At 40.4% G+C, this 72,089-nt stretch overlaps 1 pseudogene across 1 annotated transcript; it reads left to right on the top strand.

Annotated features, from left to right (window-relative positions):
• The first annotated feature begins 27,952 nt into the window (after positions 1 to 27,952).
• LOC309686490 (glutamate decarboxylase 1-like) lies at positions 27,953 to 57,635 on the top strand (annotated as a pseudogene). Its single transcript has 13 exons — positions 27,953 to 28,043; positions 29,164 to 29,406; positions 30,400 to 30,490; positions 35,420 to 35,523; positions 36,362 to 36,477; positions 40,958 to 41,037; positions 46,440 to 46,544; positions 48,119 to 48,183; positions 49,760 to 49,838; positions 51,539 to 51,688; positions 54,121 to 54,228; positions 55,853 to 55,929; positions 57,482 to 57,635. The product of its transcript is annotated as a glutamate decarboxylase 1-like (transcript).
• The last annotated feature ends 14,454 nt before the right edge of the window (positions 57,636 to 72,089 follow it).

The raw sequence follows: 72,089 nt of genomic DNA, 5'->3' as shown, positions 1-72,089 counted from the left end.
GCAAGTAAATCTCAGGCTTCATGAAGTTCTTTTATCAATGTGTTTCCACATTTTTAGGAATTACAATTAGTCTTGCTTCTTAATATGTGTGCTCAGATTGTCCTGGTTTGAGGTAAAACAGAACCAATTCTTTTTTCAGTAATTTTCCTTTTCAGTTAAGCCTCTTCTAAGTCTCTGAAATTAATGACGTATTTTTCAGAGAGTATCCACTTCTATCAGATAAGGTCTGATATTTACAGTGATGCCAAGGCATGGTATGCAGAGAGGCTCCTGCTTATACTTATTGGTATAACAACCAAGGTCAGATGACCTTGTTATGCACCAACTTGGAGGGCCAGAAGTGGAAAAGCGCAGAGGGGTCCCACCTGCAGGGAGGAGCGGACAGGACAGGTGACCTAAAACTGACCAACGGGGTATTCCATCCCATCTGCCTCGTGCTCAGTACAAAAGCTGAGGGATCAAAGGGTCAGCTTTCTTTCTTCAATGGCCGGCAGCTGAAGACTCTGTTCTTCTGCCTTTGATCCTGATCTGTGCATTCCTGAATCCAGATCCAGAATCCAGTTCCCATCTATCACTGAGTCCAGTCTGGGACTTCCCAGTGCCTGCGGGTGATGTGATCATCATCCTGGGAGCACAACACTGGGTTTGCATATATTTTATTATTAATATTACTATATTTTATTTATATTATTTTGTTATTAATATTTCATTAAAGCAGTTTAGTTTCTTTTCATCCCATAAGTTCTCTGCTCCTCTCATTTTCTCTCCTCTCCTCTGAAAGGAGATGCTCTTCCTTCTCTGAAGGGGAGAAAGGTAAAAGAGAGCATGTCATTCATTTTAGTGACCAGTCCAGGCCAAACCACGACATAGATGTAAATGGCAAGAATGTACTATTGTGTCCCATTTCCTTATGTGAGTCAAAACTAGCTGTTCAAATACTTCGGGAAAAAATGGTTTGCTAATGCCCTGGTTTTAATGATGCAGAATTGAAAGAAAATGTTTTAAAGGTCAGTACTAATCTACCCATAATATAAAAGTAACAAGGCTTTTGTAACATTCCTACAAAAAAATAAATTGGCATCCTGTTCCATTCATATGAAGACTGTAGTGTCTGCTTCATGTCAGGTACAAAAATAAGATTTATCATTTGTCAGACAAATGCTCGCTCTAATGAAATATACTGGGCAGCACAGCTTTATAGAGTCAGAGACCAACAGCCAAAAAGAGATGCTGACAGCATTGTATGCTCTTTCTCCACTCAGTTCCAGTTAAAAGAAGCCAAGGTTGTGGGAAGGGAGAACAGGGGTGGGGGTAAACACCCTCTTCGGATGAAAAAACACCCTTTCAGAGAGAAGCTGGCGGCACAGCTGGCTACCCACTGGTCTGTATCTCCTGCGACAAGCTGAAGAACAAGGGAGCCGCATCCTGAGCTGCAGTGCACCTAAGCAAAGCAGGCTGCACCCTGGCAGTGACCTGGAGGGGCAACCCAGTAGTGAAAAAAAGGTCTGAAAAATCCTGATGGTCTGTGACTGAGTAAAAAGCATGCTCTCTACCTCTCTTACATTACCAGTGTCTTTGAAGTTGCAGAGAATACTTACCAATTCTTAGTGGCAGATTTCACTTCATAGACAATGGGAGTTAATTCTGCTGTAAATAATTCTTCATCACATTGGAAAGATGTGAGCACTCGATATCATATGTGAAAGGCATATCTGTCCCCTGCTCTGCTTGATCCTTAAAATGCAGTGCTGCACTTCACACCCTGCTGGGCCCTGACATCGTTACAATCAGATGCCCTTTCTGCTTGAGGATGAGGATGGTAGTTTGAGAGCCAACTAGCCTGTGCCACTGAAAATCTAATTATACTTATGCTTTATCTTGCCAGAGCTGACAGCAGGTTGAAGCCTTTTGCAGAGTGTTTCATTTCCATAACTATCTGCGTGCTGCAGCATGTTTCCTACTGAGCACACACAGTACCTGCTGGTCTGATGACCATAATGAGGGTGGCCAGCTGAGGTGCCTTCACTGCCTTCTGTGATCACTACTGGTGAACTGAACAGCCTCACATGTCAAGACTCACCTTCTGCTTGTTTGTGCATATAAGTATAGTAAACCTCTACTATATTTACACTTCTTGCAGCCAGGCAGTAAAATTCATAGGGTGAGAAGATAATTTCTCTAGTGTACCAGCTGATATAGCAGAAAGAAATCGAAGTGCTTTTGTGTGCAGCAGCACACTTAAAAATGTAACTGGATTGAATTAGATGGGATTTATCAGCATTATTTATAAGAAAGGGGCAGACCCAGAGAGGGGATGATGTAAAGGGCACTTTTGTGAGAAGATTTCTCATTGCTCATTCCAGCACACACTACAGTAGTGTAAATGGGAAAGTAAAGTCTGTTTACAGCAGAAAATCTCTGGGTTTCCTTAGGTACTGCTCTTGGGGGCACGGGGGGCTGAATTTTCTCAAAATGAGCTGTTTGTGCTAAAAAGCCAGATAGCCCCAAAGAAAGTGTGGTTTAGTAAATGTTGCCTCTTCTCTCATCAACAATCTTCGCAGAGTTTAGTTGTTTGTTTGCTCTGAATCTCACCAGGAGAAGCAGGTGAAACCGGAGAATGGGATGGCGGCAGGCAGCCTGCAGATCTCCCAGCAGCTCAGATAATTACAGCTTGCTCTGCAGGTGTGGCAATGACAGCCTATTTACACATCTACCAGGTTCAGCCTGTTTATAAACTGTCAGGCAATGACAAGTAAGGGGTACTTAGTGCTGTTTGGTAGCTGAGACCATTCTATGCATCCCTATTTCAGAAAAAAATTGAAAACCAGCAGTAGCTGCTGCCCTGATGCAAATGTGGGGAGAGAGACTCTTTGATTGTCCCATGAGGCTTGTTGTGCTTCTTGTGCCTTCCTCTTTCTCCTTGGTACGTCTGCTCTTGCAAGCTAAAGAAGGCTGAGTCTGATGGGCCATCAAAAATGGGTGATGTAGCGCTGGCTAAGACTGGCTGACAAGAACTTATAAGGAGAGAGCTTCAGTGTGTCAAAACAGCTTTGATCTCTGTAGAAGAAAGAAGGAGATGATGTCCTGTAATTTCAAGGAAAATCAGCAAGAGGTAAGTAAACTGATATGGGATTTTAGGAAAGATCAGAAACCTCCACTTTTTCTCAGAAAACTGTGTTCTGGTTGTCTTGTAGAACTCCATATGTAGTGTGGACCCCTTCTCCAGACCTTCACAGCCAGTTACTGTTGTTGCTGCCACCCAGAAAAGATGTGAAGATCATGGCTGTTGCTCTAAGCAGCAAACATAGGCAAGTAGGGATGTACCTGCTAGGAGTGGGAGCTGACATCTGCTTTGCTCATCCTCCTCTCTTCCTGTGCACATCAAATCACCTACTATTGCTGTCCACATATGAATTGGTTCTCCCTGAGCTGCCATCTTGACCAATGGGATTGTAAACCACAAGACCCAGAGAAACCTGGGGAGAGAGGTTTTGAGAGAAGCATACAGAGAGAAGGTGGCTGCAGCTCACCAGAGGTCCCTGTGTTTCTGCTGCCAGAGGAACCTGGGCTGGAACAAACAGGTGGTCCCAGTGATGTGGCGACCATGGCTGCAGCAGCTCCCACCAACTTGCCTTTTCCCCCAGGTAAGGATCTGGGCTATCAATGAGCACTTGGCCTGGGTTACTGTTGTTGGTTGTATGGTAACCTGGGCTCACGAGGAGCATACTGTGCAAGAAGACTGTATCAGAACACCACCAGCATGCTACCCTCCCCCTCTCTAGCAAACCACCTCCCTCTTCAGAGAATTGCTGGGAAGAAAGATGATGAGTTTTGAGTGACAGAGCCATCCTCACATGAACTGGTGCCTGTAGGTGGTGATGTCAAACTGTTGACATCAGTTTTGATGTCTGGACTGTCTTTTTTTATCTGCGTGGGTGCTCCTCTCTCCTCTTATCCATGCCTTCCTGTTCTATTTTTTTCCGCTGATTCCTCTCCTTTCTTTCATTTATCCAAACCAGCTTCTGCACCCAGAATAAAAATCAGTAGAGGGCTTAATCTGGGGAATTATGTTTACTTTCCTGGCCTGTTCAGATAAGGCATGCACACTTAAAGAATGCTTACAGCTACTGGAAGGTGCTTAACACAGAGGATTATTTCCAGGTGCTTTTCCTGAGCTGCCCTTAAGTGAGGGGAAACAAAAGTATCTCACTTTACAGCTGTAAATAGTCACATGCCATCCTTAGGCTAGGAACCCTCCTGGGGTTACTGGTGTATGAAATGTGTATGCTCTGGCAAGTGAACTGCTGGTGCTGGGAGATGCAGCAGCAGATGTAGCCCTCTGTATTGGGAAGCGATCTATTTGGGTGAGGTCTCATGTGCTCTTCTAGCACAAGCTCACAGTGATGCTATTTCAGATAACAGTAGCCCCTCTCTGTGCTTTTTCCCCTTCTGCAAGAAAGGGGGTTGGGTTTTTTTGGTTTGTAGGGTTATTTTAAGAGTAAAATGTGCTCTCTTCAATTTAGGTAGGACACTGATCTCAAACTCTTCCTTCTGTTCTTGAGGTAGGTAAGGGCTGAGAAAACAGTCTACTATTTCTAAGCAGGTGTAGCCAGTCCTTTTCAGTTATAGCTGATAAAATAGGAAATGTTGCAGAAAATTGTACAGCTAATAATAAAATATAAAAATCACCTACCTCAATAGAGCCAGTATAAAATTTCACTCAGTTTTGGGCCGATTACCTTGTCACTGTGTTACAGCCTATGTATTATAAAGGTATTCTGTTTGAATAAAAAATTTTCAGGTAATGGTAAAGCTCTTGCCGTAATCTGTTCTATGTTTATCTGCCTTCATTGTTGAACATCTTTGTCTTTTACAGTAGCAAATGTTCTAGTTTCCGCATTGTGGCAATTCTTTTTTGTGCTATATGGGTGTTCTCTGGAGTGCGGTGTGTCTCCTCCTTCTGTGCTTAAGTCATGAATTCATTTTGTACCTCTGCCTTGAAGCGTAGTGATTAAATATGACCTGCTTCAGTTTCATACACTACTATTGAAAGGTTTCTTTAAGTTATTGGAAATGTGTTTGGTCAGAAGCGCTAGATAATAAATTTCAGGAAGCTGAGAAGACAAGCAGAAGACGGGAAAATTTTCTCAGAACAAAATGTGCTTCAAATTAGGTCTATAACTGTTTTTGTTACCATAGCAACATAATACCACAACAAAACTCTCTACTGGCATTGTTCCAGGTATCCTACCTTTGTGGTTTCTTATGGATGTTGAAAGACCCATCCAAATCCCTGAGTGGGGGGTGGGGGGTGTCAGGGAGAAGAAAAATTCCACATCAGTGGTGTCTTTTGGTGTTTCTTCTTTGTAGGTGTCTCTATTAGTAGCTTAAAACGTTTTATCACAGGTCATAGCTATATACATGCTTTGATTTCATTCTACAAGTACAGCTGGCATAAATATATAAAAACGTACTGAAATAAAGTAGAAGGGGATAAAACCATGAGAGGAAACCACTTATCCCGGTTCCCCAGAACTCATATCTGTGATATATGATTGTAAACTACGTGAAACGCAGTTAGATCAATCAAAAGATGCAAAAGAAATTGAATGGAAAGTTGAAGTGCTGGCAAGGCCCACCACTTCAAGCAAAATAGGATGTCAGACACATTAGTGCAAACTTTGTTATTCGCCAAAGCCAGGGTCAAAAGACAATGATCAGCTAAAACGTGAGGGAGAGATTGACAGTCTGGGAGGGCTTCTTCAAAAGGGGAGAGAATGGCAAACAGGGCTGGCTCCCAGCTCAGATGGATAAAGATGACCTATCTCTATCAAGGACAAGCTTGTGACCTCGTTCAGCTTGCCGGCTCTCCAGCTCAGGTCAGGCTGAGCTCCAGAAGGGTATACCAGTTGGATTGACCTGCTCTCAGAGAATTGTCTGTGGTAAAGCTATGCATTAGTGAAAAGAGGTGGTTATAAATGGAGCCGTTTAGGAGCCTAGAGTTCTGTCAAAGGAAGAACTGCAGGATGACACAGGTCTGCCATGATTCAAAGCCTTTGGCTGAACTTCAGAGCACCTTATATTAGCCTGACCTTTTTTTTTTTCTGATTTATTTTATATGAGAATGCATAGGTGCCAGTGAGTCAGCTTATTGCCATTAAAGTATCTGTAAGCTTGTAAATGCTAATCTCGGTGTTTTGAACTGCTGTTCCTCAGTAACAAACTATTAATGAGTTGTCATCTGTACAGCCATTTGTGTTCTTCCGTTATGCTGAAAATTGGTTCTTTGCCTTGATGGACAAACCTCAATTTTCCAATCTTACAGCTCATCACTTCAGCTGTCCCCATATAAATTAATAATCAACTATTTCTCTAGAGTTATCTTTCACCTTCCCTTATTCCTAGCAACCAGACATCAAAATGTATACTTCAAAAAGTCATAATGGAAACTGCTGTCTTTCTGCCTTGAGCAATAAACTTTGAGTTGCCAGACATTTCCTTTGCTTTTCCTTTAACCATGCTGAGCAAACTGTTGGAGCCAATTAAATAATCGATTTTTTTAACACTTTTAAATATTTGCTTTTTGGCTTAGACACTGCATTTTTACTAATTTAGGCACCGTATTTGTACTATGACTCTGCTGGTCCTGAATCCATTGACTCAGTTTTTGCAGCTTGGTTTGTCGAAGGATTTCTGTCATCGTTGAGATATGTGTGACGCAAAGGACTGGACGCTCAAAGAGTTGCAGCTCATATCCCACAGAGCTTGTGATCCAGATAACCACACTCAACAGGGGGTACAAACAAATGAGTGTAAAATGCTCTGTGACTGAAGTATAAGCCTATTGAAAAGGGTGCAAAAGAGAATAACCTTCTCTATTCTTCTCAGGTCAAGTAAAGCAGCTAGCAGACAAGCTCTCTTTCTGTTTCCTTCCAGAGAAGTGTGAAGACAACAGTCCCTCAGTAACTACTGTAGCTGTTTCATTTACTTCATCTCTCTTATCATCAGTCAGTCAGGGCTCTTTGTTCTACACCAGTACAGAAGAAAATATGAAACTACCACTTAAAAAATGTTTTTGTTCCATTTTTCATCTAGCATTCATCTACCATTTCTTAAAAAAAGAAAAAAAAAAAAGAAAAAGAACAAACATCAACCCACAAATGCTAGTATGACTTCTTGGCAAAAACCTCTACCAAAGGAGCAGCTCAACATAGCACACTTGTGTGATCATTTATTCAGCCAGAATGTTCTCAGCTCTCTCGTGGCTGCACTAGAGGCTCCTAAGAGCTGTGAGCGCTATAGCACAGAGTTTTTACCTTTCTCTTTTGAACTCATGTATGCGCAACAAGTCTTCAATATCAAAATAGAATAAGATAAAACTTGCAAAACGTCACGTAAAGGCAGCATAAGCTTTCATTTCTCAGGGGATGTGAATGCCTTTTTTTCTTTTAAAAAAATACTTATATATAAGACACAATCTTTTGTTCTTAAACAAAAAAAAAAGTAAATCCATTAAGAGTGTGAGGGTTGGATTTTCAGTCTTGTCAGTCTAATGTTCAGGTAGCAGCTGTTCCTACCTGACTGTCATAAAGCCAACCCAAGAATAATTAGGAGGGGGAGGAGAGAAGGGTATAGTTTCAAATGATTTTTTGACTCACTACCTAGTTTTTAGCCTTTAAGATATACCAGCTATATATTTCAACTGCTTCTTCACAATTGTGTTATTAGGGTAGGGAGGGGGAGAAGAAAGGGCCACCTATTCCTCCCCTTTCTCCTCCCTGCCCAGAAAAATGCTTCCAAGAGCTGGGGCTTCTAAAAATTGCACAGGTGCTTGGACTTACAGAGTATTTATTTCTTCTGCTTTTTAAGCCATATTTCACTTACAATAGGTAGAAGCAGAGGAAAGCCTTTTGCCAGCAGGAGCTGGTTGGCTGCCGTTGTACCTCTTCACTGGGATACTGATGCACCAGAAATATATAGTAAATCTGAACAAGACAACACGTAAGTGGTAACTTACTTATTACAAGGCTCACGCTGAAATTAGACTTGCTTGAAAAATAGGGCAAAATATGTATTAGTGAATATTTTAAGTGCTTCTTCCCTTTGCCATCCATCTATGAACCTAGTTACTTTCTCCTGCCACCTTTCCCTGCTTTGAGGGCAGTATTTATAATATTGACTCCTGCAAGAGAAATGGAAAATGCCGAACTTTGTTCTTTATGCTTCATGGTTAAAAAATTGAGACCAACAAAAAGTCATGCTAGAATGTTACAACAGGAGTTGATCTCATAATTCCCATGATGCTTAATACTTACAGCTGGTATCAGGCAGTGAAATGAATGTTTCAATTGTGGGCTTATAAAATAGAAATTGGATTGCTATTAGGACCATGAAGCTGCCATCGGCTCATCTTCCCTTTTACAAGACTGAAAGTGAGTTATGATTTTTTTAATAGGTTTTTTTTTTTTTTAGCAAATGACAGTAAATATCCTGGGTTTTGTCTGTAAGACCCAGCAAAAATATATGGACAATGCCTGATATTCAGAACCGTACGAATACCAGTTAGATGCTCGGTGCAACAGCACCCTCTACGTCCTATGACTTTAAGTGCATCTAAAGACATCCTTGACTGATGTCAGGTGACAATATAATTCATATACTTTCTGGGCATCTACCAGCATTTTAGTGTGACCTCAGTAGTGCACAAAGAATAAGAACAAATTTTAAACATAAGAGTAATTAAAGTCGTGGAGAACAGAATAAAAAAGGAGCAGCAGTTAACCACCGGGAGGTTGTTATTTTTGTTTTGGAAAAACAATAATCCAGGCAAAGGAATTGAGGCAATATAATTCATACTGACTTCAGTAAAGGATTTGGTATGATGTTTTGTGAAAAGTTACTAATTTTCAGAAGATGGGAAGTAGTACGGACACTTGGACAAAAGGTCAAAGGAGACACAACAGTGTGTTTTGCTGAAATGAAAATCGGATGCTGGAGGACAGTTTCTTGAGAAGTTAACTAAGCATAGGAGTTGTTTGCAAGATAGGGACAGAGGAGGCATGGGGTGGGGGCGAGGCAAATGTAGTTCTAGGCTATGTGAGACACATTAGTTCTATTGAAGTGATTTGCCCTTGTACAAAACACTGATAAAACCTTCACTACATACGGTGTATAACTTTTTTTTTTTTTTTTAAGTAACAATGCAAAATCAAACTGGAAAAATGAAAGAAAATTTATAGTGGGAAAAGAGGAAAAATAGCAAACTTCTGAGAGGGGAGCAAAGACACGCTTGCTGTGTCAGTTTTTTATTAGATTATAAAATTTAAATCTTTATATTTAAATTATCATACTTACCACAAATGTTCTGGGATTTTTACTTTTTAAACCACAGGACCCTTTCTTTTGACTATCCTCTGAACTGCTCTGAATAAGAATCTTCAAAACTTACCATTAAGTGAATTTGGGGAAATAAATTTCATTGTTACTCCCTCTTAGTAAAGTCAGTGTTTAATTTACTCCATAGTTTTGGTCAGGAGAGTAAAGAGCAAAACCTCATGGCCATAAAAAGGGGCAAAGAAGGTATGGAAGTTGTCAAGTCTTTTTTTTTTTTTTTTTTTTTTGACCCACTGATTTTGCTTATAGGTAGTAGAAGAGCAGCTGCAGCTGTTGACAGTATTTTCTTCTCTGGTGATACCTTTACCACAAGGAGAGTTTTTTATTGAAGGGTACATAGCACGGCTTCCTTTTCTGTAAAGCAATATTCTGTGACCAGCAGTTTTATGAAGTGACCCAGCTCTATAAAAACTAGTTGCCTGTATTTTCATCTTTGTGGACATAACTAAATAAGGTACTAAGCTTCAAGTTCTACTGCTCTAGACTTGATATTTCACTGCTATATGGGCTTGTGGTGGCATGACTTTATTGAAAGAGAAGGATGTAAGCTACATAATTCTAAGGAACTTTTATGCGTATGTATTTGCAGTCACATCAGGGCTTCTCCCAATTTAATTACTTCGATGTACAAAATGTCTCTATTTAAACTCTGTTTTGGCGATGGTGCTTTGTGTATGTATATGAAGGATACAATGGCTTTACATTTTGTTTGTTTGTTGGTCTCCAAAACAGATATATTTGTTCTTGGACTGACTTAGCAGAAGCTGTCAGAAAGGTTTTGTCACTTCATTCAGAGCTGGACTTTGATGTCAGTGTTGCCACCGCTGCAGGGTTGGTCCATTCCCAGTGAAGTCAGAAACACGACAGTTTTGAAGATTTGGCTGTTATTTAAAAGAGCTCTTGGCAGACCCTATGGTGGAGGACGTTGGTAACACTCACAGTATTTTTTACTTATTCAATATACATTAAGGTCATTTTTCTGGTCTTCGATAATTCCTGCATTATTTTTAAATGACATCTGATTTATTTTTTTAAGCTTATTTTATACACCCTATGCGTTTTGAATCCAAGCTTCAGAGCCTTTGCTCATTTTACTAGTCACGCTCTAAGTCTGCTCAGTGTGCACCCAACTGTATCTTTAGTCTTTTCAAGAGTATTTTTAGGGGAAGCTCACAAGGTGGTGCTGTATCGTTTTCCATGTCAGAGTTGGGATAACTCCTCCATGACACTTTAAATTTCACTAGACCAGATTCTGCCCCCAGGGCTGTTTTCTGTGTATCTGTGTTTTCTGATGTTGTTATTAGGGTTTGTTTTGATTTATTTTTTTTCTTGTTCTTGGAGCAGAAACCTCTGGGAAGTGTTTGTTGGTACAGATCTATAAGGGAAGATTATCTCTTTGATAATTTCTAAAGTAGTGTATAAGAAAAACTAAGAAAACTAAATTGGATTGTGTTTGGGATACACCCAGAAAACTATATTTAGTTCTTCCCTCTAAGCATGCTCCTAAATACATACTTCGTATTTGCTTATTTGTGTTACTTTGAAGAAGGGAAGCATTATATTGAATGACTGCACAACAGGAAGTTACAGTCCAACCAACCAAAAATGTTCTGCACATTTGGATGGCTTTGGGGTTGAAATTTTAGGGGGGGGGGCGGGGGGGGGGGGAATGTTGGCAGATTTTAGGTTAAAGTCCTAGAAAACACTGGGATAAGCCTAATACCCTTAAGTGAGGAAGCAAACAATTTGAAAGCTCTGACAGCCTGGGTCATAGGGAAAGCAAGAGCAGAAGATTTCGTTCCCTGCACCACATCCGTATTTTGAGAAATCTTTCCCTTTCATCTCCCCTTAGTTAATTTTTAACTGTTTCACTCCCTGGGTTAATTTTCACTTTAACTTCTTTTATCATTTTCTCACCACTGCCACCATGCCCTTCAGCTCACCTGGTTTCTTGTGTGCTAACAACCACAACATAATTGAGAAACCATGGTTTGTAAACTCTTCAGAAAAGGAAGAAAGTGACCACAGAAAGGTCTCTGGGTTCATTGCTTTCTAAATATGTAAATAAGAAGAAGCAAACAAAGGTGTTGAGTGCTCTGTGCTTACTAAAATGACTCACAAACGTCCTTCCAGCCTGGTGATGCTATGTGGCATGCTCCTCAAGAGGTGTGGACAGAACTTGTGCATTGATAGCTTTGCTTTCTAACAGCACACAAAAAAAAATGCTTTCCTTTAAATTGTATCTTCTTTTGGAATATCACCTCTGTACAAGATGTGGCTGTTCCCCACCCCCACAAATACCGAAGGGAAGAACAACTCCTGGTTATATCTGTATTTTTCATAAGAACAACAAAACCTCTTCCATCAATGTATGCGTTTCTGTGTTGATACCAACACAGTATCAGACCAGATCAGACCGTTGTTTGGGACGGACTGGTTAGAACAAGTTGTGGATGTTTTTGAGGTTAATCATGTAAGCGCTCCCATGGATATAGAAGTTCCCAAGATCAGGGCTATGTTGCTTTCTGAAGGATGATGTTTACAACTGTGTAGTACGTAGGCTTCAGTGATGTCTTTTACATTCCTAAACACTCTGGTTCATGGAGATATGTGTGGGAGAGAGGATTATCCCACTTCATGCCCAGTCATTCAGCAGTTTGCGCTTTTCGTTCTGCATACAGCATCCATGTCCTCCAACAGGCATGCCTATTCTTTAGAAAAACAACCCATCCAGCAGCGCGGGGCACAAATGTGCCTGCAGAACACCTGCATTTCTAACAGGTTCCCCAGAACGGTTACGGTCATAATGAATGCCTTCACCTGTTGGCTGCTGTGCTTCTGTCTCTTTTCCTTAAGAAAAATGCAAGTTTAGCTCCGAGAAACCTTCCCAGAAAGTTTCAGTTCCAAGAACACTTTGTCCAAGAATTGGCATCCTCCAAAAATGGCGGGTAAAAAAACTTCAGGCTTGAAAAGATTATTTTTTTTTAAGCCCTAATTGATTCTAATCATGGTTTTAAATGCATCTCAAAGGCTTTGATGGAGATCAAAGAGGAGCCACGAAATAACAGACAGAACAAGAGGGCATGGCTTCAAGCTCCACCAGGGTAGATTTAGACTGAACATTAGGAAACAGTTTTTCACACAAAGAGTGGTCAGGCATTGGAATAGACTGCCCAGGGAGGTGGTTGAGTCACCATCCCTGGATGTGTTTAAGAGACATTTAGATGTGGTGTTGGGGGATATGGTGTAGGGGAGAACTCTGTAGAGTAGGGTAGATGGTTGGACTCGATGATCCCAAGGGTCTCTTCCAACCTAGACAATTCTATGATTCTATGAAATAGCAATTCATTATGGTCTTGATTTCCAGTTTTCTTTCTCCATTGCATTTTTTTTTTTACCTGCTGTATTTCTTGCATAATGTTCTCTGAGGGATTGTCTGAGACACTTGTTCCTTCAGTCTAGCCTAAAGGTACAATTCAAGGCAAACAGAGAGGGGAATAAAGCAGGGGCAAGACCATGGTAAATCAGCTTGCGGTCTCTTCTGAAGGTATTGCGGTTCTGTGCTGATCCCTATTCGGACCACTAGCCAAATAATTCAGTTTGTCTTGAATAATTAATCAGAGTAATTAAGAAAAGTAAAGAAGTCATCTTTGCTTTGGACTACAATAAATAACTGTTGATTTAATTTTGTCCCCCAATAAAGATAAAAGGCCCTGAAGGAATGTTCTGGGCTCAGTAAAAGTTCAGAGGCAATATCCTTTTAAAAATGAATATTCTCCAAGCAAACTACAGGTTACACTTGCAAAATGATATCTGGAGTTCTTTTTTGGAGTCAGTATTACTTATATAAACCATTTTTTAAACAGTGCATGAACTTGTTGTGTGAAGATAGAGTCAGGAAGGCCAAGGGGTGGCTGGAGCTGAACTTTGCAAGGGGCGCAAAGAATAAGAAGAGTTTCTACAGGTACGTCAGCCAGAAAAGGAAGGTCAAAGAAAGCATACCTCTCCCAGATGAGCAAGACAACTTTTTTGCCTCAGTCTTCACTGACAGTGTCTCTCCCTACACCTCTCAAGTGGATGGCCTGCAAGGCAAGGACTGGGGGAGCAAAGTCCCTCCCACTGTAAGAGAAGATCAGGTTTGTTATCACTAGAGGAACCCGAACATACAGGATTCTATGGGTCCTGACGAGGTGCAGCCCAGAGTCCCGAGGGAAATGGCTGATGTAGTTGCCAAGCCACTCTCTGTGATGTTTGAAAAGTCATGGCAGTCAGGGGAAGTCCCCAGTGACCAGAAAAAGGGAAACATTGCCCTCACGTGTACCTTCGTGCGCTTTGTCCACTTCAATGAAGACTCAATGAAAACTTTAGAGCTGTTGAACAAAGATAAAATACATGAGAAATTATTACTATTACTTTTTTTTTATGTAGGAAGAAAAAAAAAAAGCTTTTAAAAAAGAAATAATAAAAGATAAATTTATTTTAAAATTACTTTGTCTTTAGAAATTGAGTATGATTGTAACAAAATATATTTTAATCATAGCATGAATTAAATTGGTCAAAATATCTAAACAACTTTAGTTAATTGTTCTAAATAAGTGTATTTTTATTAAAGTGATATTTTAATTTTTCATTCTGATTTGTTACACTTCTTTCTGCTATATTTGTTCCAAAATCATTTCCGGAATAGGAAAAACTACTTTCACTTGAAGTGCAATCTTTTAAATTTCAATCATGATTTTTTAAATAAGAAATTTCAGTTTTATTAAAAAAAAAAAAAAAAAAAAGCTGAAGAAAATTCCTTCATTGTATTTTCTCAGTTTTCTATGAAAAATTAAAAGCAACAAAACAATAAAGCACTCAATTAAAAAATCACTTTTAAAACATTTATATGTATACTAAATTTTTTAATTCAAAACATGTTTATCTAAATGCCAGAATACTATTGTTTTTATTTTACAACGTAATTTTTTCATTATTCAAACTATTTGCTGTCTTGCACATGAGAAACTCATTCTGTGATGCATGTAGATTGCCTGATTCTTGTTTAGCTTTTGTGTCTTCCAAAGCATATTTCAAGCAAAAGTGTTATGGCTACTGCTGTATTATACAAAGTTGTTAAACTGTGTGACTCAGTGGGATTGAGTGGGACATATTTCTGGGTGCAACACACTGTTGCATTTTTACTCTAAGCATGAAAAATGTTTCACAGTGTTATTTGGGTTTTACTTTTTTAAAAAAAATACAATTTGAAGTATAGCTGTATCATCCCAATGATTAGGGATAAAAAGCTTTAAATTAAATTACTGTAGTTATAATACGTTGGAGGCATAAGGGACTTATTTAAAATGTTGTATGAATTTTCCTAAATGTCTGAGTTCTATAAGCAGCACAGAAAAATGTGCAGTTTTCTCTTGCAGAAATGTTTTATTTATTAGTTGTTTCATGTCTCTCTTGCTGATGTTGCTGCTAAGTTTGTGTTATTATACAGCACACTTTTTTATTTAGCTTCTGTTAATGTGTGATTAGTGGCTTTGATTTGTTGTTTTCAGCTGCTTGGAGGCATGTGCTGATTGAATTGGCTTAATTCATGCACCAAGGAGAAAAATGCTGTGCACTGACATCCAGTGTGCATACTGTTTGTAAGCAGCACTAGTTTTCCAAATTATTGTGTTAGCAGCATCACTCTCCAACAGACTTTCTGAAAGATGTGCTGCCTCTGTCACACCTAACTCAATTATAGGCCAGTTATTGATCTGCATCATTTAAAACTCCAAAAATGTGTGATTCAATAGTTCAGTGCATCAATGAGAGCGCGGTTCTGCAGTATTTTCACCTCTCTGCATAATGTATAGCATCTGCTAGAAAGCTGAGTTGGGGGGAGTCAGGCCGTGCCCCAGGAATACCCTGGGATAAAGAAGGTGTGTCCCTGGCACAGGAGAGTCCCCAGTGCCCCATCTCTGCCATCATCAGCAAAGCGTCAGAACAGCTGCTTTTCCTTTGGAGAAGAGGACACAATGAATAGAATCATAGAATGGTTTAGGTTGGAAGGGACCTTAAAGATCATTTCATTCCTACCCCCCTGCCATGGGCAGGGACACCTTCCACTAGACCAGGTTGCTCATCCAGCCCCATCCAGTCTGGCCTTGAACACCTCCAGGGGTTGGGCCTCCACAACTTCCCTGGGCAACTTGTTCCCATGTCTCACCACCCTCATAGTGAAAAATTTCTTCCTAATATCTAGTCTAAATCTACCCTTTTCCAGTTTGAAGCCATTACACCTTGACTGACCACTACATGCCCTTGTAAAAAGTCCCTCTCTAGCTTTCTTGTAGGCCCCTTCAGATACTTGAAAGCTGTTGTATGGTCTCCTCAGTCTCTTCTCTTCTCCAGGCTGAATAACCCCGACTCTCTCAGCCTGTCTTCACCGGGGGCAGAAAAGTCCCGGGGATGTAAGACTGGTCTGTTTAAACCAGGACTGTTTTTGGTTCCTAGTCTACAAACCATAGTTTTTTGACTTAATTCTTTTGTAGGCCAATCTTATTGTTACTAACTGACTGGTGCTTTAAAATGTCTGGCGTGCATTTAGGTCTAGACACGATCCTCCTACATTTATAAAGGCTGGGGTTTTCTTTATTTCTTCTGTACACGCTGCTCTTTTATTGTTTCAATCTGCACACTGTTTTGTGTCTTGCCACAAAAAGCGTTCACCTGGCCAACCAAATTTCTGCTTAACTCTTTGATTATTTCCGTGTGGATCTGTGTTTTAATTTCTCCCAGATCTTTCTCGTCCTCCTTTCTACCTCCCTTCCTCCTACCCCACCCCATTTGAAAACCTTTACTTTGTGTCTGGAACGTTTCCCAGTGATTATAACAGAAGCTATTTAATGTCTGGATGAGGGAAATACTTATTAGCCTACACAGGACTGATCTATCACACAGGTGGGATAAATGCTTGACCTCAGCAGAAGGATGCTAAGAACTGTTCAGAATTCTCTGGAGGTTTTTTTTTGGGTGGCTTTGAGGTACTGACTGTGAGTTGTATGCTATAGGCATCAATAATTATAGCTGGCTTCCTTTTGTGTTCCATATTTCAGCTTTTCACTGGATGCTTATTGCTGTTTGGTTTGGGCTGGGTTTGAAGTAGCTTGTTGTCATGCAGAAATAAGAGCTCACCTTTTGTGATTTATTGAAATGGTATTTTCAGTGTCAGTTCAAAAATGACTCGTGTTTTTATCAAGGACATAATTGTGTGAAGAGGTTTGATTATGTCATCAAAGATTGGGGGTCATATTTAAGTAATGAAAGGAACCTTTATATCATCTGTTTTTTCGCGATCTGCTGTTAATGACACAGTTTTCTGGATACTGGCATAAAAACAATAGAGCAAGATATCTAATAGGCTTGATCTGCAGGTATGAATCATAACTGAACCTGTGTATGTACATCACTCGACTTTCTAAAGATTTCAACTTTTTCTGCATTGCAGATTGCAAATTTCAAGTCAGACTGTTTTCTGCAAATAGGCTTTGAATATTTAATTATTCTTATCTAGTAGCAGTCTTGGCCTCAGATTAGATAAAAAAAAGTAAGGTTTCTAAGGGGCTTTCTGTCAAGAGAAGAAAGTAGTATGGTATAGTAAGTGTGATTGTATCTGTTTTATTTGTGTGGGCATTGCTTACACAAAATGGTAAATGCAACAAGTGATGACTTTGCAAGCGTCACGACGCTTTCCAAAGGTAGTTTAAGAGATGAAGCCAACCAACCAGATGGAAAAGGGAGCCCTGTCCTGCAGCTAATTCCAGGTTTAAGGATAAGAACTGAATAGTGCAACATGGAGAGAAAGTAGGAGAGTTTGCCAAGGTTGGCTGTTAAAGTGCTTCCACGGTGCCCTGGTGATGGAGGAGCTCTATGCACGTGAGCCTCACCCCACACTGAAGACAGCATGCTCTGGAGGGGGAAGGATTTTGGTTTTAAGCCTTTATCCAGAACAGGGCTGAGTTTCTCATTGTCCCTAATAACATGTGGATCAGGCTATCGTAAATCGTGGGGGCATCACCACACAGGGAAACCTGCTGTGGATCATGTCACTTATAATCACGTGCTCTCTAGACATTTCTGTGTATGTGCATGTATGGGACAGTCATCTTGTAGACAAGTCTTAAATAATCTCAGGCCATAGTTGCATGGTCATTTTAAAGCACTACAAATTGCTGCTGGAGCTGAGGAAGCAGCCTTGCCCATCTCATGTCTCTGTCCCAAAAAGGAATCTGTTCATGGTGTTATAACCTCCATGTCAGCAATAGGAAGAGAGGGAGAAATGGGCAGGATTTGGATAGTAATTTAGATCAAGCACCTGGCACAGCCTTCTGCAGAGAGTGCTGGGACAGTGGTGTAATGAGAGAAGCAGAGAGATGCTGTGGGTGTTGCAGTGTAGGTGAGACCACACTTCCCAGCTGGAGCAGCTTGTGGATGGACGTTGGGCTAGGAGGCAAAGAAGCCAGTTTGCAGTAGGAGTGCGTTTGACCTTGTCCAAGGGAGAATTGAAGACCTGGTGAGGCAGAAGCCTGAACCACTGCAGGCATGAAGGAGTCGGCTCCTTGGTGCCTAGAGAAAAGAAAATGTAGATGCAATTAGAATAACTTTTGCAGAACCGGAGAAGGTATCTAAGCAAGGATGATCCTCCTGTGGCCAAGTAGGTCAATTTCAGGTCCTTACAGAGCATTGCAGGTAGCTAATTTAAAAAGAAGGATCAAGGGGGAAAAAAATAACTTTTGTAAAATAAATGTTTGACAAAGGTGAAGAGCTAATGTCTTCAAAAGCCCTCTTTGGTCCACTTGATTGGGCAAATAAGGAAGGAGGTAAGGACAAAAAAAGGGCATATCTGCTCATTTTTTAAGCTTTTGGTGGGCTGTATATTTCCAAGGAGTCATTAATTACACTCTTACTGTCCTTGATCTTTGTAAAGAGGGAACAGGGACAAGCTGTAAAAGCTTTGTCTTTCAATTACCCTTGTTGAGAACATGGAGTGCTCAAAGGAGTTGTTTAAAAGGCAAAAGTAGCTTTTGCAGCTTCCAAAAATTGTTGTGACAGGCTTTATTGTGGTCCTTGTCTTCTCTTTTTTTCTGAGGAAATTGAAAGTGAGCAGCTACTTTAAAAACTTTTTTTTCATCCTTCTCTCAGCTTCCCTCCAACATGTTAAATGAGATGCTACTTTGTGACTCAAGAATGATGTCTAATCTGATGAGTGTTTTGAGCTGAGTGCTTTCCTCTTAACTCTCCAAGCTCCTTTTGTGCAAATGAATTCAGAGTAAAGAAAGCTTCTTGATGTTGTTTTGCATTTATCTTTCACACACGCAGGTACACCCCTGACGCATTATTCTAGTTGTAAAGACATCAGGATCTCCTAAGCCATGAAGAAAGGGCCTTATGTTGGAGGTGAATGAAAGAGAGGCTTCATCCCACTTTAAAAAAATGTTGTGAGAACAGTATATGCTTCTTTTTATGCCTATTTTCCTTGTTCTTTATCTGTGTTAGAGAGACCAGCTGCGCAGCTTGGCAGAGATCTTGTGCTCAGGGGAATTCAAGGCATCTGTTTGCTTGGGCTTTTGCTCGGATGTGTCAAGAAAGTGCTGTGTAGCACCCAACACACCAGTGTAGGACCAGGCGGACTCCTGACTGCGCCGTCACATCTCTAGGCTGGTAAATATACTGGCTGACAGAAAGGATGTGAAAGCAGTGAAAAGTAACTTTATAGAAGAAAGCAGACTGAATGTTTTAGAAGGTTCTGGTCTGGTCTTTTGAAGTTTTGTCGAATTCTAACAACAATAATGAGATCCAAAGTTATGTTGCAAATTCAGAGGGAATTAGTTGCATTCCCAATGGCGTGACACGCAATTTCAACTGCTGATAATCCATACAATCATTTAGCCTATAAATTTATAATTGCTAATCTAGAAGTCAAACATTTTATAATCTAGGCATCAAAAATCTGACACTTAACGATACCTCCAGGTCCTTTTCCACAGTTGCTTTAAATTCATGTTAGCTGTGTTTAAAATTAAAATTGGTATTCAAAATCTTAATGCGGTATTCCTTGTTGAAGACTAGTTGGCTTTTCTTATGCCTTTTTCAAGGAAACCATAATTAAAAAATAAATGTGAAGTTCAGAAAGACTTGGGTTTATTGTAATACAAAAATTTATATTAGAAGAAATAACTGAGACCAAAGTTAATGAAAGCAAAGGCCAGTTGTTGGAGTTCAGTAAATTTTAATGGTTTTAATTTTAGACAGTCATTAAAGACAAACATTCCATCTTACAATTTGTACACCTATTTCCTTCTAAAATTAATGGTGATTACGTAGAGCTAGCTGAGGGGTGAAATGTAAAAAAAGAAGAATCTACAAAACCCGCATGTGCAGAATACATGGGCTTGAAAATACATGCACATGCAACAGGGTGCATTTAAGTTTCTTTTTTTTTTTTTTTTCTTACAGTCATATTCTTGAACCTTCTTAAAACAGTTCCCTTCCAAGCAAACTCTGGGAGGAAAATGGAAAATTGCTAAATCATGCAAAAAAAAAAAAAAAAAAGCATCTGTAGGCACATTTGTATGTAAGTGGCAATTGATGCTAACAGCAAACATGAAGTTGAAACAAATAATTGAATACATATCTGAAGATGTTCACCTCACATATTTTTTGCATGGATAGAGGACCTCTTTCTCACTGCAGTAAAACAATCAGAAAAAGCGTGTTGCCAACTTGCTGACTGATTAATGCAAAATAGGAGGTTTCAGTTCCAGTTCATCAGCTTATGTTTGGAAAGTAAGTCCGATCGTACAACGGGACATATCAGCAATGCCTAACCCAGCAAAGGTTGTTTTAAAGCAGCCTTTCCTGGCGTCCTTGTCACTCAAGAAGCATCTGGATCCTAACTACTTTTTGTCAACACATGATTTGCTTGATAGCATAAGGGAAACTTCTGTAATTGAAAGGTAACTAGGACTATGGTGGAACAAGCCTTGTGGTTTAATTCAGGAATTTTCTGAAGGCTCTTAAATGTTGCTACAATGCTGGCCAGCCCAAGGCATCCCTGAGCCTTCATCCACGTGGTCTGTTTCATCCACAATAAGGTGATATGGCTTTTCCTGTAGAAAGCTGATTTTCATGGAAAACCTTGATTTTTATTTTTTTTCAATCTTGAACTTGAATTTTTTCTGCTGAAAATCCAAACCTCTTAAGTCCAAAATATTGTTGTGCCTCTCTGAAACTATACTCTGCTTTTCTCATCTCCCTGAAGTCTTCTGTAGGACAGTTACTGCTCATAAATACACTTCTCGTACTGCAGACAAGGAAAGATGAGGCAGGAGAATGGTATCACGGGAGCTGGAGTTTAGACATCCTGCACATGGAGGGAAGTGGGAGCTTAAGCAAACTATGTAAGATACTTTAGGAAAAGAATATATATTTTGGGGTTTAGAGAAAAGTTTGATTTTAAGTAACATATGTGCTTCCTTTGAAACTTAGTGATAAAAACCCTTTTCATCTGTAATCCTCAATTATAATGGAGAAGAGAGCAAGAAAATTGAAACAGCATGTAAAGGTCAATTTGTTGCTACCTTCCATTCAAAAATGCAATCATACCTCAAGCATTATGACACTGGCATGAAGATACAGTTAGGACCTAAAAGGTTTCTTTTGTAAATATTTTCTATTATTTTTTCCGTGCATACATTATAAGTTGCACAGCGAGGGTAGAAGTCTGCAGACGTTTCTCTCCTCTCTGCAGTGAGTTTAAAAAAAAAAAAAAAGTAGTTAATAACATTTGTCAAATCAATGGGAAAGTAAATGCAACATCTATAAAGTATCTAGAAACCAGTGAGATGTAAATGATGACAGCCATTTTCCATTTTACAGTGAGAGATATGGCTCACTGAAACAGACTGGGGAAAAAAATGGAAAGCTTCCTCTGTTTTCCTTTCTGTTAATAAGGAATGAAATAGAATTAAGTGAGTCAATATAGTCCTTATTTTGAATTTGTGAAGTACTAATCATACCCCTCAAAATTAAGTGGCATATGTTTCTTTTGATAGCTTACTATTTGATTCTTTGCCTCATTAATGTCTAAGATGCAAGTCCTTTTTTCAAAACAAAAAGTAATTGCTGCAAAAGGTGCTTTTACTAAATTGTTATGCCTTGTACCTAACACTGTTTCTGTGGTTTAGTGGTAAATATGGATCTCTTAATACCTACCCGATAATGGCTCTACTGATATCATGGCTATATTAAAAATCTAGCAGGTTGTGAAAGGTATTGCTCTTACATATGAAACTAGCCAAAAGGAACTTAAAAAAGTAGATGATTCATCAGAGCACGGAGGACTGGAGGAATTTTAAGGCTTTCAGGAGGGGTCATCTCTGGTGCTTATATAACCTTTTTACTTAGTTTTTAGTGGTTTTGTTGTTGTATCATCACAAAAGGCCAGTCTCTTACCTAGATAGACCTGTACATGAAGGGAGATATATCAAGTACCTCACTCAATTTCGAGGTACTTTATTTGTTTCTCCATGTCTTATTTTGGCTTTTCAGTATTCCACCTGGAATACGCAGCTTCTCTCCTTCATTAGAGAAGGAGTTGGCAACTAAGTCAGATCTGAGGATTGCTTTTTGGGGAATCAGACAAGTAAAAGTGAGGTGATGCCATGTGAAGAGTCTTTGTCCAAGCGGCCATGCTTGAGGTCAGGGGAGCTGTGCTGGTAGAACAGGAAATTGAGCAGAAACATTCATAAACATGGAAATATTCTTTGCAGGGCTGCACATTCCTGAACACCTTCAGCTCCTGTTGAACATGTTGAGAGCAGAAAGCACTCAACATTTTTAAGTTTCAGCCATAGATGACAATGCATTTCAAGTATTTGTTTAATATCACATATGACAAGCACCATCTTTCTTTTACTTAAACATAATAAGGTGGGGGCAGCTGGGGAATAGAGTGGTGGGGGAGCTTTCTACAGGTGAGAACTCTGTGAAAACTGGCTGGCTCTGGCCACAGTAAAAGCAAAACAAAAGCAGATTGCAGACATCCAGTTAGCTACCACCCACGACCCAGAGTTGTTCCAATTAGAGCAGAAGAATATAAAATCTATATGTTGGGTACCTGCTTAGACACAGATAAACTTCTCCCTTTCTTCAAAACTATGTGCACACAGCTCCTAGAGGGTGCTCTGCACTGTTGTCCTGAAAAGCACAGGTGTGGATCACAAGGCAGTTGCTCATAAGACAAGTAAGTTTAAAGATGTCATTAAATAACACTTTTGTGGCATCTACATAATATTAAAGACTCTCTAAAAAATGATCATCATCATTTGTATCACTTGGAGTCAAGTAGGAAAAGTACTGAGGCTTATTGTTACTTTTGAACAGAACTTAAGCCGTGTGCAGGTAACACGGATTGTTTGTGCATCATCTGTATCACTAGAGTAAAAATGGATCTCTGTTCGATCCCATTAAGTTAATAGAAAGAATCCAAACAACTCTTTTGGACTGAGTTCGTTCTCTCTGATACAGTGAAATGATATAGAGATGAAAGTAGCAAAAGCAGGTAGATGATCAAGTTCAGGTGACTGATGTTTCTAATATATTTCTTATTCTTGTCCAAAAGAACCCTAGCCCAAACCACCCAACTGATAGCAAATCTACCACCCACCCTGTGGAAAAAAAGTCATCAATTTCTTAGGCAAAATATATTTCTGAAAGTCACTCATATCTACAAGGTTGCTGTTTGAAACAAAACTCTGAAAAGCCAAATACTGCCCTTGTGTTCACTGATTGTACTTTTATTTGGATTATAAACTTCAATGCTTATTGTGGAGAATTTCAGTTATGCAATGAATCTCTGCCTAAAATTCTGCATCTTTATTGTTTTCAAGATTTTTGTCTTCAGTGCTCAAGACCATTAAACCTCTTTTTTTAACTGTGAATTTCTCTGAAGAAATGCCACAACTTCATTAAACACCATTATGAAATCTGATGGACATTAATGTAAGAAACAGGCCCTAACAGAATTGCTTAATCATTTAAGGGAAAAGTTCCGCAGTGGCACATCGGTGGCTCCTCAGCAAGTTCCGTAATAACTCCCACAAGGTCATTGTATTTACACTGAAGTAATTTGAAACAGAAAAGTGGGCATTCATAAAATTGTTGTGCTCATGACTCCACCTTCCTTTGAAGTGTATGGACGATGCCTCATTTTAAGAATCTTGAGTGGTTTGAGTTGACTTCTGAGAGATCCAATGCTTTTAGGCTCTTTCCTTATTCAGTCATTTAAGTAAGATGAATTAGATTGTGTAAACTGGTACCCTCTTCTCTCCTCCAGACTTTTTTCAGGAGTACAGACTATAGGTAAATATTTTTAACATCAAAGCATTAGTGTTTTGTACAAAGGCCAAGAGTTACTAGAGCTAAACACTGGTGTGACATCCATTGCTATGCACGCAGCCTAGGAAACCTGTGTGTGGAAACTTTATGCTTGCTGTATAACAGGAGCAAACAAACCAAACCTTCTGTGCTTTGCCACCAGGACAAGCTGCAGAGAGAAAAATTGCTGAAAGCTGACACATGCAGTGAACTGTCTATTGAGTGGGTTGGTTGGTTTGATTTATTTTTTTTTTATTGAGTAATTTATAGCAAAAGGAACTCTAATCTTTTCTAATTCACAACAAGAAAATAGTTTAATCCTGTTGAAGGTGTGTTGATAACCTCCTATTGTTCCTCATTAGTCTGGACTGAGATATTATTTTACTTAAATTGCTTAAGTAGTTGATCGAAACAAACCTACCTGTTGAGGAAAAAAAATAAAAGGGAATTGAGGCAAAATGCATTAATATCTTTAATCTTTAAAACCATATCTGTGTTTCTCCCCGAGGCAGTGGAAGCGTAATTTTGCATTTGGCTAAAATTGATCAAAGTCTGTGCTGCTGCTGGAAGGGATGGCCCTGCCTTCCTCCTCCTCTCCTCGGTCCTGCGATTCATCAGCCTCATAGTTCAGGGAGCTGAGTCACCTGCTGAAACCTGGTTGTTCTGGGGTGGTTTTTTTGTTTGGGTCCCTCCCCCAGTCCCAAAGAGTGTCTTTTTTAGCTGTATCGATGATCTGATTTGTTGTGCAGCCACATGCTAGTGTTGACACAGAAGCCGTCACAGGAAACATTCAGCCAAGGTTTGGGAAAGGCGTGGGGAGGGCAGGGCTAGAACCATCCTCTTTGGTGGCAGCCTCCTGTTAGGGCCATGCCCACTTCAATCCTGCCAGAATTGTTTTCATGATGGGCTGCAAGAATTTGCAGTTTACTAACCTGAGTTTGCTACTCAGCTGTTTATTAATAATGTCTAACAGAGTAGTCCAACCTTTTCAGCTGTAGAAAATCCTCTGCAAGCCATAGTCTTGGTTCTTGGCCGTCCATGCCTGGCCATGCACATGCCAAAAACATGTGTACATGACCTATTGAAGTCTCCCAGAAGCAGACTGTTTGCCAGTCTGGTGGGTAAACAGGTGTGAGTCAGCACCGCTCCATGTTCCTGTTACAGTGTGAGGAGAGGAAAAAGAGCTGGACAGAATTTCCTCCAGACCAGCTTTTTCCCATGGCTGTCAGTGCACATATGCCTGACTATGCCTCTTCATCCATACATGCACTGTCCCATGGAGAAGGAAAAGGTGACAACACATATTGCAGTGCTGGATGTGAGACACACTACAGATGGAGAACGATGCTGTGCAGTGATGCACCCTTTTTTCCTAGCACATGATCCCAGAAAACAGGTCTGTCAGCAAAGGGGAACCTATAGTTCTTTTAGCCCAGACTGAATAATCTGTCTGTCATTAATATGACAAGGACGATTGGTATATTTCCATCCTAAATTAAATTAGCAAGCTTAAGACCTCAACTATAAGGCTTATCATCTTTGGGACAGGCTTGCTGCCAACCATGCGAGTAAGAAAACATATATTACAGATATTTTTATTGACTTTTTAGATAATAGAGATGTTCTTAATAAAAGATATTTTCAGATATGGAAAATGAACTTGGTAAAGCAGATAGCTAAGCTCAGTCTTAACAATAAACACACAAATAGTTATTCGTGGAAGAGCAGTGTCCTGGCTCCCTACCCTTTGAAAACCAGTCCTTGGTGTTACAGTTTGGAAAGCGTGATTCTTCCTTCTTTTCCCATTTCCCTTCCCAAATGATTCATCCCTTACTTGGTGACAAAGCAGAGATAAGCTTTAAAAACAGGTCTTCCACCATCTGCTCACTGAGATACCAAATAAATGAAAAGTACCACCATGTTCTCTGCTCTCTGAGCTTGACACAGATGTTTTTTGAGGGCGGAGCGCAGGAGATATAGGCACCTTCCTCTAGAAAGGAGTTCAGGGTTGAGTATTTTTTCCTAGAGGAAAAATGTTGCTAAATCCAAGCAGCTGAGGTGGGGAGACATCTCAGTGGGACCATTTTTTTCTGGTTAGCCTGAACAGCTCTTTGACTAGCCTGGGACTGTTTAGACGTTTGAAGCTTACAGTGTACGTCAAACCCGGAGTGGTGGACTCTGCAACCCTCCTGGGAGTGACCCTTCTGATACTGCTCTGCTGAAATTTCTTTTCCGGGCTTCACCATCTCTCCAAATGTTGAGTTTCCCAAGTAACACGACTAAGTTGTCATGGTTAGCGGACATGTGATCAATTGGAAAGCAGAAGCTAAAAGCACAGGACAGGTGCACTGGGCTGGGAGTCAGAGTGAGTAGGAGACATGACAAAACAAATATATATATATATATGGATTATTTTAAGGAAACAAAAGTGAAGTCCTCTTTAAAACTTAGGCAATCAGAAAAACTGGATAAGTATTTAATTTTTTAAAGACTGTTTTCATTACTTACAAGGAAAGAAACTGAAACATAAATTTATACCAAGACTTTTCCTGTATCCACAGAAATCTGGTAATAAACCTGGCCAAAGTTAGAACTAGAGACAAATCAGAACAAAATTATTAAAAAAAGCTTAAAGGATGTGACAAAATGCCATATATATGTGAGGCAAACAGTGTTTGCACAGTTGTAACTTCAGCCATATAAAGATTATTCTCTTCCCATGTACATGAAATAAGTGTGAAGGAGTTTATCCTTCATTCTTTCATCTCCATTAATGCAGTTAAATGACTGATTTATGGGCATAGTTTTGTTAGACTTATGGCTGTTGTCTTGTGTGCTTGAAAACAGTACTACAAAGTCTGGTCATAGTTCCAAATCAGGATGTATATGATGTCTATTTGCAGTGAGAGTAAACATAAACTACTATAAAACACAGGTTTTTAAAGACATTTGAATAGTCTCTTTTATAAATTCAAAGAAATTGAAATTAGAAATGTGACTTTAAATATCTAGAAGATAGGACAGTTCCCAAGTGTTACTTCTTACTGCCTCTGGGGAGATGAGGAAATTCTGGCAGCTGCTGCAGAAGCCACTTGGGGCACTGCATGTCTGCAGTGCATTTTCAAGTTGCTTTTTTTGCTTACGTTTTGTTGTTCTGGTGAAGGAAGTGCTTGGTTGCTAAGAGCAAAGGAAATATAACTGTCCAGTAAGGGTTATGGTACCATTGTGACAGAGGAGAAAAAGTAACACTTGATTGTTACTTTAATTATCTTAAAAGCCAAGTGACATTAACCATATTCCTTACCTATCTCATGAAAAAAGAACCTAAAGTTCCATAAAATGCAATTATTTGATAAAAGCCCAGGTAAATCTATCCTGTCTGCATAAACCCCAGGACATCAAAGCTTTTTCCAAAACTATTGTTCTTTTATTAATTTTCAGAATAGCTGGTCAATTATTCCTCTGTAAATTTTAAGCATTAGTTTAGCCTGGAGGTTAAGCAGAGCCCACGACAGCCCCTGTTCTTATTTAAATAACAGTTTTAGTAATAATAAGAATAGAAGAATGTCCCACAGGCCAATGTCTGTCTGTGTCAATATCCTGTGACTGCCCCTTGTCTGTAGTGTATCCTTAGTAATGACCATAATGCAGGAAAACCCTGCAGCGATACTTACCCCAACATAATCCTCCAGCTTCCAGCAACCTGCAACTTCTCAAACCACAGGTTGTATCAGTGTGTTTAATCTCTCCCCTTCCCTCCTCTCCTTCTCAGGCAGAAATCAGATTCAGGACAACATACAGGTAAACCAGTTGCTCTACCATGAAACAACAATCCTTGGGGTTCGGGCTGTTCTGTATTCCCAGCTGCAGCAACCTCCCCTGAGATTTTTGGGGTTGGTTGCAGTATTTTCAGAGTGCTACTTTGAATCCATCTTTTTTTCAGCATCAGTTCTATGCGAGACTGAAACAAATAACAGATCCCATCTTCAGCTGGATCTGAAGGAGAGCTAATCTCACAGGTATGGAACTTCTTATGTTCCTAACAATATATTTTTTTCTTATTCTTCTCCCTCCACCTTTTCCCCTATCCTGATAGTATTTCTGCAGATGAAGACACTCATTCTAAACCTAGAGTGCAAGTAAAATGTACATCTGCAATCTCCAGCAAGCGGGTGATGAGAGAGAGACTTGCACTGAGAGCTTTGGGAACTATTTTTCAAATATCTATGCACCAGGTAAGACTAAATTAAAATAAAAATATCTTATACTTTGCTATTACTGTATCTTAAATGTTACTAAGAACACACTCATCTTCTTGGCCTGTTCTCTCAGGAAGACCTCACAGGCCTCCGTAGTATGCTGTGGAGCTTCTGTGGCAGGGTCCTTAGGGACCACCACATGTGAGAGAGGAGAAAGGGAAGGACACTTAGCGTGAAGATCCCATTTCTCCAAACTCTGCCTCTGTGTATCATCGCTCTCGGCAGTTCTCTCAGTCTCCTTTCATCCTTGCTATATCTTCTTCCTCTTCAAAACTTACTTAGAAATAAATTTTCCTTTCTTCTTATCATGAAAAATCTGAGAGAAGAGTATTTGTTGAGGTTGCTGTCTCAGAGGTTGAAAACTGCTGGTGGTGTGGATTACTAAAACAGTTGTGCAGAAAATTGAGAGAAACTGGCCAGTCCATGGAAGTCTTTTCCCATCCTCCGGCTGTGTCTGTCTTCCAAATTCCCCTGCAAATATGAACAATAGCATTTTCAGGACCATGGGGAAGAAGAAAGTATCGCGCTGAGGAAGAAAGGATGATCACCTTCTGTGTTCTTCACTCCCATGAAAGTACAGCGGTCACTGTGTCAGCCACCTCTCTGGAACAGTGTGAAGATTTATGGGTAAAGTCTCCTTTTCTTTCTGTGAGGTGTGTTCTGCCATTGCTGCTGGAAGGTGGAGTAGGAGAAGTAGTACACTGCTGTGTCCTGGGAATGGCTGCGAAGCAAACTAACGCTTCCCTTCTCACCCTTCCTCATCTTACCCACTAGCAGATGGCCACTAACCAAATGACCAGTCTTCCACAAGCCACGTTTGCACTCTTGGCACTCCTTATGCCAGAAGCAAGAAGTACAGCATAATTACAAATGTTGTAAAAACATTCACGTGCTAAGGCCCCACCATGTTCTTAACCATTTTTTCCCCTTTTCTCACAGTTTTCTTATATCTCTATTCCTGCTTGATGGCCTGTGAAATGGATATACAGGGAGAAACTCAGCAGAATATTCATAGTCACTAAGACAGTTTCTGACCAGCCTGGCTGAGCTGATAAAGCTTAACACTGATTTGCATGTTCTTTTCATTTCTGCCTAGACTTGTTACCTGCTAAAAATGCTGAAGGCTTTGCAGAACAGTTATTGCTTGAGGTGGCAGATATTCTCCTGAGTCACTCTAAAATAATCTGTGATGGAGAAAATGAAGTCCCGAACTTTCACTGCCTCCATCAGCTTCTGAAGGGCTTCAAAGGTTTCAACCTGGAGCTGTCTGACCTGCCAGAGCCCTTGGAACAAATACTTGCTGATTATAGGGATAACATAAAATGTGGAGTTAAAACAGGTCAGGTAAAGTAGCAAAAACATACATGCCTCATTGTCACATCACTTCATGGATGAGTGAAGTATTGATTCATGGTTTGGACTAGATTTCTATGAAAATCTGGGTTTTATCAAATGTGTGGTATATATTTTGTGGTAATTCTATATTTCCAGTAATGTTCATAACTCTCCGAAAAGGTTTTGTTACCATAGAAGACATTTGGTGGGAAGAGATGTACTACTCTGGGACCAGCTAACATACCAGAAGAGTTATTTAAGCTGTCTCATTTAGGGGACTCTGCATGGTCAGTGGGGAAAAAGAAAAGCTCCTAAAGACACTACTTTAAGTATTACTTCCTTACTTGTATGCTAAAGTTAGATATGTACCTATAAATGCAAGAGGAAAGTTCTACCCACCCACCCCTTAATGATAGTGTTATTTGAAATGGTAATGCTTTTGCAGGACTGGATTGGTTTTTGCATTGTTTCATTTTCCCCTCTTCATTAAGGCATTGTTTATGACTTGCTTGTCTGACTTCCCATGTCCATTTTTTCCTTTATATCTTCAGCTAGCTCGTTTGCTGTATTAGAGGCATTAAGTAGAGCACAGTCCTTACCTCAGCACAGTCCAAGAAGGAGCAGAAAGATGCAAAACCGTTTGGGTTTGTTTGGATATTCAAGGACATATGGAGTTCTAGCCCTAAAGGAAATAGGATGCTTCTGAACATCTGCCAAAATTAATAACTTCAGCAAACACTTATGTGTGATCCTAATGTAGATATTAAATTTAGTTGATTAATTTAGTTTTTTTTAATGCTGCCTAATGCTTTACAGCCTCCATTATAGCTTTTTCTCAGGAATGCCTGGCTTGCCCAACATTACCATGAAACATACTCTTTCTTGTGTCCCATATTGATTTCCACGTCCTTTTAAGTCATCACTTCACGAAAAATAGAGACTGTGCTGAGAAAACTATCTGTTACGCAGAATCTGGTTTACTTGCCTGTCATTTCAGGACATCCTCATTACTTCAGCCAACTTTCTAGCGGCCTTGACATCATTGGTCTAGCTGGGGAATGGCTCACAGCCACGGCGAATACTAACATGTATGTACTGTAAATAGCAGTCTCCTGTAGCAAGTGAAATTGTAGCAATTACTTCTATATCGTGACCTTCTGGTGCAGATAAACCCAAGGTGTGGTCATACACTTATTTCTCAACAGTGGTGGACAGCATCTGTTTAAAGTGTTCCTTTCCTGAGGATCTTCACTTCTCCCCTGCCCAGCAAGGGGCACGACACAATGGTACAGGCGAGACCTCGGCTCCGCCAGCGCAGGGCAGCCAGCTTTAGCCGAGACCCTTCTTTGAGGGCAGTGACTTCTGAAAGCCCTCACCATTTACTTCCTGCAGGACGTCTGCTCAGGGCATCCATGACTGTTGGCAGAAAGAACATTTGTGGCCAATTACCTTAAAATACCCACCTCTTACATTTTGGTTGATAGCAATTAATCTTAACATGTTTTGCTTGGGTGTACTATGCAGAAGAAATACGGTATTCCTCTGCAAAAGCGCAGAATTAAAATCTGCTGTTCATGCAGATCAAAACTTCTAATATCTCTGTGCTCTGCCCTGTGAAACTGTAGGTGCAGGACTAATACATGAGGAATTAATATTTTAGGATGTTTGACCTGAATTGGATAACTGCATGTAAGATTTTATTAACTGGGGATCACTATAGACCCATATAGGAGGGAACACAGCAGGTTCATCGAAGGGTGAATTGACCTACTGCCACAGCTTTACACAAAGAACCTCCTAAGAAATCTAAACTACAGTGTGTATGTGACTGGTTCTGCTATATTGATCTATACCTAAATCCCTTTCTTTAATGAATTCCCTGTAAAAGCCTCGCATACGTATGGCTATTTATATGTACGTATGTGTGTATATAGGTATATGTGCAATCACCCCCCCCAATAAGTCTTTGCAATATTATTTTCAGTATAAAGCTTGTTAAGTATTTGTCCTAAAAAAACTTTCTCTTTTTTAACCTCCGTGAAAGAATAATGAATAAAAGGCAGGTTTTTGACAAAGATATTCTGATAGGATTCAGGACTGAAAATACAGATTTCCGGAAGCGGGGAATGGGTCAGAATAGAGCAGAAATGGCCTTGAGAGCATCAGCAAATATGTTCTACTTGCAGAAAATTAATAGTGCTAAGAGATAGAATAAATACAAAGGAATAAAAGACAGAAGCGTGCTTTTATGAGAAAAGAAATGACAGGGTTAATGAGAGTACTTCCACAGTTGCTAAGGGAAACAGAGGAAAGAACTGATGGTTGCAGGCTTAGCTGAGGCACCAACAGGATATTCTTTCCCTCCTAGAATTATGCCTTAGATCCACAGGCATAAAACTCAACAGTTGTTTGTGATGTATTGGAGGGGAAGGCAATCTATGCTTACTTGCCTTTGAGGAAAGGTCTAGGTTTTGTCCTTTTCCTTAATTATTTTTTGAGATGCTGGAATAAGGTTTTACGTTCATGGAAATAACCACTGGTTTTCAGGTTTCAATTAAAAATACTCCTACCTCTTTTTCCCTATATGAATATCCTTTTAGCTCTTAGTATGTGCACAAAAAAATGGAATAAATCAGAGCAGAGAAATATGGATAATTATAGTATACACAATCCCCTTTGGAAAGGGTAGGTGGAGAAAGAAGTATGCAGAGTGTATGTATGTGATAATGTTTTTCTCTTCTTTAAGACTGTGGATGTGGTCATTTTTTAACTAGCAATGTTACTTTGCCTGATAATCTTTGAAAAGGCATTATGAGGCTTCTCATCTATGCTGTATTTCCTGATTAATATCAGACAAGGTCTGTAGACCCAGTCTATTAATTTTATTCTGTCTTGTGTTTTGAACATGTAAACAGTCCTCCTTCAGAGATGAGCTACTTGTATTTGGATAGGGAACTTTTTGCGCAAAGGAATGAAAATGTATCTCTGTCCCCTTTGACAGGCTGTAGTATAATCAGCAGGGTAAAAAATGCTACTGGTGTCATATTGTGTGTGAGATACCACTTTTCATTCCTGATGTTTGCAATTAATTTAGCCATGTATTTACTTCCTTTGCTGATAGCAAAGCCATTGTTTATAATTAATTTAAGTATCATTCTGATCATCAGGCATGCAAACATCACTTATTGTTTATTAGCCTAAATCATAGAATCATAGAATGGTTTAGGTTCGAAAGGACCCAGAAGATCATTGAGTTCCAACCCCCTCTGCCATAGGCAGGGACACCTCCCACCAGACCAGGTTGCCCAAGGCCATGTCCAGCCTGGCCTTGAACACCTCCAGGGATGGGGCCTCAACAACCTCTCTGGGCAACCTGTTCCAGTGCCTTACCACCCTCACAGTGAAAAACTTCTTCCTAATGTTCAATCTGAACCTGCCCTCTTCCAGTTTAAAGCCATTCCCCATTATTCTATCACTATGTGCCCTTGTAAAAAGTCCTTCCCTAGCTCTCCTGTAGGCCCCCTTTAGGTACTGGAAGGCCGCAATAAGATCTCCCCGGAGCCTTCTCTTCTCCAGGATGAACAGCCCCAACTCTTTCAGCCTCTTCTCATGGGAGAGGTGCTCCAGCCCTCGGATCATCCTCGTGGCTCTCCTCTGGACATGTTCAAGCAGGTCCATGTCCTTCTTATATTGGGGACTCCAGAGCTGGATGCAGTACTCCAGGTGGGGTCTCACGAGAGAGTGGAGTAGAGGGGCAGAATCACCTCCTTTGACCTGCTGACCACACTTCTGATGCAGCCCAGGATACGGTTGGCTTTCTGGGCTGCAATTGCACATTGCTGGCTCATGTTGAGCATCTTGTCAATCAGCACATCCAGGTCCTTCTCCTCAGGGCTGCTCTCCAGCCATTCCCTGCCGAGCCTGTATTTATGCTTGGGATTGCCCCGACCCAGATGGAAGACCTTGCACTTGGCCTTGTTGAACTGCATGAGGTTGGCTTGGGCCCACCTCTCCAGCCTGTCCAGGTCCCTCTGGATGGCATCTCTCCCCTCCAGCGTGTCTACCTCGCCAAACATCTTGGTATCATTGGCAAACTTGCTGAGGGTGCACTTGACCCCACTGACCATGTCACCGACGAAGATGTTGAACAGTACAGGTCCCAGTACCGACCCCTGAGGAATGCCACTCATCACTGCTCTCCACTTGGACATTGAGCTGTTGACTGCAACTCTTTGAGTGTGACCGTCCAGCCAGTTCTTTACCACCACGTGGTCCATTTGTCGAATCCATGTCTCTTCAATTTAGCGACCAGGATACCGTGTGGGACAGTGTCAAATGCTTTGCACAAGCCCAAGTAGATGACATCAGTTGGTCTTCCCTTGTCCACTGCTGCTGTAACCCCTTCGTAGAAGGCCACTGAGTTTGTCAGGCATGACTTGCCCTTGGTGAAGCCATGCTGGCTGTCACCAATCACCTCCTTGTTTTCTACGTGCCTCAGCAGAGTTTCCAGCAGGATCTGCTCCATGATCTTGCCAGGCACAGAAGTGAGACTGACCGCACTCTAGGCAAAGTTGTCCATATGGGGAAAAAAAAATGCACACAAAATGCCAAGAAGCCACCCAGAATGCTGCCTGAAGTTTCAGAGTTTCTTTTTCTTTCTTGCTTTAAAACTCAGCTTCTGATTTTTGTCCTCCAAATAAAATTCTTATTGCTGCATGTTACCTAATAACTGAGGTTAATGGTCAGTTTAGGTGGTGGTGTGATATATTAATCTGGGCTGGGTAGATTATAATTATTTTCTCTTGCATTCTGAGCTAAATTTATAGGACTTTGTTAAAGTTACAGACTTTGTTTTAACTAGAAAACACCAGTGCTTCAGTGTCATTTCTAGTAAGTCTGTATTGAATAAATTTACATTAGTTTGGTTGTAGCCACATATTTTAAAATAATTGAAAGGCGGAAAGTTCAATTAAAGGAAAAGCAGAAAACAGGTACTTGGGCTCTAGAACTAGGCAATAGCGCATAACTGTATCTTACAAACACCTCTCATAAATCTGTTTTCAGGTAAAAAACTGTATGTCTTTGTAATCTAATAGAACAGTGTGAACTAAGTAAAACTGATTTCAATTACATGCAAGTCCTCAAATAATGTAGTATTTTTGCATGTCATACAATTCAGTTTTGCCAACACAGCGCATCGTCCTCTGCGTCACAGGTGACAGACAACAGCCTGCAAGCCTTTCAGCAAGCCCATGCAAATACTTATGTTACTGGCTAGGAGCTGTGTCTGCCTTCAGACTTGTTTGGAGTTGTATGGAGAAGTGGGCTGGTACTGCATGATAATATCCATGTACTAAATGGACCTTATTAGGCAGTATTGGTTTCCTGACTGTGTGTCTTACAGGCCAATTTTGGTTAAAGAATTTTTAACTGTGTCTTTTAACACGCATCGGGTCCTTTTATATCCCGTCGCTGCACAGAGCATGAATTGACAGGACTGCAATTTTACCTTAAATCAGTACTTGATGGTTTGGGGTTAATGTAGTCACTCAACAATGAACCCCACACAGAGTGTCTCAAACGTGATGATGTGGCACAAAGCCTGTGCTACACAGTCCTGTGTTAATTTGCAGCAAAAATAACTTGAGGTATGGCTATGAAATGCTACAATGTTTCAGTCCAGGGAGTTATAGTTCACAGCTCCTGCATAAACGCAGTACATTTTGTAACATAAAAACTGAATGTGAACTACAGTTTTTAGAAGCAGTCGGGACAATCACAGACTGTATGGTGAACCCTTAACATGTCTGTCTATCAGAAATGCAGCATCTTTCTTCTCTGCAGAAAAGCAAATATTAGCTCTTTGTTCTTGCTAAATCAAAACCTCCATTTGATTTTTCTCATGCATCATGAAATACTCTTATAATAATAAAACAAAACAAAACAAAACAAAACAAAAACCAACCCAGCAAACAAACAAAGAAAACAACCAAACAAAATATGCCCTGTGTATACAGGCTTACGTGTGAAATAAATCCTGTGTTCACTATCATGGAGCAGATTCTTCTGAAGAAAATGGATGGAGGGAATTTGAAGCAGGTGGCATATTTTCTCCAGGTACGTAAAGCAAGGTAATTAACCCTGTTTATGCATTGTGTCAGCCTGTGAAGTCTTTTAGCCCTCCTTAATTGAGAGAGACTTTGTATATCGGGCTCTAGAGAAGGATGAGTTTTGGAGAGGGCAAAAAACCCTGCAGTAAGATAGGCAATACCTTGTACTTTTGTTTTAATCTCGAAGCAAGCAACAGTGGAACTGTTTTGAAGGCGGATAACTTTGGTTATATTTTTTAAATACTATTTGTAATTTCAACACAAATATTGAAAAATAATGTAAAAATGTGGTGAAATACTTTCTAAGCCTAAAAAATCCCAGAGAGGAGCATCTCCAGTTTTGGAGGTTTTTCTTCCATTGGCTATCAGAAATCAACCTCAATAGTACAAAAAAGGCATGAACTGCAGTGACAATGACTTGGGTGCAACAATTTCTTCCTCTTTGATGCTTTGGTGTTCTGCTAAAATGTAGGACTTGATGGGTGAAGGAAGAGGAAAAGGGTCAAATGGCCGAGGAAGTACAATTGTATAAATAACTGGGGGGGGGGGGGGGGGGAGGAATCCTTTACTTCCCATGTCCCAAAGTAAGTTTTCTAGCATTATCAAAACTGAGGAAGTACAGAATGGGCTAAAGAGTGGAGAGGGTCAGGTGGCAGACTATGAAAGCAGGCAACATGGGAAATGTTTGGAGAGTCAGTCTCGCTTCTCGGCGAATTCATACATGGTTGGAAGAGCAATGACAGCTCACTCTAACTGAGGATCCTGGCCCAAGATCTCCAAGAATGTAATGTTCAGATTTTGCAAAAGAATAAACTACACAAACTCTTCCTGTCATTTTCATGCCATTAGGTGGGACCATATCAAACCTCTACAGGGTTTTGCTGTCTTGATACAAGTCTTTCCCTGAGGTTAAAACTAAAGGCATGGTTGCACTTCTGCGTGTTGTGCTGTTTGTTTCTGAACATGTAGGGATCTCGCTGAAGTAAGGCTTTATAAATTGCCTGCCTGTGGCACATCATCAGTGAGGAGTGCTGTAATGCCTGTGCCAGAGTGCACAGCCTGTGATTTCTGAAAATCCCAAATGTTTCATAGCATGTGTGAAAAAATATTCCTAGTGATTGAAGAAACTCTGGTCCAAGATTTCAGCCTGTGGTACTATGTGCTTTGGAGTCTCTTAGATTATGACGTTTAATGTAAGCACCCACATCCTGCAAGTATTTGAACCTTAGATGATCCTTAAATCATATGATGGTCTACATGGGAGAGCATGGTCTGCATAAGCACGTAATCTAGAAATCACTGTTACCTGAAGGCAGGTCCCTGAACTGAGCCTCTTTTCCCGCTTGCTGCTGCAGGGAAGAGAAGGAGCAAAAATATCTTGCTGACTTGTATTAGCAAGTGATTAGCCTTATGGGCACACAGTGATTTTTAATTTTCTTTCTTTTTTTACCTAGTCATTGTAATTTTTACAATTTCAAAGAGTAGGAAAACAAGTACTTATTCATCAGCCAAAACCAAGTATGTCTGTTTTCTTTACAAATAAGAATATCAAACAGCCTTTTGTTCGAATTAAACATTCCATTTCAATAAAAAACACGCTGCTAATCTTGAATTTGATTAATTTTTTTACACTACAAAGACATAAAGACATTAGCAGAGAGTGACCTTACTTTTGAAAAAGTAATTGATATGTAACATGAATATCAGAATTAAGCGTAGGGGTATTCATGTATTTTTTTCCCGTGCTGATAATTAACTACTGCCAAAACTGTCAAATGGTCATGAACCCTGTGGTATGACCAAGTCCTTTTTTAAATTTATTTTTATTTTTTATTTGTCCTTTTTAATAATAATTAAGAAAGCCTTTGTTCTGGTTGTTTAGCAGGAGAAACACTCAGCCCTCTGTTATGAAGAAGTGTGGAGAGCGCAGCTCACCTGTATCAGGGGCAACGATGGGTGAGCACGTGGCCAGGCTGCTCCTACTTGTAGCTGTGTGGCACAAACAACGCACTGGTAATGCACACAGAGGGCATCTGGGTGACATTGCTCTGCCCTGCGGCCACTTTGGCCAAGCCATTGGGTGCTTGTCTTGTCTTCCTGCTGCAAGTACCTTTAAAGGAGCTGTGATGTGCTCTGAAAAGCTTTCTGGGGTTTGATCCCAAGCCAAGAAAGTAGGGTGGATCATGTGCCAAGTTGAATGGACTTGGCACTGAGCTGTCTGGGCCTGGCCTTCACCAAAGGTTAGGGAGAAGAGGGGTTTGTGAAAGCAAGCAAGCAACACCCTCTGGGTGTGTAAGAGCTGACACAATGGTCTCAACAACATTAGCAAAGCTGAGCATTTCTTCACCAAGTGTGAGAATCTGCCTGGTGGGACCAGGGTGCCTCACAGCCAGCTGGATGGCCAAGCTCTGCTGCCTTCTCCTGACTTCCCAGCCCTGCCTCAGGGACTCTCCCAGGACACCCTGCGGCAGCAATGGAGGTAGGACGGATGTGCCACTCACTTGTGACTGTTCACTCAACTCCTGCTGAGATTTTGGCTAACACAGCTCATGCAAAGGCCTGATGTGTGCTGGGAGCAGCACCATTAGGTCAAAGTGAGAGCACCACGTAGGCAGGGCAGGTGGCCAGACAAAGCTAAAGGGCTGTTATGCAGTCACTATGACCTGCAAGTTGCTGTCCATCTTTGCCTGGCAGTTTTGTCTGTCTGCTAAATTATGGAGGTGATATAGACTAAACCTCCTAGTTGGAAGGTAGAAAAAATCAGCTTAGCTAAAAAGCTTTTCAAGTGGATTCCACAGCAGCTGGACTGCTGAGGCTTTCATCCTTCCTGGTGTCATACAGGGTACGCCCACGCTGTTATGGACAAGGAAGGATGAGCACTCTCACTGTCGGTTAGGTAACTTTTTTTTTCCTCTTACGTGCATGTTATGGTTTGAGAAACTCATAACAATTTATTGCTGGTTACACAATCATTCTATCACCTGATGACCCCTCCCCACCTGGGAAGGGGAATCTGGGAAAAAAACAAGGAAACCCAGGGGTTGAAATATAAACAGATTTAATAGAATAAGAATACATAATTAACATTAATAGCACTAAAGAACCAATATTGATTCTGATACCAATACAAAATATACAAGGACTTTCCTCAGCCAATTCTATCAAGTAGGAAGCTGTGCACTCCCAGCAGTGGACAGCAAGTGTGGGACACTATGAGTGCTACGGCTTCAGGAGGAAGGGAAGGGCTCAGGGGTCTGGCACCGGGGCAAGAAGTTCTCAGGATGACAGCCATCAAGGGAGAGAGACACTTTGCAGCAAACTTTCTAATTTCTGTTGAATGTGATGATCATGGTGTGAAATAATCCTGTTGGCCAGCTTGGGTCAAGTGCTCAGGTCTCAATCCTCCTCATCCCTGCACTTGGTGAGCTCAAAAACACTGAGACCTTGAAAGGCACACACCATGGCTTGCTTTAAAGTAAATATTGTCACAAATTCAGACAGTAGAGCCTTCTAAAAGTGCAGTTTTTGCAAGTATTAGAAGAGAAATTAGTCCTGTGTAGCTCAAACCAGGACAGTGCACAAATTGAGTTATGGGTTGTGAGTTATGAAACCTTGTGACTTGAATGGTGAATAAGTGAATTCATGTGATAGATTAGTCTATGCAAAAGGGATTGAGCTGTTTGTCGTGTTTGTTTGTCATGTTTATTTCTTAATGAGCTCATGAAATGAAGTTTAAATGAGAGTATATTGTCCTGTAAATTTGAGATATCCAAAGGGACCGTGACAGCCGACTGGCTGCCTCCCTAAAAATGTTTGGAGAGGAACAGTGTGACCTTGTAGCTGTAGGATGGGGTGATGGTGAGTGTCACTCTGATGCTGCTGCCTCAGCTGTGGTTTGAGGATGTCATTTCGGAGGGCAATGTTTTTGTTTTACTTTTTGTTTTCACTGCGAAGGCATGAGATAAAACAGTTAAAGTTTTTAATAGTTTTAGTTTTCCACTTTAAAGTCAAGGATATTATTACCCAAACAAAAGCAATGGACAATAGTTCAAATAAACTTATTCCTTTATATTATACAAATCCCCTGATATTTGATTTGAGAAATTCTAAGCAGTTTTATATCTCAGTGCTTTCACCTATGGCTTTAGGACTAACTGCACTAACCATCACTCAAGTAACCAACCACTTAAGTATTCATGAGACAGTAAGTATTCATGATACAAATGTAGTGTTACTTCTATAATTTAAATGGTTAATGATATTGCATGGCTATATGATAGTCTTGCTCAATAATAATGCCATCATAAATGACAAGGAACATTCCAAAATTGCTCCTTCCTAGCCACTGAGTAAAACTGTTTAGTAAATTGCTCAGTACCGTGCATAAGTTAATTGTCTATGACAAAATATATGTATACACACATATGTGACCTTCTTATCAGAATGCATTATGAAACCATCCGAGGAAAAACTATTATCTTCCTACATGGCATGGTACAGTGTAGCACAACTGAATGCATTAGAGAAGACAGAAAGCTGCTCTGAAAGATGTGTTGCTCTTCCTGCTGAAGACACAAACCAACAGAACACTGGTGAACTTTAACAGGACTCCTTTTTAATGTTAGCATTTTAATGTAACTGAGTGACTGTTATGGTTGAGAGACCCATAACAATTTGTTGTCATTTAGACAATCATTCTATCACCCTATGACCCCTCCCCACCTGGGAAAGGGAAATTGGGAAAAACAGGGAAACCCGGGAACTGAAGTATAAACAGATTTAATAGAATAAGATTAGATAATTAATATTAACAGCACTAAAGAACTGATATTGATCCCACTACCAATACAGAATATGCAAAGATTATACTCAGCCAATTCTATCAGTCAGAAGCTGTGCACTCCCAGCAGTGACAGCAAATGTTGGACACCATGAGCACTACAGCTTCAGGAGGAAGGGAAGGCCTCAGGGCTCCAGCACCAGGGCATGAAGTTCTCAGGATGGCAGCCATCAAGGGAGAGAAAGAACTTTGCAGCAAACTTTCTAATTTACACTGAGTGTGACATTGATGGTATGAAATAATCCTGTTGGCCAGCTTGGGTCAAGTGCCCGGGTCTCGCTCCTCCTCATCCCCGTGCCTGGCGAGCTCGAAAACAGTGAGACCTTGAGACCCACACACCATAGCTGACTGTAAAGTAAATATTGTCACAAATTCAGAAACTAGAGTCTTCTAAAAGTGCAGTTTTCCCAAGCATTAGAAGAGAAATTATTCCTGTGTCTCTCAAACCAGGACAGTCATGCACAATGTATTTCTTCAGGACAGAAAGAATGAAGAGGAACATATACCATATGTGTGTGCGTATATATATGTATACACCATTAATATTTCGTGTATGCAAGAACACACATAAAGCTCCCTCAAACTTTTTTTTCTTTATACTTAAGAGCTATTATTCAGTGAAGAAAGTAGCAATGTTTCTTGGAATTGAGACAGATAATGTAATTGCAGTGAAGTGTAATAAAAGGTAAGACATGCCATGCCTATCAAGAATGTTTTGTTGTGCTTAACTTCCTCTGATACAGCTTGCCTTTGGTTCTGTCTCCTAACAGGAATCCTATTTTATAAAATGAACTCTGCCTGTCTTGAAGAAAATTCACTATTCATAAAAACAGGGTTCAGTTTTACAAGTTGTTTTCTCTAGGTCTTTCTTCAGGTCTTACCCTGTTCAGTTCAAGTAAAAAAATTACTGTTGTGCCTGAGGAAAAAAAAATGGAGTAAAAAGTATTGGACTCTGCTAGATATATTCCACAATCTCATTGCTTATTTGCCTCTGGGAGACGGTGAGAGTCATGGTGGCAGAAAGTGTTTTGGGCAGAGAATGGGACCGGGTGTTCTTGCCACCTTCTGTGCAAAGAGCAATGCGTTGCTCAGCCATTTCAGGAAACGTGGGGAAGAAAACCAATGCAGAATAAGATAGATTCCTTCTTTCTTACCTCAACTTTTCCAGGGGTGTGATAATTTTCCAGGTGCTCCTGTACGTAATACATTAGTTTTCTTGGGACAGTAGCAACCCAGGAGCTTGGGGTGGGGTGGAGGGTCCTTGCTCATATCAGAGTGCCTCCTTGGGGTGCAGGTGGGAGGGTGAAAGACCTACCTTTGCATTCCAAATGAAAGGATTTGTTCAAAAGGATTTGGGTGCACTGGAACAGATGATGGGGAAATGGCCTCTTAAGATAGGGCAGCCTTGGCTGCTGTCTATCTTCTTCTGAGCTTCTGTCCAAGCACCTGCTACCATGTTCAGCCTGTCTGAATTACTTTCGTTTTAGACCTCTGTTGTTTTGTTTAGAAGGTTTTCTTTCTTTTTTGTTTTTGTTTTTGTTTTTTTTTTTTTCTCACTGGAATGTGACCTTCTGTCCTCTGCATAAGACTAGTGGAACAGATGCAGTAGTGGTTTCAAGGAGAGGTTTACAGATGTATTTTTTTCTACTTTCTCTAGGAATATGTGCAGGGCTTTAGGTAACATCTCTTAAGAAAAAGCCTGAAGCAGAACTAGTTGAAGGAATACGTTAGTTGTGTTTCATTGAAGAGAACAAAAAAAAAGGAACACCCACACCACCTATTACTGAATTCTTTATTATTTCCTGGCATTGTCAAAATGCAAACTGGGAGACTTGTGAGGCGGAAACACCTCACCTTGCTCTCTTTACAAACTGTTTGATGCCTAGTGTGCTGTCAAATTCTGGCGAGAAGCATCATGAAACAAAATCAGGGGGCAGGATGAGGGGAGGTCTGTTTGTTTCTTACATCTTACATAATGGATAAGAACCAAGTGTTTGTGTTTAAACTTTGATACCTTTCTTCACATTTTTTTCTCTGCTTAATGCAGTATCTTGTAAAAGCTACATGGAACTCAGTTTGTAGTACCAGTATTTAAAAAGCAACATTCCTTTCCGTGGAACTCTCTACTTCAAGGTTTATCCACTTTTGCACAATTGGATTATTAAGGTTGAGATGTCCTAGGCATTTAAGAGGGCAACTCCCACCCCTCAAGACGCATGTTCCCACCACCCCGAATCCCAGAAGTTCAAAGTATCACTGTAGGTTCTCCTTGGCTCCTTGACCCCATTCATCTTTGAGAAAGCAAAGCAAACTGAAGAATTTCCAGATGGTATATTTCTCCCTGTTTTACTGCTCTGCAACATGGAGGATGGCCACAGTTATATGCTGTGTGGTCATACATGCCAGGCTGAGCAACCTGGTCTAGTGGAAGGTGTCCCTGCCCATGGCAGGGTGGTTGGAACCAGGTGATCTTTAAGGTCACTTCCAACCTAAACCGTTCTATGATATCATGTGACATGACATTGAGATTGAGAGGAGAAAGAAAATGCAACTGAGTGGTGTTGCTTCTGTCCAGGAAAGCATGAGGTGAAGGGGGATAAGTATTGTTGTCCCAGATCTGGGGGTTTTTACCTGGTGTGCAAGAAGACGATCAACACACAGAGCCAAGATATTTGTTTATTTCATGTCTGTGCAGAGACAGGTGCTAGGTGGTAACTCCACAAAGCTGGCACACCCGGCTAAAATTGCAGTAGGTATTTATACAGTTAAATTCATCAGCTACATCTAATATTGACGCCTCCTAGCCAGCCCTTGGCTAGCTTCTTTCTTGCCTCAACTTAACAGTCCAGCTCCTCTTAAATTCACTGCACGTGTTCCGAGAGTACAGGGCTTATTTGAGTAGGGGGCTCTTTTTAGCTAGGAGGTGTGGTTTTCACGTTGTAATGAGATTATTATGAGACAGCTTAACTTCAATGCACCAGTTAGGGGGATTTTGCTGACTTTACTAATTAATGTGAAAATGATACTGGTTCTCAAGGATGGTGTGACACTTCTCAAGAATGTATGTGATATATGTCTATAACTCCCATCCTTTCTTCCCTAGGTTTAATTGTCTCAGCACACTCTTAGAGTAAACAATGTCACCATAACCTTAAACCATCATTCACCAGTTCACCTCTTTGAGACTGTATAGAGGAGAGATTTATGCCTCTTCCTTATATTAGTCTCACTTTCTCTTTTTTTCAAAGTAGTGCAACATTTCCTTATACATTGTATCAGTACATATATACATACAAATATCAATAGTCCCACGATCCCTACTCCTACTAATTTCGTCAGCCGTAGGCTCAGGTCAGGCATCCATGCAGTCAGCCAACGCCAAACTTCACAAAACCTGTATGTGGTGTCATCCATTTGAAAGTCAAGCAAGATTTTTATTTTGTTTCCAAATTCCTTAAGATCAGTAGATATTCTACCACATTGGTCTATATAAACACAGCAACTAGTGTTCAGGACTGCATGCTTCTGCTTTTGGATGCAAGAATCATACCACTTACCATCCTATCCTGTGTAGTGATCTTAGACAGTTATGCTGCTTCTTCCTGGAAAGATGATATGGCATCTGACATTTTCTTTTCAATATTTTCTATGATAGCTGGTATGTTTATATTTGCCTTTTCAATTTCACTTACACCCAACCAAGGTAAGAACCAGCGAGCAAATGAATGAAAGGCTTTAGGTCTCTCAGTTAAGGGGTTATTTTGTTTAGGCCTCTTCATGTAGGATCATACCCATAATTTGGATTCTAAGTTGTCATTCACTGTTGTATTTGGGACTGATTGGATGGAAGCACTTTTCTAGCTTTAGCCACATATCCATTACCGCCCTTTTCCTTCCGATACTGGCCATCCTGCTCATCGTTGATTAATAGCAGTATCACTGAGATATCTGGAGAAAAAGAAATGCAGTATTCCCTGTAGTGCTGTGTTTTCATATTGCTGTCTATGATGGTTATTCTTATTTTGGAAAGGTTACAAATATATGATGCCTCCGCTCCCTGCTGCCTCAATGACTGAATCTGTCTACTCAATCTCTGAATCTATAGGTTGAAACATGACAGACAATTCCGAAACTTAGCACATTCTCATGTCTGTAACTTTTCTTCACAGATACTCAAAACTGAGATGGACTCTGGACTCTCCCCTCTCCCAGGGGCGCCTGGAGCACCTCCTGCCCTCCTCCCGCTCTCCCCTCGGGGCTCGCAGGGCCGTTTCTCCCCCGGTTTCCCTCAGCCCCGGCTGCCGGGCAGCGTTTTGCCCTTCCTGACACAGGCTTTCCCCGCGGCGCCCGCCCGCGGCTGAGGGGCTCAGCTGTGCCCTGCGGTGGGGCCGTTGGAGCCGGCGGGAACCGGCTGTGTCCGGCACGGGGAGGCCCCGGCCCCCACACACAGGGGCCGCCCCGCACCGACGGCTGATGCCGCCACTGCCAGGGCTCCCGCACCTACCATAAATATTAAGGGAATTAAGGAAAAGCTTGGGTATGGCCCCATGAGGCAGTGTTGATCAGCAAAAACTGGTGCCCCAGCTTTTTCCTGCCGACTCGGGTCACCTCAGGGAGGCACGGGCGGCTGCTGGGCGCCATGGTCTGTCCCAGGCGCGGGGCTGAGGCTGAGACACCCAGTGAGCCACCTAAGGGCTGTGGGAAGTCTGTAAGGATCTCCATGCACAAATGGCACAGGCTCGCTTCTTCCAAAGTGTAGGTAGTGCTCGGGTAAAAAAAAAGGGGCTGAGGAAGATGAACTTGGGAATCAGTTCTTCCTCTAGTGCAGCTTTTTATTTTTGTCAACAGTTTTGATGATGACATGAAATTATGGCTAGTAAAATTTACAGGTGACATGAACTTAATAGCATGGTAAATAATAAGGAACATAATTATGGTACTGTGAATAGTCTTTAAAATAGAATCTGATACCCAATTTCCTGTATATTTAAAGACTAATCAGAAGAATAAATAACATTATTCTCTTTGGGTTAGTGTTAGTGTTTTGTCACTCAATATTTGATACTGGGAAAATGATTCCAGCTGATTTGGAGGCTGAAATATCGAAAATCAAAAGGTAGGGTTTTGTTTTCACTCTAATTTTTTTATGTTAATGTGGAGTTGAATCTGACAACACTATCTGAAATCTGGCAGCATTAACTCACATAAAATTGTCGTTGATACTGATTGTAAAAGACAGAACAGGATATATATATATCTGTGTGTGTATATATATATTCCCCCACTCTCTCTCCTCCTCCTTCCCCCCGGAAATAATAAAATAGCTGAAAAATCTGTTTTTGAAGAGAATGAGAGCTGTCTGTGAATTAGTGCCAAATTCTGGCCTGCTGTTTCAGCCAGTTTTCTCCAAATGGAGGAAAATTTGAAAGGCTTTGCTTTGATATATTTTTAAATGAAACAAGTTGACCCTATGTTGGCCCACAGAGAAGCTATTCTTAAAAGTAACTTAAAATTATTGCAGTACTCGATGCTTAAGTATTTCATTTCAGGTTGATCTGAAATGGGGGCTTTTGTTATTGTTGCTGTTCAATTGTTTTTCACGTTGCTGAAACACCTGCCTGTGTGTTTGGGAGGAGAGCCAAGAAAGCTCAGAAAATGTTCTTCAGCTACATTACCACCACAGCAGGAATAGGATCTACAATTGCAAAAGCACTTAAGAGCTTGTGGTGTCTTTGGATATCTTCCAATTAAAAGTAATGGGAGTTTTCTGATGGACGACAATACTTGGGTTATGTTGTGTGATGGAGAGATAAGACTGTTTCACACACAAATAAAAGCAACCCTACAGATAAGGTGTCATTATAATGTTGGGTTTTATTCTTTTTTAGAAGGGCACCCTTTTTTCCAGTTCACCCTGAAATGGAGTAGGAATTTAAGAAATTGGAAAAAAATGGGATAGTAAAGAAGAATGTTCTTCATTATTAATTATAGACATAAGTTCTACTAGAGATTGAGGAAAGCATAGTATGTTTTCTGAGATGTTTTTGAGATCGTGTGGACTTGCAAAATCTTCTATCACTTTCACAGTCACATCCCACTTTATCAGTGCCTCTGCTGGTACCGCCATTTATAGAGCCACTTTCTGACATTGTTGACATATGTGAGAAGCACAAGCTCTGGATGCATGTGGATGTAAGGCTTCCTGGAAATAATGTTTGGCATTCTCATAAGCTTAAAAATTGGAATTAGTTCTGTGGGTAGCACTTTCCTTAGATTGTGAAATTAATGGCCTGTTTGCCTGAACAGATGCTATTGGAAAAAAATACAGAAGAGGATATAATCTTTTGGTATAGGTTGTGCTTGTTTACAGAAAAGGTTGCCTGCACTTATGCAGTAGTATAGCGCATCCCACTTCAAAGATGGTCCTTCTTGCATCAGCTAAGCCAACTGCAAAAATTGAACACACTGCCTGTGCAGCGTATAACTTATGAGCTCCTGAGTTACTGTCTGTCTTCAGCATTGTCATTCAGTTTACCCTCCAGTTTCAGGATACTTGACTTGTAACAAAGTAAAGTTGATTATGCTCCCTAAACAAAATTCTTAGCTCTAGTATAACTGAGAGGGTGTAGGGGGGAAAGTAGCTAGTTTTGTTTTGGGGGGGTTACTCCTGTTGTGACATAGTATGAATAATTATGGTTTATGTATTTTACCAATTTTGGTACTGTGTTTACTAAACAGTGTGATCTTTTCTTTTTTTTTTTTTTTTCCAAAATTTTGAAGTTTATAGAGGCTCTAGTCCATTCACCCTTCCTGAAAACTTCTAGATAGATGCTATAAATAGGCTTGCATGCCTCATATTAGGAAACCATTTTAAGGAAGTATTGGCTGTCACACATAAAAAAAGTTGAATGCTAATGTGGTTAGTATTGATTTCTTCCACAGCACAATGACAGTATAATAGAAGTATAATGAACTCATTCCACTGAAATCACTGTGTCCTGTAAAGATATTCTAATTTCTACAAAATATGAAGAATACGTCAGACTAATTATGTGGGGAAAAAATAGGAAACACTGTTGTAAACCTGCCTTGCTCTGATAGCTGCCATTTGGTACTTCAGAGGTGGGAGTTCAAGATAATTGAAAAGGATGATTACATTGAATAAAGAATATAGAGGCAAATTCTTTTCTTGTACTCATATAACCTGACTATTTGTAGCTGAAGACAAAATTTACTTTAATATGAAATCATACCTTCACTGAAAGTAGTGAAATGTGGATTGACATAAAGGTGACCAGAATACAGTCCTTGGTGTATTTGAGTTCTTGTTACGGTGCTAAATCCTGCTTGTCCTACTAATGTGTGAAACCTTGTTCAAGCCAGTAGAACTATTTGTATAACTGTAGGCTGAATCAAATACAACCAGTTTATTATCCGGATTCCTGCTCCATTTCAGGGTGAACTGGAAAAAAGGGTGTCCTTCTAAACAACAGAATGGTATAGAAAACCACCAGTGTGATGCAGCCCTTTATAATATTTGCCATCTGTCATTGACCTACTTTATTTTTTAATATATTGGTTTTGTCCTCTGACTGTGCTGGTGGAGGAGGGCAAGAGGTAAGTTTCTCTTTCTGTTTGAATTTCTTTCTGTATAATAGTTGAATAATTCATTGAGCAGTTTATATTCCGAAGATGAAATATTTAATGATGGTTGCAAATCTTTCCCTATTTTATTATGAGTGTAAGAAGTCAATCATTTTATGCAGGCTGCATGGGGTGGTGGCCTGATGACATCTCGGAAACATTCTTTTAAACTCAAGGGCATGGAAAGGTGAGCACAAGAACATGGTGTTTATTTGTGGTTTTTTTTTTTTTCCAGAGTAGATAATCTTTTTTTCTCTTGTCATCCTTGCCATGTTGTTGCTGCTTTGAATCTCTCCCTGCTTTCTGTCTCTATGCAATGAGATATGGCATCTAGAAAAAAAAACTTATTAAAAAAAAAGAAAAGGCAAAAGAAAACCACCAAAAAAAAAAATAATCCTGGGCACCTTAAAAAACATCTCGGCCTGTCATGGTTTAGGCTGAATCAGCTACTGGGGATGTGGGGCACCCCAGACGAGACTGACAGATGCTCCCCCCTACCCCTCTTCAAAGAGAGAGGCAGAGGAGGGAAAAGGAGATTTTTGAGTTTAGAAGGAACTAAACTACTTTAATGAAATATTAATAATAATATAAAAAGTAAGTAATTAAATACATACAAAACTGTATCAAGCTCCCAGGATGACAATCGCGTCACTGCTGCCACTGGGGAAGTCTGACTGAACTCAGTGATGGACAGGAAAGGGATTCCAGATCTGCATTCAGGATCGGGATCACAGGCAGACGAACAGAGTCCTCCTCAGACGTCGGCCATTGAAGAAAGAGAGAGAAGAGAGAGAGCTGACCCGTTGATCCCTCAGCTTTTATAATGAGCATGAGGCAGATGGGATGGAATACCCTGTTGGTCAGTTTTGGGTCACCTATCCTCTCTCTGCCTCCCCGTAGGTGGGACCCCTCTACACTTTTCCACTTCCCACCCTCCAACGGGGCAAGTAAAAAAGTTGTCTGGTCTTGGGTGTTATAGCAATAAGTATAAGCAGGAGCCTCTCTGCACACCATGCCTGGGCATCAGCTATAAACATTGGTCTCATCACTCTGAGAGAGCAAACAATGTCTGCACAATATGCTGTTAATTTCAGTTGTTAGAAGAGGCCCAGCTAAGAGGCAAAGTTTCTGAACAAAATTGGTCCTGTTTTACCTCAAACCAGGACACGACCTCTCTCTTTGCTTTCTTTGCCCTCTCCCTGTATTAAACTTTTCTTGAATGTACCTTCAATGTATTTTCTTTTCCTGCCCCAAGTGTTACAGCTTCATCAAGCTGTTGCTTCTGCTTAAAATGTCCCACGATAACATATTTCCTCATCAACTGTTGGCCCTCATTTTCCTTCAGTTTTCTTCTTGGAAGTTCTTTCCTCTTATGGATGATATCTCCCTACTTTTGTAGCCTGACTTGTTATCCTATGACCCTGACCTAGAACTACAAGCCTTTTCCGGGTCTATTGATACTGTAGACCACAGTGCCGTGTGGGTATATGCAAGTAGTCTAAAACCTAGAATCAAGGCAAATTATCCTATATTGCTGCTGTGAAGGTATATTGGTTTTACTATTAATCTAGTATGGGGAGTCTATACTGTCCTGGGGTGAGCAGCATAGCTGTTCACAATATGGCACAAATTATGTACTAGGTAAACTGGTGGTCATACATAACTGTTTAATAAGCTTCTGTCTGCAGGGGAACAATCTGGAGTACTCCAGAGATGCAGCCTTTAACATCTGGATAGTGCTGTACATTACACTTGATTTCTATGGCCTGTTCTGTTGTTTGGAATTCACACAAGCAGATGGGGTCTACACTTCAGTGTTCAGCCTTCCTCGTCTGCAGAAAGGTAACATGAGTGGGCCCACTGTTCTATCACAATGCACTTCAGGTGACTCCTGTGAGCAAGTCCTGTTAATGCTAAAAGCATGAAAGCTGGCTTACCACTTGGACAGAAGCATCAGTGCTTTAACTACTTCTTTCTTTGGAGCTTTCTGGTGGCTTGTGTTGCCAACTTTGTCCTCTGCTGTAGAGTTTATATTGTTGAAGTTTCCTGCTGCAGAACCATTACATGGTCTTTCCTATTCAAGTGGTGTCAAATGAGTAGAGAAACATGTTCCCAGGAGCATCCTTGAGATATTATCCTATAGGTATGCTCTTTAGAGAAGAGGTGTGCAAGGGTAGTAGTCAGGTCTACTTCCCAACAGTTTCAAAAAGACAGACAGAACTCAAGAAGAGCATAAAATGGATGTATGTCTCTTAACAGATTTTTGGACACACAAGAAGCATTATTTTGTTAGCAAACACCTAGAAAGTAATGCAATGTCTTTGGACCTGCTTCTGGATTTCAGACAACTCTCCCCAAAAAGGAGCAAATAGTTCTGCAAGGTTGTATAAGCCACACTTACATTCGATTCTGCATTTATAAATTTAAAGATTTAACATTGAAAAGCAGAATTATTATCGGGTTTGCATGGTACAATACCTGATTTGGGATTCTTCCAAAAAAGACAGACTTCTTTTTCTAAGCTCTTGCAAGTATTTGCAAGTACACTGGATTAACAGATTTAAGAGGGGTTCTATCAGATCCCAGGGTTAGTTGTTATTCTAAGTATTATCTCTTTGTATAAATCAGAAGAGCAGACTACTGACTATTCTCACCTTTTTATTAAAATACCTATGGAAGCTGCCATTCTTTCAACAGCAGAGCTTGCTTGCCAAACAAATGCCTGGCAATCAAAACGTATGACAGTAAAAGTTAAATCATCCTTTGTACTGCTAGATACCTGAGTACACTATGTGGAGTTCAGTATGTCTGGGAGCTTTATTTGCAGGAGTAGTCAGCATGCAGTAGGGAAAGGTGTAAATTTACAGCACATTAGTTACTTCTATTTCCTTATGCAAATAGTTCTTCAAATAGTCAGCATGGGGTAGCTTTCAAAATGCAGCAACCAACCTCTCGTGGAGATGCTTGGAGCCCACACAGGGAATGTAGCATTATTTTATAGCCTAGCTAAACGCTCACTAATTTTCTCATGTAGGCAAGCCACGGCATAATGTTGTGGCGGGTGCATTAATTACCTGTAAGGGTTTATAGTCTTTAACTTTGGTACTATATGGCAAACAGACTTAACTCACCTATGAGATACTATTATGAGAAGTTAACAGGCTTGCTTACTTGATTGTTAGGTTTACCAAGCTCTGTGCTGTCATTCTTAGCCACAGGAGTAACAGGAAACATTGTCTTAGAGGTAAAATTACATGACTGAAAATCACATTTGGGAGAATGATCACTGTTAACAAAATATGGTGCTTCCTCACATGTTTTATTGGCTGTGAATTTTCATGGTTTAAGCCAGAAAGATCCCCTTACTTCTTCATTAAGTTTTATTTCTCTTTGGTTGATGGAGGTGTGGCTCTGGACAAGGAGAGATTTTTAGTCCTGCTAATTTTCTTTTAAACTCCATGCAGAAAGACAAAAAACGAATTTTTCTAAAGCGTTATTTGCACATATTTCACTTCAAAGTGACCATCGTATTGTTCTACTAGCAACTTTTACAGTGTTGTAACCAGATACGTGCAGGCTATCTGTTCCAGCCAGATAAACAGTATGATACAGTTTTCGTCGCAGGGGACAAGGTAATTCAATGTGGCCGACATGTTGATGTCTTCAAGCTTTGGTTAATGTGGAAAGCAAAGGTAGGAAAAGACTCTGAAAAATACAGGTTTATTCCAGAAATTTAACAAACTTCTTTCACTGTTTCAGACTGATAAATATTTGAAAATAAAGATAAAAGTAAACTTTAAATTGGAGTGCAGCAGGAAATATTAAGAAGCAATCTTTAAGGGTTATCAAACATTGGAACAGACTGCCCAGGGAAATGGTGGAATTGCCATACCCACAGGTATTTAAGAAGTGGGTAGACGTGGTGCTCAGGGTCATTGTTCAGTGGTGGTTTTGCCAGCGTTAGGGTGATGGTTGGACTCGATGATCTTAAAGGTCCCATCCAACCTAGACAATTTTATGATTGCTAGTTTCATCCACGTTAGAAATTATGTGGCTGTGGGGTTCATCTCCCCTCTCCAGAGTTATTTGAATTAAGTGTCCTGTTTAAAATATGACCTGCAGGTTCCCTATCACCCTAATGGTGAAGCTAAACATGCTGCTAAATGCTCAGCAAGTGTCTTTCCTCTACCTGGACTCTTTAACAGTTCAGAGATCCTAAAGCAGTTTAAAGTACAAGTCAAACTTGTAAGTGCTGAAGGACAGGTGAATTGAGTCAAAAACATAGGTCAATGTTATTGAAATCCTGTTTTGGTATGGGACAAGCTTCACAACAGTCATCCAGAGTAAACACGCTTTTTAAAGCATGGAGAAGAGTGCAGCTGTATTCATTTCTCATCATAGATATAAGTTGGTGAGGGAGCCAACTAAAGAAGGCAGCCTGCTGGACCTGTTTGTGAATAAAGAAGGACTTACGGGTGATGTGACGGTGGGAGGCTGTATTGGGCACAGTGGTCACAAAATGAGAGTTTTCAGTTCTTGGAGAAGGATGGGTGGTCAGCAGAACTGCTGCCTTAGACTTCTGGAGGGCAGGTGTTGGCCTGTTTAGGAGCCTGCTTGACAGAGTCACTTGGGAGGCAGTCCTGAAGGGCAAAGGAGTCCAAGAAGGCTGGACTTTCTTCAAGAAGGAGATCTTAAAGGTGCAGGAGCAGGCCATCACCATGTGCTGAAAGATGAGCCAACGGGGAAGATGACCGGCCTAGCTGAACAGAGAGCTTTGGCTGGAACTCAAGGGAAAAAAACAAAAGAGAGTTTATGACCTTTGGAAGAAGGGGCAGGCAACTCAGGAGGACTACAAGGATGTCATGAGGCTATGCAGGGAGAAAATTAGAAGGTCCAAAGCCCAACTAGAAATTAATCTTGTTACTGCCATAAAAGACAATAAAAAATGTTTCTATAAATACATTAATAACAAAAGGAGGATCCCCACCCTGTATTGGATGCAGGGGGAAACATACAGACCAAGGACAAGGAAAAGTCTGAGATATTTAATCATAGAATCATAGAATGGTTTAGATTGGAAAGGACCTTAAAAATCATCTAGTTCTAACCCCCCTGCCATGGGCAGGGACACATTCCACTAGACGAGGTGGCTCAAAGCCTCATCCAACCTGGACTGAGGCAAAGAAGGCATTTTTCCTACCTCCCATATAAGATCATTGCACACTTCTATTTGTGTAGCCTTTTTTTCCAAACATCTCCAGCCCTTAAAGCTTAAAACAAAATTTATGTTTTATGTCACTTTCCTTGAGAGTGTGTCACCAGTTTTCCCGTTCCCAATAGTTATACACAGGTATGGAATTTTAGTTTTATTTAGAATACCGTAGCCAATTCCTTGAGTTGGGTAAACAGAATTATGTCCCGTATGAAATAGTGTACACTGCATAAAAAGATTGAAGTTGTAAACATATGATATAAAATGTGCACACTTATTTTTTCATACTTTAAGCACAAACAACGACAAGAACTGTCGTAGCAGGTAAAGTAGATCTTAAAGACATGAAACCCAACAAAATATAACTGTTTTATGATCCTTTTTCTGCCTAGAAGAGACAAACAATAGTGTTGCATAGTAATCTATAGTAAGATCAAGGTACATTAAAGTTTTCACTTATGATTTATAATTTATGAAAATAAGTTGTATGTGTAAGAAAAATCCAGAAATTATTAAGATAGAGAATAAAGCTAATTTCTAAAATACTTAAAACTACTCTCTATTAGCTAAAGGAGAAGACTTGTATTAATCACTAAATGAGAAATAATAGTATCAGTGAAAAGGCAAAACCAAACAGACACACATCACTGGCAATCTAAGCTGGCTAGTTTCTTTATAGATTATGTTATTTTAATTAAAAAACAATGCTTATTCCAGCAATGACTTTATTTCGTAACTGTTTCTTACTTTTATAAAGCTATTGGTGGCATACTCTGGTATATCCTGCACAACACAAAGTTGTCAGGTCAGCGTAACCTATAATTTTCTATCATCATGTTCATCTTTATGTAATATGTAGCAAATATCTATCACTGCTATGAATACTTCTCTACATGTGTTGATATTCAACAGGGAACATTAGGCAATGAGACTCTTATCAACAGATTCCTTGAACTTGCTGAGTACCTTTACAAGGAATTGAGTTCAAGAGAAAACTTTGAGCATGTATTTGATGATGAGGTAAATGTGGATGAATGGAATATCTTTCTGTACTCTGATCTCTACATGTTGACTTCTACTTTTCACATGCTCAGTTACATTCCTAATGTAAAGTTGTACTTTGTTATTTCTTCTTTGTTTAATTGAGGTAGGTATTTTCCAGATAAGCATCATAGTGTACCATTGAGTCCTTATAGTAAGATGCACTTCTTGAAGAAACAAAGCACTTTTAACTCTTCTTCCTGTTATTCAGCAAACACTGCTGGTATTGTAACCAGGGGTAGCAAATCAGATTAGAATTATTTTCTAATAAGAAGGAAGAAGGTAATTGACTGGGGCAGATGAAGTGTTGATCCTGCAAGATGTTGACTAAACCCAACCATAGTATTCTCTCAAAGCACTAAAAAAAATCAAATAATTTTGTAGTGTTTTACTTATGTGAAAAGGTTTCAGTGGGAAAGCAAGAATGTGCATGGAGTATCATGTTGATTAGACTTACTGTTTTCATAACATCAAGGTAGCCTGAAAAGATAAAATAAATTCCTTTTGTGCTTTGACTTTTTTTGTTTCACTACTTGTATAGCAATATATGCTTAAAATATAAAAGTTGGGATCGCTGAAACAAGAGAGATATCAAGGTGCTGGAGCGAGTGCAGAGGAGGGCAACAAAGCTGGTGAAGGACCTAGCAAACAAATCATATGAAGAGCGGTTGAAGGAGCTGGGACTTTTTAGTTTGAGGAGGACGAGACCGAGAGGAGACCTCATCACTCTCTACAACTATTTGGAAGGACACTGTAGAGAGGCTGGTGCTGGTCTCTTCTCACAGGTAATTAATGACAGAACGAGAGGGAATGGCTTCAAGCTCCAACAGGGTAGGTTTAGACTGAACATTAGGAAAGAATTTTTCACAGAAAGAGTGGTCGGGCATTGGAATAGACTGCCCAGGGAGGTGGTTGAGTCACCATCCCTGGATGTGTTTTAAGAGACGTTTAGATGTGGTGTTGGGGGATATGGTGTAGGGGTGAACTTTGTAGAGTAGGGTAGATGGTTGGACTCGATGATCCCAAGGGTCTCTTCCAACCTAGACAATTCTATGATTCTATGACTTCCCTCGTAGTTCTTTCCAGTATTTTTATTCTAGGTGAAACTTAAAATATGGCCTTGTTTCTGTTGCTGTTCTGAATAATTTGTTTTTAAAATGGTAGCGTTTTAAAGTGGCAGCATTGCATGCGTAATGGAGATTCAGACTGCTTTCTGTGTGCCATTGTGCTCTCAGGTCCACATAATGACAGAATAGCTCAACAGTTTAACATTAAACATCTGCTTTAATGTCCTCCTTTATAAGAAGCAGAGTACTTGGCATTTTCCACGGAAAAGTTCCAATAGATGTGGATTTCTATAGAAAGCAAGCATGATGGGGAAGGTAACAAGTAGCATGGACTTGTAGTAATGATCAGTCTTTGTCAGAACAATAGTTCTCTAGACACAGAATTCCTGAAAAATGCATGTTACTTGGAGTAAAAATCATGCAGGTACTGCTCGATATATGCCAAGTCCTCTGACTTCAGTCTGAAGAGCAGCAGAGGTTTCTGTTGTGATTTGGGGTTTCCTAAGCAGAGAAATAAACATATGTTGGTTTTGAAGCCTGAAGTCACCAATGTGGGCTTCTGGTACATTTCACCAAGTGGTCTAGAATGGGATAAATTACTTGATCAAGGAATGTTTCTAACATTATTCAGTCAATCTGGAGGTTGCTAAGGCACTGAGCATCTCAATAGCCTAACCTCTTTTGTTTGCTTGAGTGTAACCAGGATTCAAACATCAACGTTCAAATGACGTGCAAAAGAACAACAGTGTCAGAAGTAGAATTGGACAACTCCAAAGATGAATGAAATAAAACCTCACACAAGTATAGTCCAGAGAAAATAATAAAATATTTTTGGAAGTGTTTGTGATAGCGGAGAGGTTTGAATAAATACCACAGGAGTAACACAATTCTGAATGTGTGTTATACCAACATCAGCAAAATCATGACGTGTTAATACAACTACAGTCCTCTGACTTTTGTCCTATGTTGCAGACTGAGTGACCCAGCCCTGCTGAGTCTCTACCACTATCCTTATTCCCAGGGTGGTCGTAATGATGCCTGGATGAGTTTTTCCCCCTGCAGTGGGCTACAAGTGAGGGACTAAAGGCAATTTACGATCACTTTCTGTGGTGTTTTGGTGGAGTCAGAAGGAGAGTGGAAGGAAGTACATAGGTTCTGCATCCATGGGATCAGCAGGGGGCTGCAAGACCAGGCAGAGAAGTGGGGGAGGAAGGACTGTACTGGAGTAGGTGATCCCTTACTGTGATGGAGTAGAATAGTATTCCTATGTCTGTAGTGCCTCCCTTGTTTGTTTAGCCATTATGAAAAGTTCTTGGGGTTTGGAATTGTCTGATAAGGAAACAAACAGTAATCTGACTAGTTGTAGAGCTGTAATATTGAAGTAAGGCTACTGAAAGCATTAGTCACATCAAATACTCATCAGGTAATTCCCAGAATGAAACACTTACATTAATCCTTTATCAAATTATTTCAAATCCAGGAGCTTACTGTCTTTCCTTGTTTTGAATTTACTTCCCCTCTCACCCCCTGTTTCTTCGGACAGAATTCTTTCTGGATTCAGTAAAGGCCATATGACACTTGAAACTATGCAGTCAAAATAATGCATTGTTCTCCTCCTAACAAATTCTTTCTTCAGTTAGACACACTCCTCTAAAATGTTTTGATCTGGGTTGAACAGCCTGCTATCTTATATTGCAAAGCCACAAAGGGAGAAAGAAGTTTTTTGTTGGGTTTTGGTTTGGTTGTTTGTGTTTGGCTTTTTTTTTTTTTTTTTCAGAAAGACTGTTAACCACACTCATTCCCATCTTATATGCAGATTGTCCCCAAGATCAAGGCAGAGATCATAGAATCATAGAATGGTTTAGGTTGGAAAGGACCTTGAAGATCACCAAGTTCCAACCCCCCTGCCATAGGCAGGGACACCTCCCACCAGACCAGGTTGCCCAAGGCCATGTCCAGCCTGGCCTTGAACACCTCCAGGGATGGGGCCTCAACAACCTCTCTGGGCAACCTGTTCCAGTGCCTTACCACCCTCAAAGTGAAAAATTTCTTCCTAATGTTTAATCTGAACCTGCCCTCTTCAGTTTAAAGCCATTCCCCCTTGTCCTATGGCTACATGCCCTAGTAAAAAGTCCTTCCCCAGCTCTCCTGTAGGCCCCCTTTAGGTACTGGAAGGCTGCAATAGTGACAATAGTTAGCTACCTGCCACAAGGTGACAAAGCCAATTTTTTCAGAATGGTTTTCTCCAACCCAGCTACTAGGAAACCAGATGTTGACTTCCTCCTTGAAGAAATTGAAAGACGTGGCAAAGATTTGTGACAATTAATCTCTTAACTTTGAGGTACCTAAATACAGCAGAATTTTCCTACTTTGTATTAGCTGAACATGATATTAATCATTCTAAGGCTGGAAATAAGCTGTCATCATTGTTATGCACTAGAAGACACACAGAGGTTTTCACAGCATTCAGCTTATAAATTATGGTTTTCTTGCTACTTCACAAAGCCTGAAATTTGTTGTATGGTTCCTCCTCAACTAAGGGTTGTTTATTGCTTTTTTTTTTTTCACTGCTTTGGGGGGGGTGTCTGAACAAACTTCAATTCTTGTGAATTTGTGTGAATCCTACCTTCTCTTTGGGGCTGTTATTTACTTTCTTGTTTGATTTGGGTCCAGTAGCAGGAACTGAGTGTTATAAAAAGAGCATTCCCTCTTTCATCATCAAAGTAAGTAGAACAGAAAGTCATAGCTTAAAAGACCTTGAATTGCAGCTTTCTTCCTTAGAGTCAAGCTGAAATTTTGAAGCTGTGTTTGACCGTCTGATTGTTTTAGAGTGCTCTTGGTTGCCTTCTGCTGTACTGCATCACATCTTTGTAGGAAATGTTGTTTCAACTCTCAGTTTGAATACTTCAGTTCTGCTACGTTTTGTGATATACTCAGTCTATGTTTTGCCCTCATCTACCATTTACGTCTGCACTACTGGTTGAGTCTTATAACTTGTCTTGTATGGCTGTGTTCCAGCATAAGAAGGCTTAAGACTTCCCTCCATGATTATTGAAATGTTGCAGCTTTTTTCCAGTTGGTCCCTGCTCTATCTACTATGTAGATGAGCAAAGGTATGTCAGTTTAAAGCTACTAAGGGGTGGGGAGGGACTCACTGCACAGGGATTAGAGATTACCTTTCTCTTTATGTGGCATTAGAAACGCCTCAGAGCTGCATGTGAGTTTCATGTCCACTTTTGGATATTTCCTTTCAAGAAAGATGTGGGCAACATGGAGGCAAATCAGTGAATAAGAATAGTTTGAAATAATGAACATACAATTTACCAGAAAACATTGAAATAATTTGAGTTCTTTAGGAAAAAGAAAACTGGAAAGAGGCATCGTGGTGATCTTGAAATAACTAAAAATCTTCTGCAAAAAATGAAAGACAGTATACTCCCTTCATACTTGTAGTGGATAGGACAAAAAATAATAGGCTTATACTTCAGTCAAGGAGCTTTGGGGTTCAAATTAAGAAGCAGCTTCCTGATGGTAAGGACCACTGCGTACTAGAACAGGTTAATTTATAAAGAAACAGAATCATCATTTGCCATTTGAAATTTTTAAAACCAGATTATCTAATATTTTCCAGTAATTATGTAGCTATACTTGATCTTGCCCAGGGGTGAGAAAGCTCATTAGATGTCACCTTGAGGTTCCTCTAGCCTTATGTTTCATACGCACTTACCAGTATCAAGCAAGGAAAAGTAAGGAGTAGTGGCCTAGTTACTGGAATTGGAGGGGAGCTTTCCTGACTGGACCTTAGTCACCAACAAAGGCCTGGGTTTCTGATTGTCATAACTCACACACAAGTCGGAGCATAGAGTTGTGCAGACCTAGAAGTAACTTGGAAAATATATGTAAAATTGAAATAGCCCCCCCCACACACAGTATGTATAAAGTGGTGTGTGATTAAATCAGTTCAGATCAGTGTGTGTATCCTTTAGCAATTTCTGGAAGAATTGCTATAAAATGCACTGTAGAAGGATGTCTTGCAGTTTTCTGATATGCAGACTAATTAACCTAAAATGGGTGTTCTCCTTTCTAATTTTTATTAAGTTGTGACACTGGAAGCAAATTGAGTCCAATTCATTGTACAATGCAATAAGATTGAATTGGATCATTTCTAAAGGAGTTTTTCCCCCTATTTAAGTATTTTCCCATTGTAATGATTTAATGTCTGTAGGGTTTGTAGAATACCTACATAATTTCGCATTATATTAAATTGCTCTCTTTTCTCTGAGCCTTGAGCATTTCATGTACACATAGACAAAAGGTAATCTAATAAATGATTAAGCACGTACGAAAAGTCACATCTGTATCTGAAACCTTTGTGTATCTCAGTTTCATACTTATGTTAATTAAAAAATGTAAAAGCAATGGACTGTAATGACAAGTTTTTTTTGAGGTATGTGTTATTTGCTGCAACTTTGCTGTGACAAAATAGAAAACTGAGGAGAAAAACTGTCATGTGAGTGCCAAAAGAGACTATTGCAGCAAGCAGTGATGATTAGCTCCTCATTTTCCCTGCACAATTGAAAAAGAAGTACCATCACTGGGAATGGGATTGCTCAATTATTCCCTTTTCTTAACAGGAGGAAGCTTTCAGTTCCAACTCTGTTCCTGTCACTTTTTCACTACCTGCTGGGAGAAAGACCAAAATATGTTGTTGTGACTGATACCTCAGGATTGAGGCAGTTCCAAAGATTGTTGTATTTCAATTTGCTAAACCTTATGGAAACAAATTTTCAAAGGAGCCTTATTCACTAGTGCTATAAATGTGATACATGTTCATTAATTACCAAACAGCTATTGGCAGATAAAGAAGTAGTCTGCTTCTGCATTGTGAGAAAATTGTGTATGCTCTTCTGTTTCAGGATAAAAAAGCTGAAGAAGCAAAGACTTGATGGTGTTTTAAAACAATAACTTTAATCAAGTGTCAAATGAATAACCAAAGAAGAGGAATATCAGAATAAGCGTATTGGAACTTATGTCTGTGCTTACTGGCACCTTAAGTGGCTTTGAGTTACGACTAGAAAACTAGCAATAAACTAGATTCCTTATTGGGTTTTATTATGTTTCTCCTGACATGCTTTAGTTCCAAAATGCATGCCAATAGGCTTTGCAGTGACCAGCTGGTGACTGATTTGCTCACAGCAAATATCAAAAATAAAGTTATGCTTCCTACAGAACCTGGAGCAAACTAATTCTAGTCCAGAGAGAGCTACCCTCCTCCTCTTCCATGAGTCCTACAGAGATCTGAGACTTCAGTAGGTCACTCTGAGCAGGACATGGTAGGAGAGGGTTGGGAGGGCAAGGATATTCTTACCCTAAAGCTATGGGAAGCTCTAAAGCAGGCATGACAAGATGGTAAGTGTCAATTTCCTTTCTATCTTGTCAGCCTCCCTCCTGCTCAAGAATGAAGACCATGAACATATTTCAAGAAAATGGATTTACAGGGCTACTCATGTCTCCTCTCATAGTTGGACTTACATCGTCAGAATTGGTTCAAGGCTTCTCAACGGTATGGGCAAAAACAAACTTTGCTGATCCAAGACTGTAAGTGAAATATTGGAGGTTTTGGGGGGAGGAGGGAGTGCGTTTCCTCTCTCTTTATTTTCAACTGGGCAAAATTCATTATGGTGACAGGAGCAGTAGCAGGTGCAGAAAAGGAAACAGGAACAAGGAAAGTGTTGCTAAATTTAGTAGTCCAGAGTAGAACCCTATGCAGCTGATCTATAACTTTAATTTCTTTCTTGATTTTTTTGCAATTGTTTTCCAGAGTAACTGTGACACCAGTTCTTTGCTGCCCTTGAGAACCCAGACTCCTTCAGGTGCACTCCCTGTTCATTGTTAGTATCTCTTCAAAATATCTTCTGCAAAACTTACAAATGGTAGCTGTCTTTTACACAACAAACTTTCTTTCCTCTCTTTCTCTTGCAATATATATCCAAATATTTTTCCTCATGTTCATGCTTCACTGCAGGCTCATCTGAGGAGAATGTAGCAGCAGCCCTGTAGGGCAGTCTGTGTATTTCCAATATTGGCCCACTGAAGAGTTGCAAAGCATTGTCATTTTCCACGACATTTGGCAGAAAGGCGTTGGAGTTCAGCTGTCTTTCGTGTAGAATGATATGGCTGTTGGATTGCTTCATTAAGTCTCCTTGTAAATACTAAAGTCACTAGGGCTGCCATTGTTTCTTTTTGGACTGTTACATGTCATCCTCGTAAATAGTTGTACATGCATGATGTGCAGCATGCAGACACAGTTAGTTTAAATTACAAAATGTGTGTTTTAAGCAAAAATAACAGTACAACTGAATTATAGAAATTAATGCTAGCAGAATTGTGGCCTGGGATGACCTACTTCATCCCCCGAGGACTGTTCTAACTATACTCTTCAAATAAGCTTTCCAGGCTCATTTTAATTTATTCCATCAATACAGTTTCAACTGCATCCTTTGGGACATGATACCAGCGTGATATGGTTCTTGCCCCTTAGGTGTTTTTTATCTTGATCTTCTTCCTGTGATGGGTACAACTCCTAGTACTACCCCTACTTTCTTTTTACGAACCCAGTTACTTGTGCTTTAACAGCAAGAGAGCAAATTCAATTTACTGAAATAGACATAGAAAACAAACCTTGTGTTTTAACAGCTAATTTAATTTAGATTCTTAATAGGAGATGCCTCAGAGATCAAGGAGAGAGATCACCCAGGGCCTGGAAAAAAACTTATCACATCTCTTACAGACCTAGAAACAGTAAATCATTTTTAAACTGGTTTCCAAGGAAGGGTTTGGGTTTTTTTCTGCGCTATTAAGTCCATGATTCTCTTAACTTGGATAGATTTCCCAGCAAAATTCTGTTTCTTGTTAAAGAGGCAAAGGGTCTTTAAGGGGTCATTTCAATTTCTACAGGACCACTTGCTGGTTAATATGTGCATTTAGAATACAAAGGAAAATACTGTTTGTGTGATGTGGGTTAGCCACAGTGATGAAAGACCAGTGGGGTTCCTTTAAAACTGCCGACTCTCTTGTAAAAATGTGTAATGATTTGTGAAAATTGTATCAAGGGGTAATATTAAGCAAAGTCTTTCTAGCAGACTCTCATCTGTCATTCTTAGGCACCAGTGGAAACCTAGTTTAGCATCTTGCTTTCAATCTGAATGTCCACCTGCCTTTTTAAGGATGTTGATGTAGTTTGCTCTGGTCCTGCTCTGAAGCCTGCCAGGCTATACCTCTCTCTCACACTGAAGTTGTTCAAACTGTGAAAAGGAAAAGGGAAAGAAGAGAGGCTTTACAGGCCTACGGCCATTTTAACTACAGCTTGCATAGAAAATTGTACAGGCTTTAAATATCACTTGTAGCTTGACATAGCTTCATGTCTGTCAGGATGCTACCAGCCTCCCTTTTCTTTCAGCTGTTTGTATCTGCCCTTCAGCACCACGATTTCCACCCCTCTCTGCCTCCAATTTCTGTTCTTTCCTTCCCACCTTTTCCAACCAACACATGTGTCTGTGCTCCAGTTAAATCCCAGCGCCCCCCTCTTTGCCCTCAGGAAAGGCAGAGGTAAGCTGCCGCATAATGTGCCTGAGTGGAGAAAGATCCTCTCATTTCACTTACGGCTTTGACAGTGTGATTTCCTGTCAGGCACTCCATGGTCCAGGAGGTGGCTGCTGTACTGAAGGATGCTTGTTTTACTGTGCAGATGCAGCAGCTCAAAAGAGATGTAGTGGGAGCTACAAATCCAGCGGTCAATGACAGAGCTGTATGAGCAGGGCAGGGGAGACCACTTTTGGAGCAGTAGCTTTAGGGGCTTGACTGTCATCTGGTTTTCCAGTGCATCCATGCACTTGCTCATGCATCATAGGTGTTGGGCTACTAACACTACTGGGGTAGCACAGGTTTTTCTCCAGAGCCAAGAGATCTTTCTATTGTTAAAATTTCTGAGAGGAAATCTAGCTCATTAGAATAATTCCTGAATAACTCAGCTTAGGTCTGCAAAACACTTAAATTTAGCCAGATAAAGAGCTAGCACCAAGCCAGAAAGCAACTAGGCTTCCTTGGAGGGAAGTCTCCTGCAAGAGTCAATCTGCTCAGGGAGATGTTGCTACTGTCTACTTATTCTCTTGGTTATAACAGCATCCACTAAATCCAACAGGAATTGAGGTTGCATTGGTCAGAGCAGCTAGCAGTTGAAACAACTACAGTAAAAAGTAAGAGGAGAAATAGGGTTGCAACAAGCAAAGTAATAGAGGTAAGTCAGGCTGTTGGTCACAAGAAAACAGATTTTAGACAGAGAAATTATTTTGGTAGTTACACAAATGACCAGTCCAGAGGCCAGGCAGGAGAATAAAGTTCTTCTGACCACAGCCAATTTCTTTAAAATCGTGTCAATGTGACTCTGTTACTTTGGTTTTTTAATAATCTGAGTGATAACCATCTGATTATAGCTGTCCTCAGAAGGCTGCAGTGCACGTGAGTATGTTATGCTGTGTGCAGACCACTAATCTAGGCAGAGAAAAAGAGGTGCCACTGAAGACTGGTGTCAGGCTTTTGTATAGTCATATTCCACTACACGCATTCGTGATTCCTCAGAAATATGTGAGAAGTGGGGCCACGTGCCTTACATGTGTATGCTCAACGTTTGCTTCCATGTAATTTGCGAAGATCACTGGAAGTGCTGGCAAACAGTAATGTATTGCCTGGAAACGATAGTATGAAGGAAGGTATGAAGTATGTATGAATTTCTTTATTAAAAAAAGATAAATAAAAGAGTATGTGGAAAGAAAATGTGCTAAGAATGTCTGTAAACCCTGGAAATTTCTTCTAGATGCTTGATTTCTGGTTTAAAAAAACATTTCTTATTTAAAACCTGTTTTATTAGCCAGTGTGTGTGCCCTTTGGTTAGCCACTGCACATCAGGCTGACTGCTAGCTTTCAGTCTTATCTGATTTGCAAATGAATTGAAATGATCACAGGGGTTTTTTTTCTGCTTTTAGCCACCCTTCCTTTTGTTTTGGTTTGGGTTTATAACTGATATTTTTTCTTTCTGATTTCAGCGCTCATTTGCATTCTGTCCTTGAAAAGCTTTTTAATGCTGTTAAGCCCTTCCCATACTCTAAGTCTGAGACCCTTCTGAACAATCTTAGTCACCAACGTTTGGTATCTTGCAATACACAAGACAAAATTAGCCATTCAAAAAACTAGCCGATGAACCTTGTCATCATCATAGTGGATTTTATTACTGTACATCGTTAAGATGTGAGAAAAGCTGGCAAACCGTTACATTATTACTTGTATTAGCATCCAAGTAGGTTTCATTTGCTCCTAAATGCCAACTGTAAAACAAAAAGTGGATTCCTCCTTCTCTCTGCCTGTAACTAGGCTCATTAATCTCAGCAGGGTAGGACTACAGAAGACCCTGTTCAAAGGAACCATACATGCTGTTAAAAACACGTGAAAGGTTTTGTCTACCCACTGGTAGTCTTAACATAGATCTTCTTTTTGGCCATTTATGTGAAATGGTACAATGCTACTTTTGAGCAAACTAATTCAGCTGTCCTGTAATTCAGTGCATCAAATCCAAAAAGTTTGGGTTGTGTTTTTTTTTTTTTTTCCAAAAGCCTGTGTTTTCAGTAATATCATAAATTTGCAGTATGACTTTCTGCTCAGTTAAATTATTCCAACAATAAAATTCTGAACATCTGGCTTAAAATGCACTTTTCAATTTAAAACAAACAAACAAAAAAGGAATTAAGCTATTTACAGAGTATATGCTATGACTGAGATGAATAGAGACACTTTTGTGCTGAAGCACCAAAAATGCTCATAAAACTAGATTTCAGCTCAGATTTCAAAAGTAAATGATAGCTTTGGGTACTTCCACTTTTAGAGGTGTTGGAAGCTTGGGGGCCTTTCTGGCAATGGGGTGCAGGAATCCTAGTTGCTGAAGTAATTCTGAAAATCCTACCTATTGTCAGCAGTCAAAAATACCAACCAACCAACCAGACAAAAAAACACCTTACAGAAATAGATAGTGAGCAGCATTACTTGGAATTTTAATCTAGGAATACAATTGTCACTGGTATTGCATTAGTATTTAAGGAACAATTTGCGGTGAGTGGTTTAATTTTGCCGATTTGTTCATCAATAACAGAGTTCAGTGCTTTCACACTGATGATCAAACCATCTGATGGTAATTAAACTGCTCTACAAGGTAGACTCTAAGAAGTTACAATACTACTCTCAGAGGCTGAAACAAGGCAGTTCTGGAATAAAATTATAACTCTGACATAAAACATTAATGGAGGCAGAGAACTTTTCTCTTGTGTTTTTCATACACCTCCAGAAAGACCTTGGATTACCAAATGCAAAATAAATTGTTAGGGAGCGTGCTTAACTTTCATTTAGTCCATTTCAGTAGATGTGTTGTTTAAATATCAATAAAAAACCAATGTGATTAAATTCCCTAGCATTAAACACCTTCTTTTCTATTTCATTCTCGCTAGAATTATCTTGAAAAGAAAAGACGCAGGGCTCTGAACTCCCAAGTCTATTTCTGTATGTGCAGATGTCATTTTACTGCCCTTATTTAGCAACTGCTACTTCTGCCAGAGTGCCACCTCATTCAGGGCATGATTGGGCCATTAAAGGGGTGCTTGTGACAACCCCCGTTTCTTCCAGGAACCTCACATGTGAGAGATTGTAAGTGATATCTTGCATCATGTCTCCATCTACTTTGCAGGACAATGCAGGAGAGATGAAGAATCCTTCCCTGTTCTGTGTCCCCAGTCCCCTTGGCGGAGAAGGGAATCAAAGAAAGGTCAGCACCAATGCCCAGAAAATTGCAGTGCAATGGTGGGATAAAACTGAAGCTAACCACTAGCTGTAATATGCCTTATGCTTGTGAGTTTGCCATGATGTTGCCCACTCCTCCATCTCTTCATGATGCTTCTGCAGAGGCTGGCTCGGCGGGGAACAGGGTGTATTTGGGGTGAGCAAGGTGTTGGGGGTGCCCCTGGCGTGGTGCTTATGCTGTGCCCTGGGACGTGGGGAACTGCATGCCTAAAGCAGAGATGGTCTCTGGTGTTTTGCTAGAAAAAGGGGACAAGGGAGAGCTCTTTAGGCTCTTTGTCTCACCCTGGGCCAGGCTCTCGCTGCCGTTTTAGCACCATAAGCTGAGACTGAGCACTCTCAGCTCCCACCAGTGCCAGCACGACAAAGTGAGGGTTGGAAGATGTGCAGCTAAGAGGCAGGGGCTTATGTGCTGAATAGTGGTGTCATGACTTAACTGCAGCCAGCAACTAAGCACCACGCAGACGCTTGCTCACTCCCCTCCCTCTGGGACGGGGAGAGAATCAGAAGAGTAAAAGTGAGAAAACTCATGGGTTGAGATAAAGACAGTTTAAGTAAAGCAAAAGCCGTGCACGCAATCAAAGCAAAACAAGGACTTCATTCACTACTTCCCATGGGCAGGCAGGTGTTCAGCCATCTCCAGGAAAGCAGGGCTCCATCACCCATAATGGTTGCTTGGGAAGACAAATACCATCACTCTGAACGTGCCCCCCTTCCTCCTTCTTGCCTCTCGTTTATATGCTGAGCATGACCTCACATGGTATAGAATATCCCTTTGGTCAGTTGGGGTCAGCTGTCGTGGCAGTGTCCCCTCCCAACTTCTTGCGCACCCCCAGCCTGCTCGCTGGTGCGGTGGGGTGGAGTGGGGAGCAGAAAAGACCTTGATGCTGTGTAAGCACTACTCAACAACAACTAAAACATCCCTGTGTTATCAACACTGTTTCCAGCATGAACCCCAAGCGTATCCCCAAACCAGCTACTATGAAGAAAATTAACTCTCCTTCTTCACCAGCACACGTGGGCAGACCAAACCCCAATCTCTACAGGGACAAAGTAGCAGTGACGCTTTGCATGGAGCTGGAGCTTGGGCCACAGCTCCAAACGTTCGTATGGAGAGGGCCTAAGGACCCTTTTTGGCTCCCACTATAAACAGCAAGGATAAAAGAGGTAATAGATGGCTGTCGTGCTGTAGGCAACTCACTTCTGAGTGCTTTGCATCAGCATATTGAGGCATGGCACTGAGCCTGACTTGGTTTACTCGGCTCGGTGCAAGCCCAGGCTGGGGAATTGTCTTTGCCTTGTGCATCTTAGAAACAAAACAGGTAGTAAAAAGGGTTGGATGCAAAACCAGCATCAGCCTTTGGCTGATCAAAGAGCGAAATCTGGATCCTCCTGGCCTCTACCTCAGTGCACCAGGCACCAGAGCTCCTTATACCTCTAGGGTCTCGTAATGCTGTAGTTGCTGTAGGACCTGTGGCTCAACTTCCCATGGCACTCACTGACTTGAACAACCTGACTTCATACTGGAGAATGTACAAGATCTCAGTCCTCCAAGCAAGAGGCTCAGTTTTCTCTGCAAGGTGTTTACAGCCGTTAACCCCCACAGCTGGATGTTTTTCCCTACAGTGTGGGAAGATGAGGAAAGTTTAATGTAGGTTTTCTAGATTCACTTTTAGTTATGGTCTCTATGTCTGTATGTAACTAACATATCCTCAAACGCTGCACAGAAAACACCAAGTCAGGACATAAAGGTTAGCCAGATAAAGATGGGGTATTGCATAAGAAATCAGACTTAGAAGGTGATTAACAGTATTATTTAAATATCATCCAAGTTAAGTAAGACATAATGACAGCGACAATATTGTGGTATTCGTGCACTTCTCAACTTTTGTAAAATATACATAATTCGTACAGGGGGAGTGACCCTATTATTTTAATGATAATCAGATTAAATTTCACAGAACCTCATTCGCCCTGGGTCTGGATACAACTGGATCAAAATATTTGACCCCAGATGATGCTGGAAAACTTCAGAACAGTAACGCTGTCACACTGTCACTCCTTCCACCCTCCCTTGTCTTCTGTGGGACCAGGTTGGGAACTGAAGACTTCATCTGCATCAGACAATACCATCAATAGTCTTTAACCCTTGGCCTTCCCAGGAACCCACTGCTGTCCAATTAGTAGCTATCACAACGATAGTTCTTCCCATAGGGAGCTAAGAAGTTCTTAGCATACAGTTTCCCTTTCTCATGAGTGTAAGGAGCAGTGAAACGAAATATATATTCATTTGTATACATACACCTTTTTATATATGCATATGTACATATATGAACATAAAGAACTAGGAACAATAATTAACACAACTGGTTATTGTTTTTCCCTATGTTTTAGGAAATTGCATAAGTCTTTATGAAGGGCTTGAAATCTTTGGTTTGTTCTAAGGCATAAAAATGGCCTGAACTTTGAATAAGCTAGAGGAGAAAAAAGAGAAAGGAGCAGAGGTAAACAAAGGTAATACTAACATGTACACATCTCCCTATATCCACTTCTTTTCTATCTAGCTCCACTACTGAGTATGTGATAGGTGCAGAAACCTCACTGATAGCTTCAACAAACACATGGCAATGAAATATTTTTGGAATGATATTCATGACAAACTCTCACTTTTTAAATTATGTGTTAACATAATTTGCATGTCCACAACAGTGTGCAGGAAATAGGTGGCTGAAAGTGTTCACAGCGTACTCAGCACCAAGATGCTCTTTTCTTTTTTGCATGAATATTCTAGTCCATACAGAATAATTTTTTTTTTTTTTTTTTTTTTTTTTAGTGTCTGCATTTTATTTCTGTAGCTTTGACTACATCTAGTCCTTGAATAGTTTAAAAATGTATGCTCATGGTCCTGGGATTGCCTACAACTGCCTGCATCAAACCAGACAGTTTCCCAGCAGCTAAATAGCTTTTAATTAATGCATTTGAGCAGTGTCTGCTGACAGTTCCTCCTTCGCCATATAAAGTTATGTGTATTTTATTGGAAAAACACTCTCCTTGCTGTTCATTAGTCAACAGTGATTTATGAAGGATGTGAGTACCTGTGACAAATACACAGCTCCAGATTACAACTGCCACAAAGTTTGTGCGTGCTCAGATTGAAGAGTTTGGGGAATTTGGCGGTGCATTTATTTTTTTTATTTATTTATTTTTTACTTTAATCCACTGGCAAATAAAACTGAAGAGATCAAGCTTCTTTGACCGTGTGTCATTTGGGGCGATTCCCTACGGGCAGCCGGGCTGGCAGAAGGTCACAATCCTGGCCAGTGCCTTTATTTTAAAGGTGAGGCTGGGTGCGGGAACGCTGGCTGCTGGTTACGGGCGCTCCTGCACTTCCTGCAACTTCCCACATGGTGGCAGAGGCAGTTCACGCTAATAAATTTCTTCACCCGGCTGCAGCTGGAAGAAAACCCGGCAATTTTGCATCTGGAAACGTCCTACTAACTAGCCATGGCATTGTGGAAAGCCTTCAGGGGCGCTGCCTTTGCACGCCATCCTCTCTGTGCATGGAGAAGAGAAGGCTGAGGGGAGACCTTATTCTGGCGTACAAGTATCTAAAGGGTGGGTTGAGGGAGGATGGAGCCAGGCTCTTTTCAATGGTTCCAAGTGACAGGACAAGGGGTAATGGGCACAAGTTGGAACATAGGAAGTTCCGTTCAAATACACGGAAAAACTTCTTTACGGTGAGGGTGACAGAGCACTGGCACAGGCTGCCCAGGGAGGTTGTGGAGTGCCCTTCTCTGGAGATTTTCAAGACCCGCCTGGATGCAGTCCTGAGTAATGTGCTCTGGGCAATCCTGCTTTAGCAGGGGAGTGGGACTAGATGATCTCTAGAGGTCCCTTCCAGCTCTGATAATTCTGTGATTCTGTGATTCTGGACGCTCCAGCTTCTCCTTGCAGGTACGTATGTAATGCCGATGCTAGCTTTCCTGGGGCAAATTTGGTTTCAAAAATGAAACGTTAACATTGCTTTCTATGCAGCACCAATTTTTTTTTTTTTTCTCCTTGTTAAAGTTTTTAAACTTCAGCTGTTTTCTTGCAGTTTGCTCTGTTTCTCTGCGAATAAGGTCTGCAAGTAACCTGGAAAAGAAGTGAGAAAAGAAACTTTTCTAGCAGAGGAAGAGAAAATTTACATCTAATCCTCTAAAAGCTGGGATGTCGGGGAGGCATGAAGGCATCGCATATAGTCTCAAAAGACATCACATCAATAGGAGCTGGCATTGATTCATTCCTTTACAATGTCGCTGTGTACTGACGCTAAGGCATGAAGCAAACATTGCACGTTGCCAACCCTGCATGCTAAGGGTATTCTGTGGGTCTGTCTGCAGCCATCCCTCAATGGTGAAGATCTTAAGGCTTGAGAATATATAAATTCATTTTCTGTATCTTTCGCAGCAGCAGGAAAAGAAGGATTGACATACAGAAAGGGAAAAAGAAAGTCCCTAAGAAGTAAAACTGGAGCTCCTGAGACACTTTCTTTTGGACTCATGATCTTAACACCACAGGCCTGGTTTCCGCCAATGTACCTATGAGGACAGATTGAGAATAGGTTGCGAAATTTATGACATTGTCTTGTGCTGTACAAAGCGCCAGTAAAAAACACTGAAAATTTCTGCATCTCTTCTTGGGGTGGGAAATGCCCCATCCTATTCCTGCATCTCCTTTTCTCTCTTTAGTCCTTATCTTAAGGAAGTAAGCATTGGTTAGTATCTTGCCCAGAAAGATCTCCTTGATCTCTGGTGCACTTTTAAGGGAAGAACATCTGGCCTTGATCTTGGGTTCTTCTGTACACCTGTGAAGTCACCAAGAGCAGAATCTGTACTCAGCAGGGGCTTTCTACCAGCTTTTCTGTCATCTCCCACCCCATCTCTCCCCCAAGACAAAGATGTGTTAATGCTCCTGCCCTCTTGTTCCTGCCACTTGGCCCTCCATCAGGAAGGTGAGGACATCTTTCCATCCATTCTACTGACCCCACAGCCACACGGGCCATTGGGAGGGTCATCCTCGTTCCACATGGTGGGAAAAGGCTAAGAAGAGGGATGGTGAAAGAGAGGAAAGAAGATCAAACACTTGAGCAAAAATGAGTACAAAAAGGCAGAGCACAAATAAAATCCCACCATCAAAACAATGCTGTGACACAACAGAGAGGCTGAGGAGAATCTTTATTCTTACTAGATTTCTGGCATCCTTCCTGTGGTTTCATTTCGCATGAAATATTCATGTGCCTAATAATGTGACTTTTTGGTGGCTAAGGAGCTATTTCTCCTTCCAGGAGAGTCTTTTAGGGGTTAAGAACTTGAAAATGTTTATAAACTGCCAATTAAAAAAAAAAAAAAAAGTTGAGTCAAACTGTTCTCATTTTGAAATATTTTTTCACTGCATTTTTTTTCCAGTATTAATATGCTGAAATGTCTAGACAAGAAGAAACAGGAAAATAAAATATAATAAAAAAATTAGACAAGAAGTCATAGGAGAATAAATTATTTCCTTTTGAAACGGAGATACTGGGACATATAAACTGGTTTTTTTGGTTGTTGTTTTGGTTTTTTTAAATCCCTGTATAATCTAGAGACTCATTAGAAGTCATCTTTTCCCATCACCAATTCTGTCAAATCTAATAAAAATGTTTTGGCAGCAAATACCTGACCAGCTCTACTTAATTAACACCGTGAGTCAGTTTAAGGTTCCTCTGTATTTTTGATGCCCATAGAGCCTTAAAAAGCCCAGTTATTTCTGGCATCTCTGTGAGTGGGATGTGTGGCACCTTCAGAGTACCCCACTCTGCTGAACCAAGAAGGAATCACAACTCACCTGGACTTGTAT

This window comes from Vanellus vanellus (assembly GCF_965231255.1).
Source record: "Vanellus vanellus genome assembly, chromosome: 2".
NCBI lineage: Eukaryota > Metazoa > Chordata > Aves > Charadriiformes > Charadriidae > Vanellus > Vanellus vanellus.
The sequence above is the reverse complement of the archived record's forward strand: the minus strand, read 5'-3'. Positions and strand labels throughout refer to the sequence as shown.